The sequence below is a fragment of the Oncorhynchus keta genome, chromosome 2, assembly GCF_023373465.1.
Source record: "Oncorhynchus keta strain PuntledgeMale-10-30-2019 chromosome 2, Oket_V2, whole genome shotgun sequence".
Classification (NCBI taxonomy): domain Eukaryota; kingdom Metazoa; phylum Chordata; class Actinopteri; order Salmoniformes; family Salmonidae; genus Oncorhynchus; species Oncorhynchus keta.
In genome coordinates, this window is record NC_068422.1 from 8525874 (window position 1) to 8597962 (window position 72089).

Genomic DNA, 72089 nt, shown 5'->3' on the forward strand with positions numbered 1-72089 from the left:
TCTCCCTCAGTCCTCTCGCTCTCTCCCTCAGTCCTCTCGCTCTCTCCCTCAGTCCTCTCGCTCTCTCCCTCAGTCCTCTCTATGCGGTGGGCTTTACCTTAGCCTGTGGGGTCCCGGTATCATCGTGTTGACCCTGGCTGTGAACCCTGGCTGTGAACCAGGATGTTGAGGGCCCTTGGGGGCCCTCAACATCTTCCTCTACACCTGCTGTTACACCCCCCTGAAGAGGCTCAGCATTACCAACACCTGGGTGGGAGCCGTGGTGGGGGCCATTCCCCCTGTCATGAACTAGACGGCCGCTACGGGTGCTCTGGACACACACAATGTACACACACACACACACACACACACACACACACACACAACACAGTACTGATACCTCATCTTATGTTTCACGATGAAGCTGTGGGTTTATGACAAGCTGTTCAAACTGAATATGTTGGTAAACGGGGGATTGAGGAGAGAAAAGAAGGATACACCCACACTTGTTGATCCAACTTTGGGCCAAAGAGCAGCTATGGTGTGTTAGAAAGTTAATGTCTGTGTACTACATCCTACTGTTAAACATGTTACTCTGGTTCAAATCTGACTCTTCCGAGCGACTCAGACGTGGATTACTGTTTTCCAAACTAGATATCCAGCTACTGAGAAAGATGGTGTTTATCGCCACCTTAAATAACATTTTTTTATTGTATTTTATGTAACCTTTACTTAACTAAGCAAGTCAGTTAAGAACAAATTCTTATTGACAATGGCGGCCTACCAAAAGGCCAGTCTTTGTCCTTGGTTTTGAAAGAATTATTATTTTTTTCCATTAAAATAATATCAAATTGATTAGAAATACAGTGTAGGCATTGTTAATGTTGTAAATGACTATTGTAGCTGGAAACGGCAGATTTTTAATGGAATATCTACATAGGCGTACAGAGGCCCATTATCAGAAACCATCACTCCTGTGTTCCAATGGCACGTTGTGTTAGCTAATCCAAATGTATCATTTTAAAAGGTTAATTGATCATTAGAAAACGCTTATTATGTTAAGACAGCTGAAAATGGCCAGAAACAAAGATCTTTCTTCTGAAACTCATCAGTCTATCCTTGTTCTGAGAAATGAAGACTATTCCATGCAAGAAATTGCCAAGAAACTGAAGATCTCATACAACGCTGTGTGCTACTCCCTTCACAGAACAGCGCAAACTGGCTCTAACCAGAATAGAAAGCGGAGTGGGAGGCCCGGTGCACAACTGAGCAGGAGGACAAGTACATTAGAGTGTCTAGTTTGAGAAACATTCCTCAACTGGCAGCTACATTTAATTGTACCAGCAAAACACCAGTCTCAATGTCAACAGTGAAGAGGCGACTCTGGGATGCTGGCCTTCAAGCACATTCGGATGGTCGAATGGTAAAGAACATCTAGCCGCTCGAGAGCACCCTTACCTGCCGATCTATAAATTATGTCTCCGTAATATAGCATGGGGAGGATGGTCATCTGAATCAGGGTTAGTTTGGCAGCTGGGGTGAAAGAGCAGCGATTATGAAATGGGGAAACCAAGTCTAAATGTAACTTTAGCCTGCAGCTTTGATATGTGCTGAGAGAAGGACAGTGTATCGTTGAGGTGACAACCCCAAGCTCTAAACCCTCAGAGGTAGTAATCACACCTGTAGGGAGAGGGGCATTATTCTTACCAAACCACATGACCTTTGAAGCTCTAAACCCTCAGAGGTAGTAATCACACCTGTGGGGAGAGGGGTATTATTCTTACCAAACCACATGACCTTTGTTTTGGAGGTGTTCAAAACATGTATTCATTATCTTTAATTGGTTTAGTGTTTGTAGTTTGCACATTTCAGTAGTGATTAACATGCATAAATAGTGTTAAATCTCTGCTTGATTTAGCATTTGGTATATTTGGCATTTTTATACATATTCTGTATTTCCACTGAAGAAGCAATAACTAATCAACACTACTGTAAATAAATGGACACTACCTGTTATAAAATGGAAATTGCTATCCGTAAATAAATGGTGATAAATGCTCAGTCTGAGGCCATTAGGCTATGGGTTTCACAGTCCTGTAATAATTAACAATATTGAGTTAGAATGTTTATTTTTATTTTTATATATAAATAAATAAATGTGGGACACAAAAAAGGCAGTGTAGAACACCATTGCCCGAAATGCATTGCTCTAAACCCCCCCAGTCCCTGGTTTGAATCCAGGCTGTATCACATCTGGCCGTGATTGGGAGTCCCATAGGGTGACACACAATTGGTCTAGCGTCCTTTGGGTTTGGCCGCGGTAGACTGTCATTGTAAATAAGAAGTTGTTCTTAACTGACTTGCCTAGTTAAATAAAGGTTAAATACAAATAAAAATAAACATTTAGGGGTATTTAACACAAAGAGTCACACAGAAATGCACAAAATCTGCTGAAATATTTGTTGTACATATTTGCACGAATTGAGTGAGATTGTGTTGCCATAGGCTACCAATAATTAACAGAAGATTTTCTCAGTGTACAAAACATTAGGAACACCTGCTCTTTCAATGACAGGCTGACCAGGTCAAAGCTATGATCCCTTATTGATGTCAATTGTTAAATCCACTGCAAATAGTGTAGATGAAGGGGAGGAGATACGTTAAAGAAAGAGTTATAATCTTTCAGACAATTGTGACATGGATTGTGTGTGTGGCATTGAGGGTGAATGTGCAAGACAAAATACTTAAGTGCCTTTGAAGTGCCTTTGAACAGGTAGTAGGTGCCAGGTACACCGGTTTGTGCGTCAAGAACTGTATCAAGAATGGTCCACCAACCAAAGGACATCCAGACAATTTGACACAACTATGGGAAATATTGAAGCCAGCATGGGTCTGCATCCCCGTGGAACGCTGTCGACACCTTGTAGAGTGCATGCCCCAACTACTTGAGGCTGTCCTGAAGGTGTGCTTAATGTTTTGTACACTCGATGTGTATCCCGAGTCCCGAACGAGCCCGAGTCCCGAAGGAGGACTGAGTTGATTCTTGACGGTAACATCTGGCCGAGTCTCCCCGCGCGGCCTTATTGTGCCTGGCCAGTCATGTAAAGTAGCCTACTCTTGGAGTCGTGGATTTACCTCCGATCTCTCGGTTATGTAGCATCCTTTAAAAGTAAATATGTGGCGTTTTAACAGATCGTGGCCGATTTACTTGATCTTGTACGAAATGTATTTAGAACTTGTGAGATATTCAAGCTCAGATACAAAAACACTAAGTAGTGCAAATATATCAGTGACTCATAAGGATTTGAATAGTATCCCGAACTGTCTTTTTATGGTGGCCTGTAAATTATATAGCTTTAACATTACTGATATCTTTGAAATGTGAAGTGTCTTTGTTAAATGTTCAGGCTCAAGTAGGCTAATCTTTTTTTGGCAGTCGTTGTTTTATCATCTGGTTTATCAGTTATTCATTTGAATAACAATAAGTCAAATAACTCCTACAATAACAGTATTTTTTTCCAGTCACATCGGTGCTAGGACCCCTAATTCAGGTGAAGTTAGATGTCCTTTGAAGTTATATTAAACAATGTTAGGGTTTTCATTGAGTTACGTCAGCCGTGCAAAGTTGTGTTAAAAAATTGCTGTAATTTAGGCCTGCTAAGATCTTGTTGATGTTTTGTCCTTTTTGATGGTTTGAAAATATTGTTCACGACGTTCATGCTAAAATAGAATCGTTTTTTTTGTCCTCGGAAAATGTGTTTAGTTTTCATGTAACATGCATCAGTTTGTAGGCTGTTGGGCAGGCCCTGGCAGAGGTCTGTAGGCTACTAGGCTACAACAGTTGCCTTGACAATTTACGAAAAAATACTTGGTTTATTTACCAAACGTTTGTCTAATTTATTTAAGAAGAACATGTTCACCAGTTCATGAGGTATCATTATGAGTTCATATGCAGTAAGAAATAATAAACAAATGTGTACCATATGTTGCTCCAAAAACGTAAAACATGTTTAATCCACATTATTATCCATGTGAGAGTGAAAACGTTCTCAACAGGTATGCAAATGCGTTTATTTAATCATGAATAGCCACCTTATCAGAGCGAGCAAAAAGTTTGGAGGCTTGTTGGTAAACTGGATCGAAAGTTCCAGCACACACAGCTTTCATTTAAAGTCGACATTTCTCTGAGTATTTACATTGAATTTAGGCCAACATGGGGTATTTGCCGTTGGCATAAAAAAGTAGTTTAACATTAACAAATTGGCCAAAGTCCTCAACGAGTGAAGAAAATGTTTTTCTTACAACACTAACATAACTCAAAATGAATTACTGTGTCGTTTTCGATCATAATAATAATAACATAATAAATCATTTTATTAAATCTTGTCATTGTTGTCATGCAACTGCTGATTATTAATGTATTTTTATCAATAATAAAGGTATGAACCATTGTTATTAATATGTATTTAATGGCTACTTTTGTTCATTGTAAAAAATAAATACTAATAATCAGATGGCTAAGGCTACTTACTCTCCTTTGATAACCACCGCTACTTTCTGCATCTACAATTATTTGCAAGCACAATAATCGAACTGTTTTTCTCCTTGAAAATATGAAAGGAAATATTTAACTTATAATGCAGCATATTTAACTTATATACAGCCTAATACTGTGCTTCGCACAATCGATGGCCTATATGTTTGGCAAAACAGAAGATCTGTGCCAGCAACAATTACATCAGTTGATATTGAGTTTGAGAAGACAAGATGGGTCATCGTTATGCATAATAAATAATGTATTACCGTCGGCCTGTAGGATATATGACACAGAACCAGGGCAGACTACCCTATCCAATACAATGTGTTCATATACACACTAAATAATGCTCAAAGATTAAAAAAAAAAAAAAAAAAAAGGGAATAGCACAGCTGGTGGACTTCACAGCTGCCTCGGCAAAAATAATTTGAACTCTTTAGAATTTATTTAATGATTAGAATCCATAATGTCTCTTCGTCCAATAAGAACATTTATAAACTGGATGGTTCGAGACCTGAATGTTGATCGTCTGACAGCCGTGGTATACAGACATTATAAACTGGGTGATTCGAGCCGTGAATGCTGATTTGGCTGAAAGCCATGGTATATCAGACCACATACCGCAGGTATGACAAAACATTTACTTTTACAGTTCTAATTACGTTGGTAACCTGTTTATAATAGCAATAAGGCACTTCAGGGGGTTGTGGTATAGGGCTAAGGGCTGTATCCAGGCAATCTGCGTTGTCGTGGTTAAAAACAGTCCTTAGCCTTGATATATTGGTCATATATCATACCCCCTCGGGCCTTATTGCTTAAATGTGTCATGGCATTGTTGAATACTTGTTTCTGAATGTCTTGAAGGGAATTTTAGAGCGTGCATTATTTCCCTTTACAAACTGGGTGGTTCTAGCTCTGAATACTGATTGTCTGACTGACAGCCGTGGTATATCAGATCGTATACCAGGGGTATGACAAAACACTTATTTGGTAAACAGTTTATAATAGCAATATGGCACCTCGGGGGTTTGTGACATATGGCCAATATACCAGCCCTTTGCCGTGGTATATTGGCCATATACCACATCCCCTCGGGCCTAATTGATTAAATAAGGCACATTATATTTGCATAGTATAATTTAATGGATATAGTTATTTTTTACATGTTTTGTTTAAGCTGTTTTTAAAAGCAAAAGTCGAATTGAAAACATTATTGACATAGTTGATTTTGATGTTCATAATAGCAAGCTGGGACTGATGGTTTGGTTACCACGGCAACTACTGTAGATATCTAGTAAACTTGCCAGCTACTTCAGTTAATGTTGAACACATTTCTACCGGAAAATTAACTAATTTCTATCAGCAAATGTATTCAATTATAGCCCTGGTATAAAAGGGATGATCAACTCGGGGCTCCATGCGTTCTCTCCTTGGAAGGTCCGTTCCACGTCGTTCATTGTTTTCCATAGAACGCTTAGCAGCTCGTTGCCTATCCTTAATGATCTCAACGAGGATCCCACGCGAGCGCCCTCCCACAATCTCCTGTGATAGGTCCGTTTAGCTTGCTAATTAGCTTGCCTGCGTCAATTGGCCATGGGGATTGTCAATCAGAAGTACCCGTACGCCGCCTCGCGCTGTAAATGTCTTGTCCTCGGAAGAAGCCTTGAAACTAACAGTTTGAAGAAAGGTTTGGCGACGGTGGTGCTTGTGGAGAGAGACGGCTGGGGCTTGGAGTAGCACCACTGAAGTGCACCAGTCGTTCCTTTCAATTTCCGAATTATTTCCCGTGGCTCTGGTGAATAACAATTATAGCATGCAATGACTTTGCACTCGTGGATACATCATCCGCTTTAGATTATTTGATTGGTTTATAATTTTTTTCGTTTTAGGTGAATGGCGAGGATACTTGAGGTACAATCGAGAGTGAGTGGTTTTGACAATATATGTTGCTGCAATATGGTATGCAACCTAAAGGCTTATGGAATATAGCCAGATTTCTCACAATCTGTATGCGTTCTCATTCAGCCCGGTTAAAAATAAATTATTTCTGCTCGGCATCATGTTTTTACTCTGGGTATATATGCTCTACTCCTGCGTGGGCTACTGCGCCCCCATGCCAAGTTTAGTCGTGGACAATAACCGGGGAAAGGAGACTGGGACGGGGTCCGTGGTCGGTAAAAGGACCGAGAATAACGCCAGAGCGGACCTCATGTCCAGACTACTCCCTATCCCACCCTGGGTGGATATAGAATCCGATTACGACGAACCATCCGTACGGACCTCCTCCAGAGACCTGCTCAATAAAGAGATAGACGCGTACAGAGGAGTTGAGGACTGGGGGGAGATGAGGGGTGAGGGGCAGAGAGCTCCTGAACCCGGTGCGATGTCAAGTTTCTCCAACGACTTGGGGAGCAAGAAACTGCCGCAGGCGATCATCATCGGGGTAAAGAAAGGAGGGACGCGCGCGCTGCTCGAGTTCCTCCGCGTGCATCCAGACATCAGAGCTGTGGGAGCCGAGCCGCACTTCTTCGACCGCAACTACGAGAACGGACTGGAGTGGTACAGGTAAATGCATCAACATTGTATGCTCTCACGTTCGATGTGCATTAAAGATAGGCTATCAGACGTACATCAATGATTCCCATAGATCAACCAGCGCTATACAAGAAACCAGTTATTAGAGCTCAACTTCCAATAGTTGTCCATAGCAGCCTATTGCTTTTCGTTTCGTTGCCTATATCTGCCTATATCTTCCACACAAAAAAAAACATATTGGATCGCAAACTGTGAAGGGTTTCTTCGCGTTAAAACATTTGAATATCGACTTAGAATGGTATAGTTAACAAAGTATTTAAATCACAGGAACATTTTGATTATCTTATTTATTACGAAGTTATAATCATTATATAATTAAACAGTGCATGTAAAGGATTCGATAGCATAATTCAGGCGAATTGTGTCTGTGCGTTTTTTACAATACAATTTGTATTAATAATGTATCAAATAGAACTAAATATGTCCCAAAAAATCAATTTAGTTAGCTCCATAATGCATACTAATAGATTTTGATCATATCTTAATCTCTATTTGCCACATAAATGTATTATAAATAAATGTTTATGGATAATGTCAGTGACCATATTTGGGCCGATAGAATATCTTTATAAGATACAGTTATTTACTATTATTTCAATCGATGTGTTGTTCTGTATATTTGTTAGTAGGGTGCTTTTCCAAAATCCAATCAGTCTTGGCATCAACGTGGACATATGATCATCCAGTATTCAAACCTGAGTAAAACTGTAGGGTAATTGAATAGCATTAGTGAGAACAAATTCATATTTTTGTATTAATCTTTCACCATGTTCCGGGAGTAGGCTAGACTATGCCTGAATAATGAATCAATACACGGTCACATAGGCTAATCTACGGGCTGTGCGGTTTCCACGTTGTGCAGTGGTCTCTATTGGACACAGTGCAACATTGCAAGTTAACGGGTTACTTTTCAGCGCTGTTGGGGTGAGTTTAACCTTTGAATATAAATAAATAATTGGAATGAATACAAGCTAGTTATACATGCGTTCCTTATACTTTAACGCTGAGAAGGTTAGGCAATGTGCAAGTTGTGATCTGATGTGGAAATGTAATGAATTCAAGATCGAGAAAGTGTAGGCCTAATGTATTTGAAGTAAGATGTGCTTGATTACTTTAATTATTAATTACATTTTTTTTATATAATTACACATTTCAATGTAAATAAATACGCAATGTCAGGCTATACTTATTATTTTAGTTAGTCCTATGCGAGTTTGAAGAAATGATGTTAATCTGAAATAAATTCTAAACTAAGCAGGGTTTCCCTACCTCTCTCCGTCAATAGAAATGCATAATACATGCAGTCGGATGGAACAGTAATTACTCTACAACACAATAGCACTGAGCTTCTATGAGAACATCAATCAAACAAAAATGATTCAAACGTGTTTTCAGATGGTAGCTATACCTTGACACCAGCCATTTACATTTTAACAGACAATGAGTGGCAGGAGGCCTAATATACTAAGCTAAGTAGGCTACTGTAGTAGAAAGAATAAAACATTTATGCCAGAATTACTTCAATAATTAATTAATACAAAATCCCACCCACAGTATGAGCGCTATTCCTTGATCAATATTTGGAAATACATGACCCACCATGTCCCTCGCTCTCCTATATTCTTCATGCATAATTAAACATTATAAACAACGTGCAGAGCAAGTGTGACTAATTACATAAATATTGAGGACTCTAGCGTTGCATTCTCTTGACTCGACCTGTAAAAGAACTAAGGCCTAATCAATTGATGGCGCTTGGTTTACTAATATAATTTAGACGTGTTTTTAAATAGGCCACTATAATCAACGACGACTCGGCAATTGCAACTCATATCCAATATGAGTGGAACATTATGTAGCCTAATCATTTTACCTAATTAAATTAGTCAAACCAACACTTTAAAAGAATGAAGTCCATGGATGTGAATTTTTATTTAAGTGAAACGTAGCCGAAAGAAACTTGAAGGTCTTTGCAGCAAAATCCGAGAGCATAGTGGATGGTTTCCTTCTCGCCTTAACCGCTGGGACATTGTTTTAGCTTCGGGAGAGTTTCCTCCTCTCTTTCCCTGGACGCGGAGCAGAACTAATAGCTTATCTGACAAGTTGATAAAAACACTTCTGGATTGCATGCCCCTCTGAATAACCGGATTTGGTGCAGTATGGTGTGAAGAGCTGTTAAGTATGAGAGGTGGTTGAGGGCCCCAACTAAAGTAAGGCAATGAAATGAAAGAAAAAACGGCATGAGAAATCTGGGTGTTTAGAGGGGGTGACGGGCTATATGGATTTGATTTAAAATAAAAACACTTTCTGCCGCCCAATTATTCAGGGAGGGATCCAACTTGAGCTTTTGAATTTGCATTGATAGACATAGTTTACAAGTAGGCTTTATTAAACTGTGCACACTTTGGCTGAAATACGTTATCCAAATGGTGATAGTTATATACTTTTATTTACATTGTCCATTAACCCAATCTCCTCGTCACAAATGCATCATTTTAGAAAGAACATCCACGGATAATAGGGAACATTGAACAGTTTGTGATAACGGTAATGTGGACCATGGCTACGGTGGATTATTTTGGGTCGGTGTTGCGGGTGTGTTCGTAAATTCAATCTGGAGTGCCAGAGTGCGCTCAGACTGCGCTCTGGATATTCAGAAATTCAGAGCGTTGGCGACTGTAACTGTGCTGCTGGCAACAATTTAATTACGCTTTTTTTGCCGACGGTTTACTGGTCATATTCAACGGGTGTTGAGCGTTCGTAAATTCATCAGTTATTCTGGTCTCGGAACACTCATACGAGAGTGCTCTGAAGTCAGGGTAGATAGCCAGAGGGAATTTACGAACGCGCCCTAAATTAGAGGGGCAATGTCATAAACCCTCAAAGTTCCAGAATGGAATGAAATTGGCATTCCATTTCTCCCTGACATTGGTCAGGAAGAAATCAAAACCAATTTAATTGGAATGAATGGCAGTAGAGACATAATACAGATTTTTCTTAAGCAGGAAAATAAAATAAATGCATGGGATATATTAGAAATTGTATAATATAATTATTGTCAACATAAAATATTGTCACAAAGTTATAAATACAGTTTATACAGGTTTTATACACATTTTCTGCATAAATAGCCTCTGAAATATATGTAAACAGACCATACATGTCAACATTTTGTTTTCTTGGAAAGTGTGAGTGCTTTTATGATACAGTATCAGTAGTTGTTGCATTTACAACCTGTCGCAGTCCTATCATCAACTGATTTCAGCCAGTGTACGGCTGTGGATTGACTGCATTGTTTGAGTGGAATTTTGGAATATTGGCAGCTAATTTGAAAAATTAATGTAATCATTCCTCTAAAACTGTCTGGCTAGCTAGCTAACATACAGTGCAGATCAATTCTACACAATCTTATCACAGGACTGGCAAACCATGGTTGACCAATTCCCTGACCAAAATGGCTGACCTTTATCCCATCATAAGAAGGTTCATGGCCATTCTAGTATTCTAATTCTATGGGTGTAACCCTCTGTCTTGCAACCCTGTTTACAGAGAAAATATGATGCTGGCTGGGAACCAACAGATAAAATAAACACAAATGCATCTACGTTTTATCTACTCCTGGATGTGTTTTATCTGGGCTCCTGGCTGTGGTTTGACTGGGCTCCTGGCTGTGGTTTGGCTGGGCTCCTGGCTGTGTTTTATCTGGGCTCCTGGCTGTGGTTTGGCTGGGCTCCTGGCTGTGTTTTATCTACTCCTGGCTGTGTTTTATCTACTCCTGGCTGTGTTTTATCTACTCCTGGCTGTGTTTTATCTACTCCTGGCTGTGTTTTATCTGGGCTCCTGGATGTGGTTTGGCTGGGCTCCTGGCTGTGTTTTATCTGGGCTCCTGGCTGTGGTTTGACTGGGCTCCTGGCTGTGGTTTGGCTGGGCTCCTGGCTGTGTTTTATCTACTCCTGGCTGTGTTTTATCTGGGCTCCTGGCTGTGGTTTGGCTGGGCTCCTGGCTGTGTTTTATCTACTCCTGGCTGTGTTTTATCTGGGCTCCTGGCTGTGGTTTGGCTGGGCTCCTGGCTGTGGTTTGGCTGGGCTCCTGGCTGTGGTTTGGCTGGGCTCCTGGCTGTGTTTTATCTGGGCTCCTGACTGTGTTTTATCTGGGCTCCTGGCTGTGGTTTGGCTGGGCTCCTGGCTGTGTTTTATCTGGGCTCCTGGCTGTGTTTTATCTGGGCTCCTGGCTGTGGTTTGGCTGGGCTCCTGGCTGTGTTTTATCTACTCCTGGCTGTGTTTTATCTGGGCTCCTGGCTGTGGTTTGGCTGGGCTCCTGGCTGTGTTTTATCTACTCCTGGCTGTGTTTTATCTGGGCTCCTGGCTGTGGTTTGGCTGGGCTCCTGGCTGTGTTTTATCTACTCCTGGCTGTGTTTTATCTGGGCTCCTGGCTGTGGTTTGGCTGGGCTCCTGGCTGTGTTTTATCTACTCCTGGCTGTGTTTTATCTGGGCTCCTGGCTGTGGTTTGGCTGGGCTCCTGGCTGTGTTTTATCTACTCCTGGCTGTGTTTTATCTAGGCTCCTGGCTGTGTTTTGGCTGGGCTCCTGGCTGTGTTTTATCTACTCCTGGCTGTGTTTTATCTGGCTCCTTTATCTGGCTCCTGGCTGTTTTATCTGGGCTCCTGACTGTGTTTTGGGCTCCTGGATGTGGTTTGGCTGGGCTCCTGGCTGTGTTTTATCTGGGCTCCTGGCTGTGTTTTATCTGGCTGTGGTTTGGCTGGGCTCCTGGCTGTGGTTTAGCTGGGCTCCTGGATGTGGTTTGGCTGGGCATCTGGCTGTGTTTTATCTGGGCTCCTGGCTGTGTTTTGGCTGGGCTCCTGGATGTGGTTTGGCTGGGCTCCTGGCTGTGCTTTGGCTGGGCTCCTGGCTGTGGTTTATCTGGGCCCATAAACCCCTATCTCCTTAAGCTTATAATTTAATGAGACAATGGTAATAACATTGGAACACAGTTGGAACTGGGGTCAAATCGCTGTTCAGTACATACACACACTTGTTCAGCTAACCTTGTGGGGACACACAATTCAGTCCTATTCTAAATCTTATTTTCCCTTACCTCTAACCCTAACCCATACTCTTACCCTAACCTTAACCCAAAACCTAACCTTAACCCTAAACCTAACCCTAACCTGTACTCTTACCCTAAAGCAAGCCCTAGCTCTTAACCCTAAAACTAACCTTAACCTGTACTCTTACCCTAAACTTAGCCCTAGCTCCTGACCCTTAACATAATTCTACCCCCCCCAAAAAAAAAAAATTCTAACCTTAAACCCCCCCAAAAAAAAATCCCCTGTTGGTCAAATTTTTGTTAGTTTACTATTCTTGTGGAGACTTCTGATCCCCACAAGAATAGTTAAACACACACACACACACACACACACACACACACACACACACACACACACACACACACACACACACACACACACACACACACACACACACACACACACACACACACACACACACACACACACACACACACACACACACACACACACACACTCTGTTCAACAGACTGAAAAGTTCAGCTGGGTTTTTCGATCTAACCCAGTTTGTCAGAAAGCGTCTCATGTTTTTAGTATGCTGTAGTGACTCCTCTCATACAATCACAGATCTCTATATCTGGGCACCAGTTTCTTTTTTTCTTCAAGGAGAAGATCAACGAAAGGGATGTATGGGTCATTTATAAAGGGTTGTTTAATGCCATTATGTTCATTTTCCTTACACTGTTCTTCTCTGGCTAGTTTGCACCATCTTTGTCTCTGTGAGCCCATGGACACCTACATTTAGCCTTGGAATTCCTCCAACTAGAGAGAGAGATTTTCTCAGTCTTATACTTTTTAGAACACAACATGGATCACTCTTGTGTTCTACCCATAGAGATCCTATTCAATTAGTATTCAAATTCTATGGTTCTACCTCCTGGAACTGAACCTGAATGTAGATTTATTAGTTCTAGAGGTACTGTTAGGTCCATTCAGTTGGACTGTTTTCATTAGCTGCTCACAATTCATTCTTCACACTTTTCACTCTCTATTTCCTACCAAGTTTTTGTTTCCTCATCCAAATGACATGTAGATTTTATCTACAACTTAGTCTACATTTGTCAAGTTGATTATTACAGTTTGGTGGTATGTGGTGCTTCTCTTTCTGTGCTCCCATTCCATAGAGATGTATTGATCATGAAGGGGCTTTGATTTATAATGACTGGTTCTGTGGTTTGCTAATGTGTCGTGGGCTTTCATCTTAGCTGCCTGTCAGCTCTCTGCAGTGCTGCACTGAGCCCTTTCACGGCTCCTCCCAACAAGTGTTTTTATGGTTTAACAAGTACTTCTGAACACTTATATCCACAAGGCTCCTTCTAACTTTCAAGCTCTAGATATGGAATCTGTCACTATTGTGTGAATAACTGAGGAAAGATCAATCAGTACTTCTGCATAATGTCCCCAGCCTTTGCGTATAAGAAAGAGAATAGCTGAGCTTAGTCTGAACAAAAGTTTATATTGAGTTTCTGGCATTCAAACCTTTTTGTCTTGAAAATAAAGTGGATTCTTCCCTTGATTTGGAGCTCTTGGCGAATTTGCAACGTTCCTTTGTTGACCATTACTGTCTGTGGTTAATGAGTGTACTTATGATACTTGTGAACTGTCATGTTGATTATTATACATTAGGGAATGACGGCTGTTTGAACCTCTCTGCAACCTGTATACTCAGAACAATGACACCACCATGAAGAGCTGAGGTGGTGTGAACATCTATATAATGGCCCTGCATTACAAAATGGCCCTTAGTTCACCATTATATGTAAAAAAAATAATAATAATAATTTAACCAGGTAGGCTAGTTGAGAACAAGTTCTCATTTACAACTGTGACCTGGCCAAGATAAAGCAAAGCAGTGTGACAAAAACAACAACACAGAGTTACACATAAACAAACATACAGTCAATAACACAAAAGAAAAATGTATGTACAGTGTGTGCAAATGTAGAAGAGTAGGGAGGTAAAGGCAATAAATAGACCATGGAGGTGAATTACAATTTAGCATTAACACTGGAGTGATAGATGTGCAGATGATGTAGACATACTGGGGTGCAAAAGAGCAAGAGGATAAAAAACAATATGGGGATGAGGTAGTTGGGTGTGCTATTTACAGATTGGCTGTGTGCAGGTACAGTGATCGGTAAGTTGCTCTGACAGCTGATGCTTAAAGTTAGAGATGGAGACTCCAGCTTCAGTGATTTTTGCAATTCGTTCCAGTCAATGGCAGCAGAGAACTGGTAGCCAAAGGAAGTGATGGCTTTGGGGATGACGAGTGAAATATACCTGCTGGAGCGCGTGCTATGGATGGGTGCTGCTTTGGTGACCAGTGAGCTGAGATAAGGCGGGGCTTTACCTAGCATAGATTTATAGATGACCTGGAGCCAGTGGGTTTGGCAATGAATATAAAGTGAGGGCCAGCCAACGAGAGCATACAGGTCGCAGTGGTGGGTGGTATATGGGGCTTTGATGACAAAACAGATGGCTCTGTGATAGACTACATCCAGTTTGCTGAGTAGAGTGTTGGAGGCTATTTTGTAAATGACAATGCCGAAGTCAAAGATCGGTAGGATAGTCAGTTTTACGAGGGCATGTTTGGCAGCATGAGTGAAGGAGGCTTTGTTGCGAAGTAGGAAGCCGATTCTAGATTTAACTTTGGATTGGAGATGCTTAATGTGAATCTGGAAGGAGAGTTTACAGTCGAACTAGACACCTAGGTATTTGTAGTTGTCCACATATTCTAAGTCAGAACCGTCCAGAGTAGTGATGCTTGTCGGACGGGAGGGTGCAGGCAGCAATATATAGACTGCCCATTTTTTCTACTGTGTTATTGACTTGCTAATTGTTTACTCCATGTGTAACTCTGTGTTTGTCTGTTCACACTGCTATGCTTTATCTTGGCCAGGTCGCAGTTGCAAATGAGAACTTGTTCTCAACTAGCCTACCTGGTTAAATAAAGGTGAAATAAAAAAATAAATACAAAATCGGTTGAAGAGCATGCACTAAGTTTTACGTGCATTTAAAAGCAGTTGGAGGCTTCGGAAGGAGTGTTGTAGTAATGACATTCCCATATAGAGAGTACAATCCATTCATGTGATGTATTCAATTAATATACATAACTCAGAAATAACTCATAATTGATCATTGAAACGTGGATGGACTTTCTCAACAATACCAAGTTAATCTGGCTGCTGTTTTGTTTGCAGTCTTCTGTTGAAGGACTAGTTGGACTTAAATGGCGCTATCCCTGAGCGTGGTGTCTTTTTGGGCCTTTGAACCATGTTTCCCTCCACCCCGTGATAAAGAACCAAAGAAGTAAACACTTAATGGCAGCTAGCTTTGGTTATCTAGTGTCATGACGTTGCCCTCTTCTAGTACAGCGAGCACCATCTCCCGCTCTCTGCTTCTACAACCAGACTGCTGTGGTCAGAGGTGGTAAATTTAATATATGATAATTTCTGAGAAGACCTCATGGACATACAGTTATAGAGAGTAGTTTTTCATGGAGATAAAGGAAATCCTTCCACCTCACAGTACTTGAGGTACGAACAAATTTCATGTTCCAGAGAAAGTGTAAAAGATTGGTGAAGAATCCAGTTACGAACTGGTCCGTTTGGCACAACTTGGGATGCTCAAGAGAGACGGTGTGGCCACATTACCATAACACTGTTTATATAATAGCCTCAGATATGAGGTTTACATCTAATTGTTGTATAAGATGAATGAGTGAGTATGATACTGTTTGTATAATTGTGTAATATGATTGTGGACTGTTTAATGAAGAAAAATACAATTCCCGTTTGATTTGAACTAAATCAGTGGACCGCCCCTGAGCCCAGTTAGGGTCAGGCCTCCTGGGACAGCCCCTTTTCTGCCATTCCGAATAAAACCCAACTTTGAGAAATTATCAGCAGACCATGTTTCTCTCAATCACGGGAATACAAAGGTTGCAGACCATTGCTGAATCTTTTAACCATACCACATGTTTAAACTCTTAGACTATCGATACTGACAGAATAAGAACAAGTCTTTGATATTGACTACTAGTCTGCAGCTAGGAATTCAGTATCATTGAACGCGAAGAACGACAACTGCCGAAACACCCATCCTATAACGAATGTCACTTTGAGCTATCCCCTCTAACCAAGACAGAGAGAAAGAGGGAGAGAGACGGACAATTCTACAAAATAAATACTTTTCACCACCATTGATTGCAATTGTTCCCGAATGAGTGAGCGTTCATGTCTAAAGGATTAACATTTTAATTGTTATAATTAACTCTGTAGTGACTTCTTGGTAAAACCCCCACTCCCCCTTTATCTAACAAGCCGCCATGCCGTGTCAGCCCACTAGGGCACATTCTATCATTTCATGTAACCATATTTACTGTTTGTTTATGCATTTCTGTGAATTACTTAGTTAGTAATAAATCAATTATTTAAGACAATTGATGTATGGATGACTCATAGTGAAGACTGGGTTCGTCCAGATAACCAACAATTTACGACGTTTGGAATGAGACTAACGTGAGGTAAAATAAATGAATCATTAATCAGAAGAATATTGATCAGATTTGAAAATATCTGAAAGGTTAAATTGGTTATTCAGTTTAATCGAGTAACTAATTACAGAGAATCTTTGATAAAACGAAGTCTTCAGTTTAATGATAGTAAAGACACAACACTAGTTAAGGCCTGCTTAGAAACTTCACCACAACAAAGGGACAAGTGGAGCATTGTTCAAAAGGGGGCTTCATAGTGGAAAAATGATGTTACGCTATCAAACTGGAGATGGTTGCGGAAGTCGGTGAGTTGATAGTTATCTATGGGCCAGCCTGTCCTGCCCCTTGCTTCCAGAGACCAGACAGGGGCTCATGTCCGTGTCAAGGACAGTTCTGGTTGGATGTCTCTTCTTTATCTCTTCACCACAGGAGCACTCCTGTTTACATGTAGGTCGCCCAACACACACTGTCTTCTCCACTGACCTCTCCCTACTCTCTCTGGCAGGCAGAATGGCAGAAAGACTTCTCCCTACTCTCTCTGGCAGGCAGAATGGCAGATAGACCTCTCCCTCATCACTGGCAGGCAGAATGGCAGATAGACCTCTCCCTCATCACTGGCAGGCAGAATGGCAGATAGACCTCTCCCTCATCACTGGCAGGCAGAATGGCAGATATACCTCTTCCTCTTCACTGGCAGGCAGAATGGCAGAAAGATGTCTCCCTCCTCACTGGCAGGCAGAATGGAAGAAAGACCTCTCCCTCTTCACTGGCAGGCAGAATGGCAGAAAGACCTCTCCCTTTTCTCTCTGGCAGCCAGAATGGCAGAAAGGCCTCACCCTTTTCTCTCTGGCAGGCAGAATGGCAGAAAGACCTCTCCCTTTTCTCTCTGGCAGGCAGAATGGCAGAAATACCTCTCCCCTTTCTCTCTGGCAGGCAGAATGGCAGAAAGGCATCACCCTTTTCTCTCTGGCAGGCAGAATGACAGAAAGACCTCTCCCTTTTCTCTCTGGCAGGCAGAATGGCAGAAAGGCATCACCCTCTTCTCTCTGGCACGCAGAATGCCAGAAAGGCCACATGGTTTTAATGCCATGCTGGCAAAGTTTAAACTAATTTGATCGAACATGAAAGTCTGGAAGGAATGTTGTCCAAAAAAATAGAAACTACCTCAAATGGAGAATGATGGAGTCAGTCAACCAGTTTTTAAGTCTTCTCCTGCGACGAGGAAATGCTTTGAGACGCAGCTGTGAAACACTATAATTTTCTTCTCCAGTCAAAAGAATGGTCAACACACACACACAGACAGACACCAAACACACACAGATGACACAAAGCCTTGTCCCTGGGTCCTTAGAGAGTAGTGCGTATTGATTAGTCTGGCCTGATTGTAGGTGAAGCGTGTAGAAGGGTTAAGGGCCTTTGACTGGAAGCCAGTATGGCTCCTGTTGACTGACAGGTTCTATGTGCTTGACCATCTGCAGAGCAGGAAAATGCTGCTGAACCCTACAGGGCTGCTGAACCCTACAGGGCTGCTGGACCCTACAGGGCTGCTGGACCCTACAGGGCTGCTGAACACTACAGGGCTGCTGAACCCTACAGGGCTGCTGGACCCTACAGGGCTGCTGAACCCTACAGGGCTGCTGGACCCTACAGGGCTGCTGGACCCTACAGGGCTGCTGAACCCTACAGGGCTGCTGGACCCTATAAAGGGCTGCTGGACCCTACCGGTCCCATTGGGTATTCCAAATCTTTTCACTCCCTCAGTCCACACTGGGAAATATGGTTAGTTACGTCATTTACAGACTTACCTGCTGAGTATCCGCTATCAACAAAGGAAAACATGATTTGTTATGTCGACACACAAACTAACCTGCTGAATTATGGAACCTGACTTTCCATCTGTGAGACAGCAAATGTATTCACTGTAAGGGATTTGTCTGAGGCAGCTGAAATATTCTGTGAAACTGCAAACTGAAAACGGCTGCTATTACGTTGTCGTTATAGCTAGAGAGGAATGTTGACTCTGCGACGGTCTGATACTTTGCGCTCTGATGGCTTCCTGTATCCTACATCCTGGCCTTCCCTCCCTCCACAGCTCCCCTCCTCAGGGGCCAACATGGCCGACCAGCCAACCGTACCGCTGACAGCAGGTTGACATCCCCTCCTCAAAGAGCGAGAGCCGCAAACATAAAAACAAGTAGCTCGAAACCATTCCTCAGTGTTGGGTAAACTTCCCCAGTGGTCCCAAATGAGAGCAGATTATTTTCTTTGTGGTCAGGCTTCAACCCTCAACCCTAACTGCCCCCCCCACCCCATTCTCCCCTCCACCCCAAAATAACCCATCCTCTCTTTTCAGAATCTCCTTTCTCCATTCTCCAGCTGTGCACTCCGTCTATTGGCAAATAAGAATAGTGTCACATGTTGTGCTCTGTCCGCCCGATCCTGGGCGGGTCTCCCTGCAAGCCTCAATGACCCAGAGAGCCCTTTGGTCAGCACAGAAGGGGAGAAGAGGCCCTCGCTCCCGCTGCCTAAGTCGGTATGGCCCTTCTGAATGGAGGCTAGAATAGGGGTGGAGGAGGGGGCTGGATGCTGGAGAAAGGCAGCTTTGAGCTTGCATCCCCAAATTACCACCAGCTAATTGTGAAAGGGGTGACCTGGGGAGAGGGGAGTGGCAGCTAGCTAGTGCAGCACTGCGGTGGCCTGGTGGCCCATATGAGAGCCTATTGAGGACTGACCACAACATTGGGAAGAAGATGGCCGCCACAGGCAGGAACCTCCTACTGGAACTATGGATAAAGGACACTGAACCGGACAGGAACTCAGTGTCGCATGCACACACTCAAACACACAGACAGTAAATAACTTTTTAAAAACTCTGACTATTGCTTGCGCTCATTCATTCACTCTGGATGAGGAGAGCAGACACTTGTTTGTCTGTCTGTTTCTTGAGAAATCATTTATGTATTCCCCCCGGGACTGGGGTCAAAGATAGATGAGGAAGGCAAGGATGAAGAATAAATCATTGAAAAATAAGAAGATAAGCAATGGTCTTCTAAGGTAGTGATGCTCTTCCCCTCTCTCTCTCCTTGAACAGACCCTCCCTCTGTGGCGTTGGTGAATTGGGCAGTATTTAACGAGGTGATTATTTGGATGTGGGAACACATGGCAGAGCAATATCAGACCTCCCTCCTGAGTTAATGGTCATTCATTGCTGCTAAATAAACACTGTTTGGCACATTAAAAAGAGCCCAGGGGCTTGGAGTTTGAGAGAAAAACACATAAGCTTTCCTATATGCTTTGTTATTCATTAGCCTCTTTCTTACACAGCTTTCCTTCCAACACCATGGTCAGTCAGTGTTCTGTTGGCTTTGCTCCCCCAGATATTAAGAGACGAGAGTGGTAGGTGAGAAAGGGGTGGGCGTGGAGGAGGAGGAGAAGGAGATGACAGTAAACCTGTAAACCTCGACTTGTCCCAGGTATTAAGTCCCAGAGGTAACCATTAGGGTGTGGTTGAGTATTGGCAGGGAATTAGGATAGGGTAGGGGCTGGGGCTGTGAGAGGGAAAGTGAGAGTTAGGTAGCAGGGACTAGGATGTGTTCTATTTATCCTCAGCCATAAAAGAGCACACCTCATTAGGAGCTCTGAGTGATTTCTCTCTCTCAATTAATTCCAAGGGGCTTTAATGGAATGGGAAACATATATATATACTGTATATATTGCCAAAGCAAGTGAAATAGATAATAAACAAAAGTGAAATAAACAATACAAAATGAACAGTAAACACTACACTCACAAAAATTGCTAAAATATTAGAGACATTTCACATGTCATTATGTCTATATGCGGTGTTGTAATCATGTGCAAATATTTAAAGTACAAAAGGGAAAATGAATAAACATAAATATAGGTTTTTATTTAAAATGGTGTTTGTTCTTCACTGGTTGCCCTTTTCTTGTGGCAACAGGTCACACATCTTGCTAGTGTGATAGCACACTGTTGAATTTCACCCAATCGATATGGGAGTTTATCAAAATAATATTTGTTTTAAAATTCTTTGTGGGTCTGTGTAATCTGAGGGAAATATGTGTCTCTAACATTGTCAAATATTTGGCAGGAGGTTAGGATGTGCAGCTTAGTTTCCACATTTTACGGCGGCCTTTCTCAATAACAAGGCTATGCTCACTGAGTCTGTACATAGTAAAGGCTTTCCTTAAATTTGGGTCAGTCACAGTGGTCAGATATTCTGCCACTGGGTACTCTCTGTTTAGGGCCAAAGAGCATTCTAGTTTGCTCTGTTTTTTTTTCTAAATTCTTTCCAACGTGTCAAGCAATTATTTTTTTGTTTTCTCATGATTTGGTTGGTTCTAATTGTGTTGCTGTCTCTCTCTGTCTGTCTCTCGATAGTGAATGGGCCTCAGAGGAGAACAGCTCAGCTCCAAGGCAACCCAGCCAATCAAACCCAGGGGCCAAACTCTCTCTCTCTCTCTCTCTCTCTCTCTCTCTCTCTCTCTCTCTCTCTCTCTCTCTCTCTCTCTCTCTCTCTCTCTCTCTCTCTCTCTCTCTCTCTCTCTCTCTCTCTCTCTCTCTCTCTCTCTCTCTCTCTCTCTCTCTCTCTCTCTCTCTCTCTCTCTCTCTCTCTCTCTCTCTCTCTCTCTTCCACTCTCTCTATTGGTTCTATCTTCTGCTTTGCTTTATTTCCTGATCAAAGCACTGGGTGGAGTTAGCATTCTTTCTTTCCCTGCACAGTTGTAAAGCTACGCTATAGCAGTGTTCTAAACTGAACATCTAACATAAAAAGTTTGTAGAAATCATTTTAACTTGGACCATATTGAAAACCGATTCTGTTGAAAAACGTTTCTTAAATGGAAGCAAACGGAATGACACAGGGATAAACATACCTGAATTTGTCCTATAGAAACTCACATTTGCAACTGTTGGATTAATGATTACCCCCTTGATCAGCTAGATGCAGACAAGATTGTGAAAAGAGTTATTGAAAGTCCTCTCAACCTGTACACCTACGTTGTACATTTTCATTCATAGGCTAGGTTGTAGCACCCTCCCGATGGGTACAGGGTAGACTAAACCAATAGATGTTACATTGAGCTGGGTGAATGGAATATGAATGACAGTCATCCAACATGCTGTAATAGAAATAAGGCCATTCCCATCTTAAATGGCACCGACCGCCACTGGTGTGTACGTGTCAAGGAAATGTCTGCGCTCGGAGTAGATTTACTTGTTGGCATGGCTCACTATTGCAGTGTCAGGTATACCTTATTTTGTATCACATGTCAATCAAAGTGATGTGGTGAACGTTGTCTTACCCAAGGAACCAATGGGACCTCCATCTTTCTGAAAATAATTGTGAAATAGAAGGAACCTTTTAGCACAGCTAGTTCTCATTCCTCCTGCTTCAGTAGAAAACCATTTCTGTAAATGGCAACAGCTCAAGGTAGAGACTCGGGCTGCATCCCAAATGGTACCCTATTCTCTTGTACCTATGGGTCCTGGTCAAAAACAGTGAGCTACATGAGAGGAGGAAGTGAAGGGGGCACATTATATCCCCACCCCTCCACTCCCCTACTCCTCTACCACCGTTCTCCCCCACCCCCTACTCCTCCACCAACGTTCTCCCCCACCCCCTACTCCTCCACCACCGTTCTGCCCCACCCCCTACTCCTCCACCACCATTCTCCCCCACCCCCTACTCCTCCACCAACGTTCTCCCCCACCCCTACTCCTCCACCACCGTTCTGCCCCACCCCCCTACTCCTCCACCCCCATTCTCCCCCACCACCCTACTACCACCTCCACCACCATTCTCCCCCACCCCCTACTCCTCCACCACCATTCTCCCCCACCCCCTACTCCTCCACCACCATTCTCCCCCACCCCCTACTCCTCCACCACCATTCTCCCCCACCCCCTACCCTCCACCACCATTCTCCCCCACCACCCTACTCCTCCACCACCATTCTCCCCCACACCCCTACTCCTCCACCACCATTCTCCCCCCACCCCCTACTCCTCCACCACCATTCTCCCCCACACCCCTACTCCTCCACCACCATTCTCCCCACCCCCTACTCCTCCACCACCATTCTCCCCCACACCCCTACTCCTCCACCACCGTTCTCCTCCACCCCCCTACTCCTCCACCACCGTTCTCCCCCACCCCCTACTCCCCACCATCCTCACTGTTTTATTTATACCACATGGAGAGCTGCCTCTCCTTACCACAGTCTTTTTATTAACACTCAGTGATGTCACTCACCCTGCATGGCCACATGCCTGTAAGAAATTGTTTTAACCTGGACCATATTCCCTCTCTGTGTGTTCAGTAGGACTGTTTGAAGTTAGTATGCAGGTTGTACCTGTAAGAGAGAGCAGAGTTGAGTGGAGCTTTGTTGAATTGTTGGACAAATCCCGTAAAACAATGCTGATTTACCTAGCAGCAAGGTATGCACCTTTACCTTTGCAAACCTCCACCAGAACAATTTGAATAAAATAAATACACAAACTAGATACAGAAGGGGTATTCAACCAGGGGTCCGCGAAAAATGAAATAATGATATATACACTACCGGTCAAAAGTTTTAGAACACGTACTCATTCAAGGATTTGTCTTTATTTGTACAATTTTATACAATAATAATAATAGTAGAATAATAGTGAAAACATCAAAACTATGAAATAACACATATGGAATCATGTAGTAATCAAAAAAGTGTTAAATAAATCAAAATATATTTTATTTTTGAGATTATTCATATAGTCCCCCTTTGCCTTGATGACAGCTTTGCACACTCTTGGCATTCTCTCAACCAGCTTCACCTGGAATGCTTTTCCAACAGTATTGAACGAGTTCCTACATATGCTGAGCACTTGTTGACTGCTTTTCTTTCACGCTGTGGTCCGACTCATCCCAAACCATCTCAATTTGGTTGAGGTCGGGCTAGTGGAGGCTAGGTCATCTGATGCAGCACTCCATGACTCTCATTCTTGGTAAAATAGCCCTTACACAGGCTGGAGGTGTATTGGGTAATTGTCCTATTGAAAAAAAATGATAGCCCCACTAAGCCCAAACCAGATGGGATGGCGTAACGCTGCAGAATGCTGTGGTAGCCATGCTGGTTAAGTGTGCCTTGAATTCTAAATAAATCACAGACAGTGTCACTGGCAAAGCACCATAACACTATAACACCTCATCCTCCATGCTTTTATGATGGGAAATACACCTGCAGAGATAATTCTTTCACCCACATCGCGTCTCACAAAGACACAGCGGATGGAACCAAACATTGGCAATTTGGATTCCAGACCAAAAGACAATTTTCCACAAGTCTAATGTCCATCTCTCATATTTCTTGGCCGAAGCAAGTCTCTTCTTATTATTGGTGTCCTTTGGTACTGGTTTCTTAGCAGCAATTCGACCATGACCATGATTCACGCCGTCTCCTCTGTACAGTTGATGTTGAGATGTGTCTGTTACTTGAACCCTGTGAAGCATTTATTTGGGCTGCAATTTCTGAGGCTGGTAACTCTAATGAACTTATCCTCTGCAGCAGAGGTAACTCTGGGTCTTTCTTTCCTCTGGCGGTCCTCATGAGAGACAGTTTCATCATAGCGCTTGATGGTTTTTGCGACTGCGCTTGAAGAAACTAAAAAAGTTATTGAAATGTTCCGTATTGACTGACCTTCATGTTTTAAAGTAAGGATGGACTGTCGTTTCCCTTTGCTTATTTGAGCTGTTCTTGCCATAATATGGACTTGGTGTTTTATCAAATAGGGCTATCGTCTGCATACCCCCCACCCCCCCACACACACACACACACCTTGTCAAAACACAATGCATTAAGAAAGAAAGAAATTCCACAAATTAACTATTAACCTGTTTATTGAAATTTTTTATTTATTTTTCATTTTTACCTTTATTTAACCAGGCAAGTCAGTTAAAAAAAAATCTTATTTTCAATGACGGCCTAGGAACAGCAGGTTAACTGCATTCCAGGTGACTACCTCATGAAGCTGGTTGAGATAATTCCAAGAGTGTGCAAAGCTCTCATCAAAGCAGAGGGTGGCTATTTGAATAATCTCAAATATTTGATCTGTTTAACACTTTTTTGGTTACTACATGATTCCATGTGTTATTTCATAGTTTTGATGTCTGTCTTCACTATTAGTCTACAATGTAGAAAATAGTAAAAATAAAGAGAAACTCTTGAATGAGTAGGTGTTCTAAAACTTTTGACTGGCAGTGTACACTAAAAAAAAATATAAACGCAACATATAAAGTGTTGGTCCCATGTTTCATGAGCTGAAATAAGATGCCAGAAATGTTCCATACACACAAACCTTATTTTTCTTTTACATCCACTTTAGTGACCATTTCTCCTTTGCCAAGATAATTTTACATTTAATTAATTTAGCAGACACTTATCCAGAGCGACTGACTTGTCCCCCATGGGAATTGAACCCACACCTGACAGGTGTGGCATATCAAGAAGCTGATTAAACAGGTGCACCTTGTGCTTGGGACAATAAAAGGCCACTCTAAAATAATCAGGTTTTGGTCACACAACACAATGCCATAGATGTCTCAAGTTTTGAGGAAGTGTGCAATTGGCATGCTGCCTGTAAGAATGTCCACCAGAACTGTTGCCAGATAATTTCACATGAATTTCTCTCCCATAAGCCGCCTCCAGCGTTAGAGAATTTGGCAGTACATCCAACCAGCTTCACAAGCGCAGACCACATGTAACCATGGCAGCCCAGGACCTCCACATCCGGCTTTGTCACTTGCAGGATTGTCTGAGACCAGCCACCCAGACAGCTGATGAATGTGAGGAGTAATTCTGTCTGTAATAAAGCACATTTTGGGGCAAATACTAATTGTTATTGGCTGGTTCTGGCTCCCCAGTGTGTGGGACTTTTCCTTTTTTGCTAATGTCCTTGGGTTGCCGGTTTGCCAGCGAGGGGGTCACTGGGCAAGGAAAGGTTGAAGACCCCTGAGACACAGGTGTCACGGTTTTCATAAGGTGAAGGAGAGTCGGACCAAACTGAAGCGCGTATATTGTGATCCATGTTTAATAAAACAAACGTAACACGAATCAATACAAAAACTCAACAAAACGTAATGAAACCCGAAACAGCCTAAACTGGTGCCAACTAACACAGACTAAGGACGTCAAGACACTAAGGACAATCACCCACAAAACAACCAAAGAATATGGCTGCCTAAATATGGTTCCCAATCAGAGACAACGATAAACACCTGCCTCTGATTGAGAACCATTTCAGACAGCCATAGACTAACCTAGAACACCCCACTAAGCTACAATCCCACTATCTACACACCACATACAAAAACCCATGTCACACCCTGGCCTGACCAAATACATGAAGAAAAACACAAAATACTACGACCAGGGCGTGACAACAGGACTGGACTAACTTTGGCAGGAACAGTTTGAGTTTCCAAAATCATATAGTGAGACAACAGGATATGATTATCCTGTGGAACTGAGCACAGAAAATCACAGCAAGACGTACGTGAGGTAAAAATACATGAAGAATTACTGTTTAACAGTTGAAAAGTCTTGTGAAAACAAACTCTAAAGTGTTCTGGCCAAGGCTCACATATTTTGTTGGCAGGACCCATTTCTCAAATGTCTTTTTCAAATCTCAGATTTTTTGGGGTCTTTCTGGCATGGAGTGTGAGCGGATCATGTTTCGCTGCGAACCATGAGGACCTCGCTAGAGACAGCGGAGGGCGAAAAGAAACATTTGTCATCGTGCTGTCGATGGTTATCCGACATACAAATGAAATAATGAAACCCTGAAATCTCGCTCCATCTTGGACATCAACGCTGGCCGATAACTGGAACTAGCAGCAGTTGGTTAACAACGTGTGCCCCGACCAGCTCACTATACTTAACTGCAATTTATCTTGTCTTCGGGATGCACTGAGATATCATAGCAGACATTATCTAGGCTATCATCCAAGACCGAGCTTTAGAACTGCCTGAGGATCCAAGAGCACAACAACACTGCTGTCATTATTCTCCTCACAAATGAACAGTTTAATTGTCACTTGTGTTACGATTGCCACACAACACTAATTATATGTTAGCCAGAGGAATCTTTACACCATTAACCCACACCACAGCTGTACTGTCTGGGAGTAATGGAGGAGAGACATGTCATGGTGAACACACACACACACACACACACACACACACACACACACACACACACACACACACACACACACACACACACAAATATGGATCCCTGTAAAATGACTGACAAGGAGGGAATCCCCTCGTATTGTAGCTCACCTGCCTTTAAAAAGTGCTCAGGCAGTTAAGGACGTCAGCCAATTCAAACAGGATGCAAAATAGCGTGTGTGTATATATACATGTGTGTGTGTGTGTAAGTCGCTCTGGATAAGAGCGTCTGCTAAATGACTTAAATGTAAATGTAAATGTACACTACTGGTCAAATTTTTACAACACCTACTCATTCAAGGGTTTTTCGTTATTTTTACTATTTTATACATTGTAGAATAATAGTTAAGACATCAAAACTATGAACTAACACATATTTGGGGTGGCAGCGTAGCCTAGTGGTTAGAGCGTTGGACTAGTAACCGGAAGGTTGCGAGTTCAAACCCCCGAGCTGACAAGCCCACTAATCTGTCGTTCTGCCCCTGAACAGGCAGTTCCCAGGCTGTCATTGAAAATAAGAATGTGTTTTTGACTTGCCTGGTTAAATAAAGGTAAAACAAAAAAAAAAATCGATTAATTTTGTAAAAGTGTTAAACAAATCAAAATATATTTTTCTTCAAATAGCCAGCTTGATGACAGCTTTGCACACTTGTGGCATTCTCTCAACCAGCTTCACACTGTCTTGAAGGTGTTCCCACATATGCTGAGCACTTGTTGGCTGCTTTTCCTTCACTCTGCGGTCCAACTCATCCCAAACCATCCTAATTTGGGGTTGGGTGATTGTGGAGGCCAGGTCATCTGATGCAGCATTCCATCACTCTCATTCTTGTTAAAATAGCAATTACACAGCCTGGAGGTGTGTTGGGTCATTGTCTTGTTGAAAAACAAATGTTAGTCCCACTAAGCCCAAACCAGATGGGATGGCGTATCACTGCAGAATGCTGAGGTAGCCATGCTGGTTAAGTGTGCCTTGAAATCGAAATAAATCACACACAGTGTCACCAGTAAAGCACCCCCACATCATCAGACCTCCTCCTCCATGCTTTACGGTGAAAAATACACAAGCAGAGATTATCCGTTCACCCATACCGCGTCTCACAAAGACATGGCGGTTGGAACTGAAATATCTCAAATTTGGACTCCAGACCAAAGGACAAATTTCCACAAGTCTTGGCCCAAGCAAGTCTCTTCTTATTATTGATGTCCTTTAGTGGTTGTTTTCTTGCAGCAATTCAACCATGAAGGCCTGATTCACATGGTCTCCTCAGAGCAGTTGATGTTGAGATGTATCTGTTACTTGAAACTCTGTGAAGCATTTATTTTGGCTGCAATTTTTGAGACTGGTAACTCTAATGAACTTGTCCTCTGCAGCAGGGGTAACTCTGCATCTTCCATTCCTTTGGCGGACCTCATGAGAACCAGTTTAATTATAGCGCTTAATGGTTTTTGGAACTGAACTTTCAAAATCCTTGAAATTGTCCGCATTGACTGACATTCATTAATTAAGGCTAGGCGGGTGAAACAGGAGGGCGCGCATTTCAAATAAATAATGATAAAAATAATGGATATTAAACATTTAGGTACAAACAAGTGTCTAATATAGGTTAAAAGCTCAAATTCTTGTTAATCTAACTGCGCTGTCCAATTTCCAGTAGGCTTTACAGTGAAAACATGCCATGAGATTGTTTTGAGGACGGCGCCCCACGTTAACATATTTTCCCACCGGCACAGGTCTCATAAATTCACAAATAGCGATTAAGTATTCACTTACTTTTTGAAAATCTTCCTCTGATTTGTCATCTAAACGGTCCCAGCTATAACATATAGTGTCGTTTTGTTAGATAAAATCCTTCTTTATATCCCAAAAAGTCTGTTTAGTTGGCGCCATCGATTTGAGTAACACACTCGTTCAACATGCCAAGAAAGGAATCAGAAAATGTACCCCTAAATATGTTTATATGTAATCCTCAGATACCCTAAAATGTAATTAAACTATAATATTTAATACGGAAAGAAGTATGTTCAATAGGAAAGGGATATTAGCAGGTGCGCGCACATATACGAATTTCCAAGTCTGTGTCCCTGTAGTAAAACTCATATTTCTTTCTCATTTTGGAAGAAACAAGCCTGAAACCTTGAAGAAAGACTACTGACAGTGGAAGCCATAGGAATTGCATACTGGGAGCTAGATTTGATTATTTCCCTAGATGTTCCATTGGAAGAGCACGTGCTCTCAAAATAAATATTATTCTGGTTGGTTTTTCTTTGGATTTTCATCTACCATATCTATTGTGTTATAGACTCCTACATTATGTTAACATTTCTACAAACTTCAGATTGTTTTCTTTCCAATGGTACCAATTATATGCATATCCTGGCTTCAGGGCCGGAGCAACAGGCAGTTTACTTTTGGTACGTCAGTCAGACGGAAATTGAGAAAAATAGACCCTAGCCTGAAGAAGAAGTAATGATGGACAGTTGTTTCTCTTTGCATATTTGAGCTGTTCTTACCATAACATGGACTTTGTATTTTACCAAATAGGGCTGTATTCTGTATACTACCCCTATCTTCTGACAAGACAAACGCATTAAGAAGGAAAGAAATTCCACGAAATAACTTTTTGAGATTGCACACCTGTTAATTTAAATGCATTCCAGGTGACTACCTCATGAAGCTGGTTGAGAGAATGCCAAGAGTGTGCAAAGCCGTCATCAAGGCAACGGGTGGCTATTTGAATAATCTCAAATATAAAATATATCTTGATTTGTTTAACACTTTTCTGATTACTACAGGATTCCATATGCGTTATTTCATAGTTTTGATGTGTTCACTATTATTCTACAATGTAAAAATATAGAAAAACCCTAGATTGAGTAGGTGTTCTACAATTTTTGACCGGTAGTGAGTGAGTGAGTGAGTGAGTGAGTCTGTCTGTGAGTCTGTCTGTCTGTCTGTCTGTCTGTCTGTCTGTCTGTCTGTCTGTCTGTCTGTCTGTCTGTCTGTCTGTCTGTCTGTCTGTCTGTCTGTCTGTCTGTCTGTCTGTCTGTCTGTCTGTCTGTCTGTCTGTCTGTCTGTCTGTCTGTCTGTCTGTCTGTCTGTCTGTCTGTCTGTCTGTCTGTCTGTCTGTCTGTCTGTCTGTCTGTCTGTCTGTCTGTCTGTCTGTCCGTCCGTCCGTCCGTCCGTCCGTCCGTCCGTCCGTCCGTCCGTCCGTCCGTCCGTCCGTCCGTCCGTCCGTCCGTCCGTCTGTCCGTAATGGGGATGGTGACATGTATGTTCCTCTATAGTCTGTTTCATATTTTGTTCATCAACGCTGAGTGTCATGGCTGTATATAGACCAGCGAGTCAGGGTTGTAAATCCAGACCAGAGAGCCAGTGCTGTTACCAGACCAGAGAGCCAGGGCTGTGTCTAGACCAGAGAGTCAGGGTTGTATCCAGACCAGAGAGCCAGTGCTGTTTCCAGACCAGAGAGCCAGGGTTGTATCCAGACCAGAGAGCCAGTGCTGTTACCAGACCAGAGAGCCAGGGTTGTATCCAGGGCTGTGTCTAGACCAGAGAGTCAGGGTTGTATCCAGACCAGAGAGCCAGTGCTGTTTCCATACCTGAGAGCCAGGGCTGTGTTTAGACCAGAGAGCCAGTGCTGTTTCCAGACCAGAGAGCCAGTGCTGTTTCCAGACCAGAGAGCCAGGGATGTGTCTAGACCAGAGAGTCAGGGTTGTATCCAGACCATAGAGCCAGCGCTGTTTCCAGACCAGAGAGCCAGGGCTGTGTCTAGACCAGAGAGCCAGGGCTGTGTCTAGACCAGAGAGCCAGGGTTGTATCCAGACCAGAGAATCAGTGCTGTTTCCAGACCAGAGAGCCAGTGCTGTTTCCAGACCAGGGAGCCAGTGCTGTTTCCAGACCAGAGAGCCAGGGCTGTGTCTAGACCAGAGAGCCAGGGTTGTATCCAGACCAGAGAATCAGTGCTGTTTCCAGACCAGAGAGCCAGTGCTGTTTCCAGACCAGGGAGCCAGTGCTGTTTCCAGACCAGAGAGCCAGGGCTGTGTCTAGACCAGAGAGTCAGGGTTGTGTCTAGACCAGAGATCCAGGGCTGTTTCCAGACCAGAGATCCAGTGCTGTTTCCAGACCAGAGAGCCAGTGCTGTTTCCAGACCAGGGAGCCAGTGCTGTATCCAGACCAGAGAGCCAGGGCTGTGTCTAGACCAGAGAGTTAGGGTTGTATCCAGACCAGAGAGCCAGTGCTGTTTCCATACCTGAGAGCCAGGGCTGTGTTTAGACCAGAGAGCCAGTGCTGTTTCCAGACCAGAGAGCCAGGGCTGTGTCTAGACCAGAGAGTCAGGGTTGTTTCCAGACCAGAGAGCCATTGCTGTTTCCAGACCAGAGAGCCAGTGCTGTTTCCAGACCAGAGAGCCAGTGCTGTTTCCAGACCAGAGAGCCAGGGCTGTTTCCAGACCAGAGAGCCAGTGTTGTTTCCAGACCAGAGAGCCAGGGCTGTGTCTAGACCAGAGAGTCCGGGTTGTATCCAGACCAGAGAATCAGTGATGTTTCCAGACCAGAGAGCCAGGGCTGTTTCCAGACCAGGGAGCCAGTGCTGTATCCAGACCAGAGAGCCAGTGCTGTTTCCAGACCAGAGAGCCAGTGCTGTTTCCAGACCAGAGAGCCAGTGCTGTTTCCAGACCAGAGAGCCAGTGCTGTTTCCAGACCAGAGAGCCAGTGCTGTTTCCAGACCAGAGAGCCAGGGCTGTTTCCAGACCAGAGAGCCAGGGCTGTTTCCAGACCAGAGAGCCAGTGCTGTTTCCAGACCAGAGAGCCAGTGCTGTTTCCAGACCAGAGAGCCAGTGCTGTTTCCAGACCAGAGAGCCAGTGCTGTTTCCAGACCAGAGAGCCAGTGCTGTTTCCAGACCAGAGAGAGTGATTTGGTTGTATTATTTTTAGTTTTTGCTTTCACATAGCTAGCAAATGCAGCCTACTCACAGAGAGGGATGTTATCAAACTGGCTATGGTTATCCAACACTGGAACTCTTCCAAGTCAAGGTAAGCTTTTGGTTTTATTAATTCAATGCCATCGGGGCCTGCTGAACTGCTTTCTGACAGTAAATTGGGCTGCATGATCATAGGGGGTTTACTAACACATTCGTTCAAGTAGTTATGTTGAGTATGACTTGACAACGATGTAGGCTGTGTGTAGCGCTTAGTGGTCATAATATGACGATTTGGCTTTGATTCATTTTTTTTGCCTGGTCACAGACAGCTGATGAGGGAGTGTGAGAGGGAAAAGGTGAGAGGAGGAGAGCGCGTAGATAGTTGCGAGAAGGAATTTCTCTGCCTTCAGACCACTTGACTTTTTCCACATTGATACATTACAGCCTTATTCTAAAATGGATTAAATAAATAAAAATCCTCAACAATCTACACACAATACCCCATAATGACAAAGCAAAAACAGTGAAAAAAACAAACAGAAATACCTTATTTACACAGGTATTCAGACCCTTTGCTACGTAACTCGAAAATGAGCCCAGGTGCATCCTCTTTCCATTGATCATCCTTGAGATGTTTCTACAACTTGATTGGCGTCCACCTGTGATACATTACATGTATTGTACATTATTTGGAAAGGCACACACCTGTCTATCCAAAGTCCCACAGTTGACAGTGCATGTCAGAACAGAAACCAAGCCACAAGGTCGAAGGAGTAGCCTGCAGAGCTCCGAGAAAGATTACCAGGAAGTGTACTCAAAGCATGCGCGGACCAACTGGCAAGTGTCTTCACTGACATTTTCAACCTCTTCCTGACCGATTTTTTTAATACCTACATGTTTCAAGCAGACCACCATAGTCCCTGTGCCCAAGGAAGCGATGGTAACCTGCCTAAATGATTACCGCCCCGTAGCAATCACATCGGTAGTCATGAAGTGCTTTGAAAGGCTGGCCATGGCTCACATCAACACCATCATCCCGGAAACTCAAGACCCACTCCAATTCGAATACCTCCCCAACAGATCCACAGATGACACAATCTCAATCGCACTCCACACTGCCCTTTCCCACCTGGACAAAATGAACACCTATGTGAGAATGCTGTTTAATTACTACAGCTCAGCGTTCAACATCATAGTGCCCACAAAGCTCAAAACTAAGCTAAGGACCATGGGACTAAACACCTCCCTCTGCAACTGGATCCTGGACTTCCTGATGGGCCGCCCCCAGATGGTAAGGGTAGGCCAGAGAGGGTAGGTAACAACACATCTGCCACGCTGATCCTCAGCACTGGTGTCCCTCAGGGGTGCGTGCTTAGTCCCCACCTCTATTCCCTGTTCTTCCACGACTATTTACATTGACACGCCTCCCCTCTTTAGTTTTTACACTGCTGCTACTCACTCTTTATTATCTATGCAGGTACCCTGTATATAGCATTGATCAAGGGGTCTGAATTCTTTCCGAACGCACTGTATATATAAAACAACCAAAGTGATCATGCTGTTTTTATGTGGCTGCTATGCAAGTGAACTGTGTTTGTGTGTAATCAGGGGTGTATTAATTCCACCGATACTGTTGAAAAACTTTTCTTAACTGAATCAAACGGAATGAAACAGGGATAAACATACCTGCATTTGTCCGATTGTCACACCCTGGCCATCGAGAGGCTTTTATTTTCTATTTTGGTTAGGCCAGGGTGTGACTAGGGTGGGTTCTCTAGTTTTCGATTTCTTCGTTTTTAGCCGAGTGTGGTTCCCAATCAAAGGCAGCTGTTTATCATTGTCTCTGATTGGGAATCATACTTAGGCAGCCCTTTCCCACCTGTGATTTGTGGGTAGTTATTTTCTGTTTTGTCTCTGTTACCTGACAGAACTGTTCGCTTTTGTTTTGTTACTTTGTTCGAGTGTTTTTTGCTAATAAAAATAATCATGAACACTTTTCACGCTGCGCTTTGGTCCACTCCTTCCGACGACAGGCGTAACATCAATAGAAAATCACATTTGCAACTGTTGGACTAATACTTACACCCTAGATCAGGTAGATGCAGACAAGATTGTGCAAGGAGTTATTGAATGTGTCAATGACTGTCACCTTGATTTACCAAAATTCTCTCGATCTGTGCACCTACGTTGTAAATTTTCATTCATAGGCTAGATTGTAGCACCATCATGATCAGTACAGGGAACATGTGAGTATCATGTAGTAGACTAAACCTATCAATGTTACATTGAACTGGGTTAATGGAATATGAAATACAGTCATCCAACATGCTGTAATAGAAATAAGGCCATTCCCATCTTAAATGGCACCGACTGCCACTGGTGTGTATGTGTCGAGGAAATGTCTGCGCTCGGAATAGATTTACTTGTTGGCATGGCTCACTATTGCATCATTATTTGATTTGATTTGATTTGCAGTGTAAGGTAAGGAAGTGAAGGGGCACTTTATATCCCCACTCCCCAACTCCCCCACCACCACACTCCCCCACCACGCTACTCCACAACCACTCCCCTATCCACCACTCCCCTATTCCTCCACTTCGCTACTCCCCCACTACCCTATTCTCCAACCACTCCCCTACTCCCCCACTCCCTTATTCCCCACCACTCCCCTATTCCCCCACTTCCCTACTCCCCCACTACCCTATTCCCCACCACTCCCCTATTCCCCCACTTCCCTACTCCCCCACAACCCTATTCCCCACCGCTCCCCTATTCCCCCACTTCCCTACTCCCCCACTACCCTATTCCCCACCACTCCCATATTCCCCCACTTCCATACTACCCTATTCCCCACCACTCCCCTATTCCCTCACTACCCTATTCCCCACAACTCCCCTATTCCCCCACTTCCCTACTCCCCCACTACCCTATTCCCCACCACTCCCCTATTCCCCCACTTCCATACTCCCCCACTACCCTATTCCCCACCACTCCCCTATTCCCCCACTCCCCTATTCCTCACCACTCCCCTATTCCCCCACTTCCCTACTCCCCCACTACCCTATTCCCCACCACTCCCCTATTCCTCCACTTCCATACTCCCCCACTACCCTATTCCCCGCCACTCCCCTATTCCTCCACTTCACTACCCCCCCACGACCCTATTCCCCACCACTCCCCTATTCCCCCACTTCCCTACTCCCCCACTACCCTATTCCCCACCACTCCCCTATTCCCCCACTACCCTATTCCCCACCACTCCCCTATTCCCCCACTTCCCTACTCCCCAACTACACTATTCCCCACCACTCCCCTATTCCCCACCACTCCCCTATTCCCCCACTACCCTATTCCCCACCACTCCCTATTCCCCACCACTCCCCTATTCCCCCACTACCCTATTCCCCACCACTCCCCTCTTCCCCCACTTCCCTACTCCCCCCACTACCCTATTCCCCACCACTCCCCTATTCCTCCACTTCCATACTCCCCCATTACCATATTCCCCACCACTCCCCTATTCCCCACTTCCCTACTCCCCCACTCCCTATCCCCCACTTCCATACTACCCTATTCCCCACCACTCCCCTATTCCTCCACTTCACTACCCCCCACTACCATATTCCCCACCACTCCCCTATTCCCCCACTTCCTAATCCCCCACTACCCTATTCCCCACCAATCCCCCCCCACTTCCCTACTCCCCCACTACGCTATTCCCAACCACTCCCTATTCCCCACCACTCCCCTATTCCCCCACTACCCTATTCCCCACCACTCCCCTCTTCCCCCACTTCCCTACTCCCCCACTACCCTATTCCCCACCACTCCCCTATTCCTCCACTTCCATACTCCCCCATTACCATATTCCCCACCACTCCCCTATTCCCCCACTTCCCTACTCCCCCCTCCCCTATCCCCCCACTTCCATACTACCCTATTCCCCACCACTCCCCTATTCCTCCACTTCACTACCCCCCACTACCCTATTCCCCACCACTCCCCTATCCCCCCACTTCCCTACTCCCCCACTACCCTATTCCCAACCACTCCCCTATCCCCCACTTCCATACTACCCTATTCCCCACCACTCCCCTATTCCTCCACTTCACTACCCCCCACTACCCTATTCCCCACCACTCCCCTATTCCCCCACTTTCCTACTCCCCCACTACCCTATTCCCCACCAATCCCTATCCCCCACTTCCCTACTCCCCCACTTCCCTACTCCCCCACTACCCTATTCCCCACCAATCCCCTATTCCCCCTCTACCCTATTCCCCACCACTCCCCTATTCCTCCACTTCCATACTCCCCAACTACCCTATTCCCCACCAATACCCTATTCCCCCTATACCCTATTCCCCACCACTCCCCTATTCCTCCACTTCCCTACTCCCCCACTACCCTATTCCCCACCAATCCCCTATCCCCCACTTCCCTACTCCCCCACTTCCCTACTCCCCCACTACCCTATTCCCCACCAATCCCCTATTCCCCCTCTACCCTATTCCCCACCACTCCCCTATTCCTCCACTTCCATACTCCCCAACTACCCTATTCCCCACCAATCCCCTATTCCCCCTCTACCCTATTCCCCACCACTCCCCTATTCCTCCACTTCCCTACTCCTCCACTAGCCTATTCCCCACCAATCCCCTATTCCTCCACTTCCATACTCCCCCACTACCCTATTCCCCACCACTCCTCTATTCCCCCACTTCCATACTCCCCCACTACCCTATTCCCCACCAATCCCCTATCCCCCCACTTCCCTACTCCCCCACTACCCTATTCCCCACCACTCCCCTATTCCCCCACTTCCCTACTCCCCCACTACCCTATTCCCCACCACTCTCCTATTCCTCCACTTCCATACTCCCCCACTACCCTATTCCCCCACTTCCCTACTCCCCCACTACCCTATTCCCCACCAATCCCCTATCCCCCCACTTCCCTACTCCCCCACTACCCTATTCCCCACCACTCCCCTATCCCCCCACTTCCATACTACCCTATTCCCCACCACCCCCCTATTCCTCCACTTCACTATCCCCCCACTACCCTATTCCCCACCGATCCCCTACTCCCCCACTACCCCATTCCCCACCACTCCCCTATTCATCCACTTCCATACTCCCCCACTACCCTATTCCCCACCACTCCCCTATTCCTCCACTTCACTACCCCCCCACTACCCTATTCCCCACCACTCCCCTATTCCCCCACTTCCCTACTCCCCAACTACCCTATTCCCCACCACTCCCCTATTCCTCCACTTCCATACTCCCCCACTACCCTATTCCCCACCACTCCCCTATTCCTCCACTTCACTACCCCCCCACTATCCTATTCCCCACCACTCCCCTATTCCCCCACTTCCCTACTCCCCAACTACCCTATTCCCCACCACTCCCCTATACCCCCACTTCCCTACTCCCCCACTACCCTATTCCCCACCACTCCCCTATTCCTCCACTTCCATACTCCCCCACTACCCTATTCCCCACCACTCCCCTACTCCCCCACTACCATATTCCCCACCACTCCCCGATTCCTCCACTTCCATACTCCCCCACTACCCTATTCCCCACCACTCCCCTATTCCCCCACTTCCCTACTCCCCCACTACCCTACTCCCCAACCACTCTCCTGCTCCACAACTCCCCTATTCCCCCACTTCCCTACTCTCCCACTACCCTATTCCCCACTTCCCTACCACACCCACCACCCTAACCCCCCACCACTCCCCTACTTCCACACTCCCCTACTCCCACAGTCAGCTACTCCACCACTCCCTTACTCTCCCAATCCTCTACTCCTCCACTACCCTATTCCCCCACCACTCCCATACTCCCCCACCACCCTACTTCACCACTTCCCATTTCCCTAATCCCCCACTCCCGTTCTCCCCCACCACTCCCCTACTTCCACACTCCCCTACTCCACCACTCCCCTACTTCCACACTCCCCTACTCCACCACTCTCTTACTCTCCCACTCCCCTACTCCGCCACTTCCCTAATTCCACACTCCCCTACTCCCCCACTACCCTATTCCCCCACCACTCCCCTACTTCCACACTACCCTATTCCCCCACCACTCCCCCACTCCCCCGCTCCCCCACCATCCTATTCCCCACCACCCTATTCCCCACTACCCTATTCCCCCACCACTCCCCTACTCCACCACTCCCCCACCACCCTATTCCCCCACCACTCCCCCACCACCCCTACTCCACCACTTCCCATTTCCCTAATCCCCCACTCCCATTCTCCCCCACCACTCCCCTACTTCCACACTACCCTACTCCACCACTCCCCCACTCCCTTTCTCCCCCATCTCCTACTCCTCCACTCCACCACTCCCATACTCCCACACCACCCTATTCCCCCACTCCCCTACTCCCCTACACGCCCACCATCCTATTCCCCCACTTTCCTACTCCGCCAACACCCTATTCCCCCACCACTCCCCTACTTCCCCACCACCCTATTCCCCTACTCCCCCATTCCCCCACTCATCCACCGCGCTACTCCCCCATTGCTCTACTCCCCATTCCCCTGCTTCTCCACCCGATGTTCCCCCACTCCCCTACTCACCACGGTACTCCCCCATCACCCACCAATTTCCCCCACTCCCACACCTTGCTACTCCCCCACCAACGTTCTCCCCCACCCCCCTACTCCCCCACCATCCTCACTGTTTTATTTATACCACATGGAGACCTGCCTCTCCTTACCACAGTCATTTTATTAACACTCAGTGATGTCACTCACCCTGCCTCTCCTTACCACAGTCCTTTTATTAACACTCAGTGATGTCACTCACCCTGCCTCTCCCTACATCAGTCCTTTTATTAACACTCAGTGATTTCACTCACCCTGCCTCTCCTTACCACAGTCCTTTTATTAACACTCAGTGATTTCACTCACCCTGCCTCTCCTTACCACAGTCCTTTTATTAACACTCAGTGATTTCACTCACCCTTCCTCTCCTTACCACAGTCCTTTTATTAACACTCAGTGATGTCACTCACCCTGCCTCTCCTTACCACAGTCATTTTATTAACACTCAGTGATTTCACTCACCCTGCCTCTCCTTACCACAGTCTTTTTATTAACACTCAGTGATGTCACTCACCCTGCCTCTTCTTGCCACAGTCCTTTTATTAACACTCAGTGATTTCACTCACCCTGCCTCTCCTTACCACAGTCCTTTTATTAACACTCAGTGATTTCACTCACCCTGCCTCTCCTTACCACAGTCCTTTTATTAACACTCAGTGATGTCACTCACCCTGCCTCTCCTTACCACAGTCCTTTTATTAACACTCAGTGATGTCACTCACCCTGCCTCTCCTTACCACAGTCCTTTTATTAACACTCAGTGATTTCACTCACCCTGCCTCTCCTTACCACAGTCCTTTTATTAACACTCAGTGATGTCACTCACCCTGCATGGCCTCAGGCCTGTAACTCCTTCAGATTAGAACAATGACACTTTCTTACTGTTATTTTTCCTTCCAGAGGTGCTGATTAGCAAAAAATATACCCGAAACAGACCGTGTAGCAAATGGTGAGTTATTGAATTGAGTGATTTGTGGGTGTCATGCTGTGGGGATGGTAACCCACCACAAAGGAACCACTGTGGTTGTGAGAAAGGCTTCTGGAGCACTCTATCCTCAGTTAAGTGTTTTCATGGAAAAACAGAGACTATTGTGATGTGAATGCATTCCAAATAGCACCATATTCCCTATAAAGTGCACTACTCTTAACAAGGGCCCATAGGGTTCCAGTCCAAACTAGTGCACTATATAAGGAATAGTGTACCATTTGTAGTGCAAGCAAGTATATAAAGCTGGTGGGTACAGTAATACAGTGTTGGTGTGTCTTTTTGACTCTGCCTGAGATACAGTCCCTCACTCTGTATGTGTCGGTTACTTTCTCTTGATTTACTCTTCTCTGGGTGGTCCATAGCCTGAACTAAAACCACATAGACATTAAGAGTAAACATGCTTAGATAAGAATGCCCTTTGTTGGCATATTTCTCCCTGTGATTTCAGTGATGTATGGGGCTGTTTAAGTTCATTGTTTGTTAACGTTGGAGCCGAAGGTCAATTCTTTCCTACGATGTTCTGAGAGTCTGACTCCTTGTATGCGGTAGAGGTTTGAAAGAGGCTGGACTCTACCAGCCAGCCAGCCAGCCAGCCAGGTCAGTGTGTCAGTGTATCTGTGAGGCTACGCCTGTCTACATTATTCATCTCTCCTCTTCAGTAGACTGCTCAGACAGCCTCTTCCAGGGGCTTGTGTCTGTATGTGGTGTGATTGTTTGTTCCTGTTCCACCATCCAACCCGACATCTTACAGGGATCCAGTGACACCATTTATTCAGCGAGGTCTATTAATGTGTAGCTCCAGGCCTGGATGGAAAGCATCCTGACAGTCTGAAGAGGGGCTCCTTCTCAAGGCTTAATGGTGCTTTAGTATCAAATAGGGTTCATCACACAGTCAGCCAGTCAGGCAGCCAGCCAGTCATTTACTCACTAACAAAGAGACTACACACACAATCAAGAGAACGCACAGACGTAAGTGCGAACACAGGCAATCCACGCATGCAATCTCCTGCCCCTTAGGTTAAGAGGAGATCCCTGGATCTCTTCAAACTGAAAATGATGCCAGGAAACACTAAATGGCCATGTACAGGAACCTAACATCCTCTCCTCTTATCTCCTCTTTTCTCCTCAACTCTTATCTCCTCCCCTCCTCTCCTGCCCTCTTATCTTCTTACCTTTCCTGTCCTCTCTTATCTCTTCCTCTTCTCTTCTCTTCTCTTCTCTTCTCTTCTCTTCTCTTCTCTTCTCTTCTCTTCTCTTCTCTTCTCTTCTCTTCTCTTCTCTTCTCTCCTCTCCTCTCCTCTCCTCTCCTCTCCTTTCCTCTCCTTTCCTCTCCTTTCCTCTCCTTTCCTCCACTCGTCTTCTTTTTTCTCGTCTCCTGTCCTCTTATCTCCTCCTCTTCTCTCCCCTCCTCTCCTCATATCTCCTCCTCTCCTCTGATCTCCTCATTCTCTCCTCTCCACTTAGCTACTCCCCTCCTATCCTCTCCTCTTATCTCCTTCTCTCCTCTCCTGTCCTCTTATATCATATCCTCTTATCTCCTCCTCTCCTGTCCTCTCCTTACCTCTTATCTCCTCTTATTATTTTGAACTTATAGCCGCAACCAACCTTGCTCTGCGTTTACATATAATGTCAGACTCCAGGTTCATCGGGGTATATTTCAAAACATCTGTCTCAACACTGCTTTGAAAATATGTATGTACCAGATGATGTTGTATCTACATCTCTCTTCTCATGGTCATCTGAGAGAGCGAGAGAGAGAGAGATTGGAAAAATAATAGTACAATTTGATTGGTGAAATATGTCATACTAAAGCATGGATAGATGTTAGTTGTTTAGTGTAAAGACATTTCTCCCATGTGAGACAGAGCAGAGAGAGACAGTGGAATCTTCCTAGAGCTCATGGAACCTAGGGGGCAGCCGAGTGTTCCAGGGGGAACCTCTCGGCACACGTTCCACTCCAGAGCTCTCCAAAAGCTCCTCTCACTCAAAGCTGAGAGTGATCTAGAAGTGCTTCCACTCAGTCCTCAATAGGAACCCAGCCCCCTCCACCCCCGCCCCCGCCCCCATGGCCTGGCCACTGCCCTGTTCACCCCGCCGCCAAAGGACAATGCCCTCGTTTCGAAAGGAAAGCAGGGAAAAAGTGGGGCTCGTTGTCACACAATTGCCGGTTTGCTGACAGAACTACCTCATAAATCAAATTGAGCATAATAGGCATTGTTCCCCGCAAGAGCTACTCTTCCCACTGAACTGATATCCCTCCTCCTCTTCTCTTCTATTCTACTCCCTCCCTTTCTGCTTCTTTGCCACTCTTCTCAGAGTTGAGTGGGTCAAGTCAGAGGGGATGTTTTTATTGAGGGGCCTTCTCTTCTTGTGGTGGATTTGTCAGGTCTTGTCTCTCTGTCCAACTCTACCCTCCTTTTACCTTCTCCATCCATCCAGCCATCTCAACCTCCGACAATTGATTCACAAGCGATTCCCTAGATCAGCATAATCTATCAGCATGCACATTCTACCTCAATCTGCCTTCCCATTCTACCTCTCCCTATCTCTCCCTATCTTCCTTATCCATTCCTATCCCTCCCATATCCCTCCTATACCCCTCCCTATCATTCACTATCTCTTCATATCCCTCCCTATCTCTTCATATCAAATCAAATCTAATTTTATTAGTCATATGTGCCGAAAACAACAGGTGTAGGTAGACCTTACAGTGAAATGCTTACTTACAAGCCCTTAACCAACAATGCAGTTTAAAAAATACAGACAAGAATAAGAGATAAAAGTAAGAAGTAATTTAAGAGCAGCAGGAAAACAACAATAGCGAGACTATTGACTATTGACTATTGTTTTGGCACTCCGGTACCGCTTGCAGTGGGTTAGCAGAGATAACCATCTATGTCTAGGGTGGCTGGAGTCTTTGACAATTTTTAGGGCCATCCTCTTACACTGCCTGGTATAGAGGTCCTGGATGGCAGGAAGCAAGGCACAATGACGTACTGGACCGTTCGCACTACCCTCTGCAGTTCCTTGCGGTCGGAGGCCGAGAAGGTGCCATACCATGCAGTGATGCAACCAATCAGGAGGCTCTTGATGGAGCAGCTGTAGAACCTTTTGAGGATCTGAGGACCCATGCAAAATCTTTTCAGTATCCTGAGAGGGAATAGGTTTTGTCGTGCAATTTTCATGACTGTCTTGGTGTGCTTGGACCATGTTAGTTTGTTGGTGATGTGGACACTAAGGAACTTGAAGCTCTCAACCTGCTTAACTGCAGCCCTGTCGATGAGAATGGGGGCGTGCTCGGTTCTTTTTTTCTTGTAGTCCACAATCTTCTCCTTTGTCTTGGTCACGTTGAGGGAGAGGTTGTTATCATGGCACCACATGGTCAGGTCTCTGTCCTCCTCCCAATAGGCTGTCTCGTCGTTGTCGGTGATCAGGCCTACCACTGTTTTTTCATCTGAAAATGTAAATAGATGCTGTTGGAGTTGTGCCTGGCCGTGCAGTCATGGGTGAACAGGGAGTACAGGAGGGGATTGAGCAAGCACCCCCGAGCGGCCCCTGTGTTGAGCGTCAGCGTGGCGCATGTGTTGTTTCCTACCCTTACCACCTTGGGGCAGCCCGTCAGGAAGTCCAGGATCCAGTTGCAGAGGGAGGTGTTTAGTCTCAGGGTCCTTAGCTTATTGATGAGCTTTGAGGGTGTTGGTGTTTATGGTGTTGAACGCTGAGCTGTAGTCAATTTGAATAACATTCTCACATAGTGTTCCTTTTGTCCAGGTGAGAAAGGGCAGTGTGGAGTGAAATAGAGATTGTATCATCTCTGGATCTGTTGGGGCAGTATGCAAATTGGAGTGGGTCTATGACCAGCCTTTCAAAGCACCTCATGGCTTCAGACGTGAGTGCTACGGGTTGGTAGTCATTTAGGCAGGTTACCTTACTGTTCTTGGGCACAGGCACTATGGTGGTCTTCTTAAAACATGTTGGTATTACAGACTCGGACAGGGAGAGATTGAAAATGTCAGTGAAAACACTTGCCAGTTGGTCAGCGCATGGTTGCAGTACACGTCCTGGTAATCCGTCTGGCCCTGCGGCCTTGTGAATGTTGACCTGTTTAAAGGTCTTACTCACATCGGCTGCGGAGAGCGTGATCACACAGTCTTCCGGAACAGCTGGTGCTCTCATGCATGTGTCAGTGTTGTTTGCCTCGAAGCGAGCATAGAAGTAGTTTAGCTCATCTGCTAGGCTCATGTCACTGCGCAGTTCTCGGCTGTGTGTGACTTTTGTAGTCTGTAATGGTTTGCAAGCCCTGCCACATCCGATGAGCATCAGAACCTGTGTAGTACAATTCAATCTTAGTCCTGTATTAACGCTTTGCCTGTTTCATGGTTTGTCAGAGGGCATAGCGGGATTTCTAATAAGCTTCTGGGTTAGAGTCCCTCTCCTTGAAAGCCACAGCTCTAGCCTTTAGCTCAGTGCTGATGCTGCCTGTAACCCATGGCTTCTGGTTGCGGTATGTACGTACGGTCACTGTGGAGACGACGTCATCGATGCACTTATTGATGAAGCCAATGACTGAAGTGGTGTACTCCTCAATGCCATCAGAGGATTCCTGTAACATATTCCAGTCTGTGCTAGCAAAACAGTCCTGTAGCTTAGCATCTGCTTCATCTGACCACTTTTTTATTGATCTAGTCACTGGTGCTTCCTGATACATGTTTTGCTTGTAAGCAGGAATCAGGAGAATCTCTCCCTATCCCTCCCATTGCCCTCCCTATCCTTCCCATGTCCCTCCCATATCCCTCCCTATCCATATCCCTTCCTATCCTTCCCTATCTCTTCCTTATCCCTCCCTATCCCTATCTATCTCTTCCTATCCCTATCCCTTCCTATCCCATTTTCATGAGAATGAGAGCTGTTGTTCTGAGTTGTTTTGGTTCTAGGCACTTCATGCAGCATATTAGCACTACATAAGACAAAAAGGTTGCCGGCTGTATCACCATCATTTCTACAGAGAATTAGTGACTAATGCTTTGTATTTGAAGGCTGACTTTGGTTTATATTCCTTGAAGACATTCTAGAAGGCTGTATAAACACTTTAAGTGGGATCAACGCTCTTGAAGAAACAGTGGAATGGAGTGTGTGTGCGTGCGTGCGCGTGTGCGTATGTGTAAGGGCTCACCTGTGTGTGTGTGTGTGTATATATACAGTGCCTTGCGAAAGTATTCGGCCACCTTGAACTTTGCGACCTTTTGCCACATTTCAGGCTTCAAACATAAAGATATAAAACTGTATTTTTTTGTGAAGAATCAACAACAAGTGGGACACAATCATGAAGTGGAACAACATTTATTGGATATTTAAAACTTTTTTAACAAATCAAAAATGGAAAAATTGGGCGTGCAAAATTATTCAGCCCCCTTCAGTTAATACTTTGATAAAAGATACAAGGGTTATTCACAGAATTAAAGATAGACTTCTCCTTAACCTTTTTAGGATAGGGGGCAGCATTTTCACTTTTGGATAAATAGCGTGCCCAGAGTGAACTGCCTCCTACTCTGACCCAGATGCTCATATATGCATATTATTATTAGTATTGGATAGAAAACACCCTGACATTTCTAAAACTGTTTGAATGATGTCTGTGAGTATAAAATAACTCATATGGCAGGCATGATAAAAATCCAACCAGGATGTGGGACATCTGAGGTCTGTAGCTTTTCAAAGCTTGCCCTTCCCGAATACACATTGAGATATGGATAAAGTTGCACTTCCTACGGCTTCCACTAGATGTCAACCGTCTTTAGAAACTTGAATGAGGATTCTACTATAAAGGAGAGGCTCACGAGACCTCTTTGAGTCAGTGGTCTGGCAGATTGTCTTGGTCTCATGACGCGCACTCTCGACAGAGTTAGCTCTCGTTCCAGTGCTTTTCCGAAGACAAAGGAATTCTTCGGTTGGAACATTATGGATGTTTTATGTTAAAAACATCCTAAAGATTGATTCCATACATTGTTTGACATGTTTATAAAGGTCTGTAACATAACTTTTCGAGTTTTTGTCTGGATGAAGTGCCTGTGCCTGGGCTGAACACGCTAACAACAAGTGGCTATTTGGACATAAATGATGGAAATGTATGGAACAAATCAGTCATTTATTATCGAACTGGGATTCCTGGGAGTGCCTTCTGATGAAGATCATCAAAGGTAAGTGAATATTTATGGTGTTGTTTCTAACTTTGTAGACTCCAAAATGGCGGATATTCCTCTGGCTGTTTTGGGTTCTGAGCTCCGTTCTCAGATTATGGTTTTTCCGTAAAGTTTTTTGAAATCTGACACAGCGATTGCAATCAATAAAAGTGAAATAAAAAAAAACTAAAATGAATACTCAGGCGACAATAGGCTAACAGGAACCCTTATCTCTGTGAGTGTAGTCCCCCTACAGCCTGCCTGCATGGGTTATATGAATTCAATTCGAAGGGCTCCAATGGCATGGGAAACGTGTTTACATTGCCAATGCAAATGAAAAAGACAAAAACAAAACAATGACAAAAACCAACAACAACCAGACATGAACAGTCAATAGGGGGGAGGGGGGAATAAATAAACAGGTAATTCTGGGTTGTATTTCCATTGGTGTTTCTTCTTGTAGCACTGCACACTGCTGCACTTGATCGATGTTCAAACAAGATAATATCATGCTTCTAGTGTGCATTTATGCTTATGTGTCCTGCAGGGTTGTATCAAAGCTGTGTGTCCTGCAGGGTTGTATCAAGGCTGTGTGTCCTGCAGGGTTGGATCAAGGCTGTGTGTCCTGCAGGGTTGGATCAAAGCTGTGTGTCCTGCAGGGTTGTATCAAGGCTGTGTGTCCTGCAGGGTTGTATCAAAGCTGTGTGTGTGTGTGTGTGTGTGTGTGTGTGTGTGTGTGTGTGTGTGTGTGTGTGTGTGTGTGTGTGTGTGTGTGTGTGTGTGTGTGTGTGTGTGTGTGTGTGTGTGTGTGTGTGTGTGTGTGTGTGTGTGTGTGTGTGTGTGTGTGTGTGTGTGTGTGTGTGTGTGTGTGTGTTAATGAGCATGTATAAGCATAAGTACTAGTTCCTGTAATCTCCGGTTTATAGCAGGACCACCTCACCTCCAGCTAGCGGTATCAGAAACACATGTGATCACGTGTAGAAATCAGAGAAATACAGGGTTTTCTGCCAGAGGCTCCAGGGGTTCTCCAACAGTGATGGAAATGGGATCCATGTCCCGGTGTCCATCAAAGCCCCTCTTATTGCCTCACCATAATCCACTCTCTATGATTGGCTACCATTTCTGAAACATGAAACCATAGTGTAGAGCACATTCACTTTTCATTCAAAATGTGTTGTTCATATAGGTTTTCCTTTATAGATTTTACATGTCTGTCTCACTCCCCCTATCATAGCCACCCTGGCTGGCCCGGGCCCTGTTAGAAACATTGGCTGGTCTGAAACAAGTCAAATCTCCTTTCAGACAGCTCCAGGGCTTGTTGTTGAAGCAGCACTCCACCATGGGCATGCCATAGAGGGCTCTAGCTGAGTCAGTGAAAGGCAGATTAAGCTTTGCTGCCTAAATGGTTAATGGTTTGAAGAGGCAGTGTGGATTTAGACTTAGCCCAGCCTGAGACTGGGCACTTCTCTGTTTGCTATTGCCCAGGTAAGAAGTGACCTTCTCTGACTGACTGGCTCATTGATTGTAGAACACTGCTCTCCATCTGGTTGATGACTATATGCTTAACTGACTTGCCTAGTAAAATAAAAAAATATTTTCTTTTAACCCTGTCCTCCTTCTCCTCAGAGAGCTGATGCCCAAGACCCTGGAGGGCCAGATCACCATGGAGAAGACCCCCAGTTACTTTGTGACCAGAGAAGCCCCGGCCCGGATCTCCGCCATGTCCCGGGACACCAAGCTGATCGTGGTGGTGAGGGATCCCATTACCAGGGCTATCTCTGACTACACACAGACACTGTCCAAGAACCCAGACATTCCCACCTTCGAGAGCTTGACCTTCAAAAACAGGACTACGGGGCTCATCGACACGTCCTGGAGCGCCATCCAGATCGGCATCTATGCCAAGCACCTGGACAACTGGCTACAGTACTTCCCCATGGGCCAGATTCTGTTCGTGAGCGGGGAACGTCTGATCAGCGACCCGGCCGGGGAGCTGGGCAGGGTGCAGGACTTCCTGGGACTCAAGAGGATCATCACAGACAAACACTTCTACTTCAACCAGACCAAGGGCTTCCCCTGCCTCAAGAAGGCTGAGGGCAGCAGCAAGCCACACTGCCTGGGCAAAACCAAAGGGCGGACCCACCCCAACATCCACCCAGAGGTGGTGCAGAGGCTACGGGACTTCTACAGGCCTTTCAACATGAAGTTCTACCAGATGACAGGACATAACTTTGGTTGGGATTGATGGATGTGAATTTGGGAGAACACATTGTTTATTTTATTTTCTGTCATTCAGCTCAAGAACAGAATCTGTGTGTGTGTGTGTGTAAGATGTACAGAAATCTATTTTATAATAATTTATTTTTTATTTCTAAGCAATTAATTCACTAAGCTGCCTAACCATATATGTACATGCATAATATCTGGCCCACACTTTGTTTTATATTTTTTACATTCCACCCTTAATGTTTTTTTTTCTTTACTCTTCACTTAATGGTCCCTCATGTCAACTCAGTAGAGTTAAAATGGTCCCTAATGTCAACAGTATAGTTTAAGTAAGAATAGAGGGATATTGATAAAGGCCCCGTTTTATGGGTATAGAGTGTTGACAGAACAGTAATACAAATCAAATCAAATCAAATGTATTTATATAGCCCTTCGTACATCAGCTGATATCTCAAAGTGCTGTACAGAAACCCAGCCTAAAACCCCAAACAGCAAGCAATGCAGGTGTAGAAGCACGGTGGCTAGGAAAAACTCCCTAGAAAGGCCAAAACCTTGGAAGAAACCTAGAGAGGAACCAGGCTATGTGGGGTGGCCAGTCCTCTTCTGGCTGTGCCGGGTGGAGATTATAACAGAACATGGCCAAGATGTTCAAATGTTCATAAATGACCAGCATGGTCGAATAATAACAAGGCAGAACAGTTGAAACTGGAGCAGCAGTACAGTCAGGTGGACCGGGGACAGCAAGGAGTCATCATGTCAGGTAGTCCTGGGGCACGGTCCTAGGGCTCAGGTCCTCCGAGAGAGAGAAAGAAAGAGAGAATTAGAGAGAGCATATGTGGGGTGGCCCGTCCTCTTCTGGCTGTGCCGGGTGGAGATTATAACATAAAATGGCCAAGATGTTCAAATGTTCATAAATGACCAGCATGGTCGAATAATAACAAGGCAGAACAGTTGAAACTGGAGCAGCAGTACAGTCAGGTGGACCGGGGACAGCAAGGAGTCATCATGTCAGGTAGTCCTGGGGCACGGTCCTAGGGCTCAGGTCCTCCGAGAGAGAGAAAGAAAGAGAGAATTAGAGAGAGCATATGTGGGGTGGCCCGTCCTCTTCTGGCTGTGCCGGGTGGAGATTATAACATAAAATGGCCAAGATGTTCAAATGTTCATAAATGACCAGCATGGTAGAATAATAGTAAGGCAGAACAGTTGAAACTGGAGCAGCAGCATGGCCAGATGGACTGGGGACAGCAAGGAGTCATCATGTCAGGTAGTCCTGGGGCGTGGTCCTAGGGCTCATACTCCATTCATGTGCATTCTGATTTAAACATTCATTTTCAATAGACATCATCAAACCCTTCCCCAATAGCCATCATCAAACCCTTCCTCAATAACCATCATCAGACTCTTCCTCAATAGCCATCATCAGATCCATCCTCAACAGCCATCATCAGACTCTTCCTCAATAGCCATCATCAGACCCTTCCTCAATAGTCATCATCAAACCCTTCCTCAATAGCCATCATCAGACTCTTCCTCAATAGTCATCATCAAACCCTTCCTCAATAGCCATCATCAAACCCTTCCTCAATAGCCATCATCAAACCTGTCCTCAACAGCCATCATCAGACTCTTCCTCAATAGCCATCATCAGACCCTTCCTCAATAGTCATCATCAAACCCTTCCTCAATAGCCATCATCAGACCCATCCTCAATAGCATCATCAAACCCTTCCTCAATAGCCATCATCAAACCTGTCCTCAACAGCCATCATCAGACTCTTCCTCAATAGCCATCATCAGACCCTTCCTCAATAGTCATCATCAAACCCTTCCTCAATAACCATCATCAGACCCATCCTCAATAGCCTTCCTCAATAGCCATCATCAGACCCATCCTCAATAGCCTTCCTCAATAGCCATCATCAGACTCTTCCTCAATAGCCATCATCAGACCCTTCCTCAATAGCCATCATCAAACCCTTCTTCAATAGCCATCATCAGACCCTCACCCCCACATTACTCCTATCGGTTTCTGTTCCATCCATTCAAACACTGTGTTTCATTGAAATTAGGTCCTTTCAGTTATTACCGGTTACCCCCATCCACAACCCATTATCCTACCGTCCCATTGGCCTAACCAGCTGATCTCCTGCCCTGTCATTGGCCCAACCAGCTAATCTCATGTCCCTTTCACTTAATAACAGGTGGATCAATAGGCCTAACTGCTGCTCATTGTGTCAGCCATGCTTAATGCGTGACCTTCCTCTTCTAGTGCTCCTATAGCCTGTTCTAATGAATGGCCCATCCACCAAAGGTCTAAATCCTATTTCTGACTGCATCACATTGATATGGCTCCATGTTGACATGATACTAATGGAATAACTTTACTGAGGCCCATTGATTCAGGTCTCCTCTCCACTATACTCTTGCTCCCATTACAAGACACTGTTGGCTCAGAGCCAGGGTTCAAAGGTCATACACAATCAAATTTGCTCTGAGGGACATTCGATTTGTTGAAGAGACCGAGAGGGGAGGACACACTGGATCAGGGGAGGACTGTAGTATAGTCCTTGAATGCATCCCATATGGCACACTACCCTATATAGTGCACTACTTTAGACCAGAGCCTTGTGAACCCTGGTCAAATGTAGTGAAATATAAAGGGAATAGGGTGGCATTTGGGACACCCATTGTCTTCATGGTGCAGTGAGAATGCTTGGCATGAGTTGAGGTAGGATGTCTGATACAGATGATATGAAAACTTTCTTCATATGAGAAACAAGTCTAGTTATGCTGGCCCATACTCTCACAGGTAGGGGCTACTTCAAAGCCATCCTATCCTCTTTGGATTGTAAAACTGCTGAATATGCAACCTATTCCCTACAGTGTACTACTTGTGACCAGGGCCCATAGTGAATAGGAGACCATTTGGGTTGTAAGCCTAAAACGGCTGCGTGTGGAGGGACCCAGAGTGAATATGCACATCCTTTCCCCTACATACTACACATTAAATTCCCTCCAATCAAATGCAAAGTTGAAAGTGTCTGTCACTGACTATTGGCAATTTAAAAGTATATCAAAAAAAGAAGTGACAGTATGGTACTTTTTTCAAGTTTTAAGAAAATGTTGCGCCTCTAAACTACCCAGTCTAATTCAAATACCCAACCTCCATCTCATTTCAACAGTGTGGAACCAGTTATGAAGGTAGATTTAAAAAAAATCTCAAACCAGTGGATGGTATTAGTGGAAATGAGGGGTTGTCCCAGCATTTTACTGGTCCCTTATTCACATAGTGGCTTTTACCACCAAGGAATTTACACCTGTTTTCAATGATCATGCCTATATGGACAATGCCTCAACCTCCCCTTCTCTCCTTATAGTGCAATGTTGGTTGAAAACATTTAAAATGGCCTTTGTATAGAGCAGGAAATTCTGAATCTGAGTAATGTCAATCTTTCTCCCTGTAACGGTTGGAGTAAAGAAGACTGGGGCAGTTGCCCTCTGTTACATTTACAGTCCCACTAATGCATTGGAATTATGGTGTTATTCATGTTACTAAGAGAGTAGGTGTGCATCCTAAATGGCACTCTATTCCTTATTTAGTGCACTACTTTTGACCAAGGCCTACAGGGCTCTGGTCAAAAGTAGTGCACTTTATAGGAAATAGGATCGGCCCGAAAGGAAACGCGATCTCAAAAGCTTGCACTCATGGTCACGATCCACGCTGCTGTATCCGTTCTGGTTGAGTTTTATTCAACCCTTTTAGAGATCTACAAAATATAATGCTATGGTTGTTTGTCTTTCCCACCCCGTCTGCATATAATGTGGTTCATATTTAGAGGTATAGCAAATTCGGTATGTTTAAAAATGAAAAGGAACACGGACATCAAGTATTTTGTGGTATCTTGTACATCAAAGGAATTTTACACAGTGAAAGAGCAAAATGGAAGAAATGTTTTTAAATAATGAAATGCTGAACATTCAAACTATTTCTTTGTATGAAGAAATAAAGTATATATTTTACCAAAAATGTGTCGAACTTTATAAGATCATCTTTTGTATGTAAAAATGAAAAGAATATGAAATTGTCAATGTCAGAATATGAAATGTAGAATATGGAATCTTTGCACATCAAAAGAATATAATAAAGTAATGATCTGCCGTTCTCTCCACATGACATGCACAAAGTGCTAGTTTAGCTGTCTAGCAATTCCAATAAGTAAGCTAGTAAATCGCTGTTTACACATTTAGTTACTCTCAGACAGTAAATAGTTGTTCCTAGTGCACTCAGACAGTAAATAGTTGTTCCTAGTGCACTCAGACAGTAAATAGTTCATCCTAGTGCACTCAGACAGTAAATAGTTGTTCCTAGTGCACTCAGACAGTAAATAGTTGTTCCTAGTGCACTCAGACAGTAAATAGTTCATCCTAGTGCACTCAGACAGTAAATAGTTGTTTCTAGTGCACTCAGACAGTAAATAGTTCATCCTAGTGCACTCAGACAGTAAATTGTTGTTCCTAGTGCACTCAGACCGTTAATCAAATCAAAATCCAATGAAATCAAATTGTATTTGTCACCTACACAAATTAGCCCCAACAAATTAGCTGGGCTAGACAATCTGGACCCTCTCTTTCTAAAATTAAAATCAAAATCAAATCAAATGTTATTTGTCACATACACATGGTTAGCAGATGTTAATGTGAGTGTAGCGAAATGCTTGTTCTTCTAGTTCCGGAAATGCAGTAATATCCAACGAGTAATCTAAGCTAACGATTTCACAACAATTACCTTATACACACAAGTGTAAAGGAATGAATATGTACATAAAACATATAGGAATGAGTGATGGTATAGAACAGCATAGGCAAGATGTAGTAGATGGTATAGAGTACAGTATATGCATATGAGATGAATAATGTAGGGTATGTAAACAAAATGCAGTAGATGGTATAGAGTACAGTATATACATATGAGATGAATAATGTAGGGTATGTAAACAAAATGCAGTAGATGGTATAGAGTACAGTACATACATATGAGATGAGTAAAGTAGGGTATGTAAACAAGATGCAGTGGATGGTATAGAGTACAGTACATACATAAGAGATGAATAATGTAGGGTATGTAAACAAGATGCAGTAGATGGTATAGAGTACAGTACATACATATGAGATGAGTAATGTAGGGTATGTAAACAAGATGCAGTGGATGGTATAGAGTACAGTACATACATATGAGATGAATAATGTAGGGTATGTAAACAAGATGCAGTAGATGGTATAGCGTACAGTATATACATATGAGATGAGTAATGTAGGGTATGTAAACATTATATGAAGTGGCATTGTTTAAAGTGGCTAGAGATACATTACATCAAGATGGCAAGATGCAGTAGATGGTATAGAGTACAGCATATACATATGAGATGAGTAATGTAGGGTATGTAAACAAGATGCAGTAGATGGTATAGCGTACAGTATATACATATGAGATGAGTAATGTAGGGTATGTAAACATTATATGAAGTGGCATTTTTTTAAAGTGGCTAGTGATACATTACATCAAGATGGCAAGATACAGTAGATGGTATAGTGTACAGTATATACATATGAGATGAGTAATGAAGGGTATGGAAACATTATATGAAGTGGCATTAACGTGGCTAGTGATACATTTATTACATACATTTTCCAGTGGCTGGAGTTTAGTCAGTATGTTGGCAGCAGCCACTCAATGTTAGTGATGGCTGTTTAACAGTCTGATGGCCTTGAGATAGAAGCTGTTTTTCAGTCTCTCGGTCCCTGCTTTGATGCACCTGTACTGACCTCGCCTTCTGGACGATAGCAGGGTGAACAGGCAGTGGCTCGGGTGGTTGTTGTCCTTGATGATCTTTTTGGCTCTCCTGTGACATCGGGTGGTGTAGGTGTCCTGGAGGGCAGGTAGTTTGCCCCCGGTGATGTGTTGTGCAGACCTCACTACCCTCTGGAGAGCCTTACGGTTATGGGCGGAGCAGTTGCCGTACTAGGCGGTGATACAGCCCGACAGGATGCTCCTGATTCTGCATCTGTAAAAGTTTGTGAGTGTTTTTGGTGACAAGCTGAATTTCTTCAGCCTCCTGAGATTGAAGAGGAGCTGCTGCGCCTTCTTCACCACGCTGTCTGTGTTGGTGGACCATTTCAGTTTGTCCGTGATGTGCACACCAAGGAACTTAAAACTTTCTACCCTCTCCACTACTGTCCCGTCGATGTGGATAGGGGGGTGATCCCTCTGCTGTTTCCTGAAGTCCAGGATCATCTCCTTTGTTTTGTTGACGTTGAGTGTGAGGTTATTTTCCTGACACCACACTCCGAGGGCCCTCAACTCCTCCCTGTAGACCCACTTGTCGTTGTTGGTAATCAAGCCTACCACTGCACTTGTTCTTTGTGCACACAGACAGTAAATAGTTGTTCTTAGTCCACACAGACAGTACATACTTGTTCTTATTGCACTAAGACAGTAAATAGTTGTTCCTAGTGCACTCAGACAGTAAATAGTTGTTCCTAGTGCACTAAGACAGTAAATAGTTGTTCCTAGTGCACTCAGACAGTAAATAGTTGTTCCTAGTGCAGTAAGACAGTAAATAGTTGTTCCTAGTGCACTCAGACAGTAAATAGTTGTTCCTAGTGCACTCAGACAGTAAATAGTTGTTCCTAGTGCACTCAGACAGTAAATAGTTGTTCCTAGTGCACTCAGACAGTAAATAGTTGTTCCTAGTGCACTCAGACAGTAAATAGTTGTTCCTAGTGCACTCAGACAGTAAATAGTTGTTCCTAGTGCACTCAGACAGTAAATAGTTGTTCCTAGTGCACTAAGACAGTAAATAGTTGTTCCTAGTGCACTCAGACAGTAAATAGTTGTTCCTAGTGCAGTAAGACAGTAAATAGTTGTTCCTAGTGCACTCAGACAGTAAATAGTTGTTCCTAGTGCACTCAGACAGTAAATAGTTGTTCCTAGTGCACTCAGACAGTAAATAGTTGTTCCTAGTGCACTGAGACAGTAAATAGTTGTTCCTAGTGCACTCAGACAGTAAATAGTTGTTCCTAGTGCACTCAGACAGTAAATAGTTGTTCCTAGTGCACTAAGACAGTAAATAGTTGTTCCTAGTGCACTCAGACAGTAAATAGTTGTTCCTAGTGCAGTAAGACAGTAAATAGTTGTTCCTAGTGCACTCAGACAGTAAATAGTTGTTCCTAGTGCACTCAGACAGTAAATAGTTGTTCCTAGTGCACTCAGCCAGTAAATAGTTGTTCCTAGTGCACTCAGACAATAAATAGTTGTTCCTAGTGCACTCAGACAGTAAATAGTTGTTCCTAGTGCACTCAGACAGTAAATAGTTGTTCCTAGTGCACTCAGACAGTAAATAGTTGTTCCTAGTGCACTCGGACAGTAAATAGTTGTTCCTAGTGCACTCAGACAGTAAATAGTTGTTCCTAGTGCACTCAGACAGTAAATAGTTGTTCCTAGTGCACTCAGACAGTAAATAGTTGTTCCTAGTGCACTCAGACAGTAAATAGTTGTTCCTAGTGCACTCAGACAGTAAATAGTTGTTCCTAGTGCACTCAGACAGTAAATAGTTGTTCCTAGTGCACTCAGACAGTAAATAGTTGTTCCTAGTGCACTCAGACAGTAAATTGTTGTTCCTAGTGCACTCAGACAGTAAATAGTTGTTCCTAGTGCACTCAGACAGTAAATAGTTGTTCCTAGTGCACTCAGACAGTAAATAGTTGTTCCTAGTGCACTCAGACAGTAAATAGTTGTTCCTAGTGCACTCAGACAGTAAATAGTTGTTCCTAGTGCACTCAGACAGTAAATTAGTTGTTCCTTTTAAAAAATATTTTATTTCACCTTTATTTAACCAGGTAGGCTAGTTGAGAACACCTTTATTTAACCAGGTAGGCTAGTTGAGAACACCTTTATTTAACTAGGTAGGCTAGTTGAGAACAGGTAGGCTAGTTGAGAACACCTTTATTTAACCAGGTAGGCTAGTTGAGAACAAGTTCTCATTTGCAACTGCGACCTGGCCAAGATAAAGCATAGCAGTGTGAACAGACAACACAGAGTTACACATGGATTAAACAATTAACAAGTCAATAACACAGTAGAAAAAAAGGGGAGTCTATATACATTGTGTGCAAAAGGCATGAGGAGGTAGGCAAATAATTACAATTTTTCAGATTAACACTGGAGTGATAAATGATCAGATGGTCATGTACAGGTAGAGATATTGGTGTGCAAAAGAGCAGAAAAGTAAATAAATAAAATAGTATGGGGATGAGGTAGGTGAAAATGGGTGGGCTATTTACCAATAGACTACGTACAGCTGCAGCGGTCGGTTAGCTGCTCAGATAGCTGATGTTTGAAGTTGGTGAGGGAGATAAAAGTCTCCAACTTCAGCGATTTTTGCAAATCGTTCCAGTCACAGGCAGCAGAGTACTGGAACGAAAGGCGGCCAAATGAGGTGTTGGCTTTAGGGATGATCAGTGAGATACACCTGCTGGAGCGCGTGCTACGGATGGGTGTTGCCATCGTGACCAGTGAACTGAGATAAGGCGGAGCTTTACCTAGCATGGACTTGTAGATGACCTGGAGCCAGTGGGTCTGGCGACGTATATGTAGTGAGGGCTAGCCGACTAGAGCATACAAGTCGCAGTGGTGGGTGGTTTAAGGTGCTTTAGTGATAAAGCGGATGGCACTGTGATAAACTGCATCCAGTTTGCTGAGTAGAGTGTTGGAAGCAATTTTGTAGATGACATCGCCGAAGTCGAGGATCGGTAGGATAGTCAGTTTTACTAGGGTAAGTTTGGCGGTGTGGGAGGTTTGGGCTTAGTGTAGGTCTGATGCCCCCCTCGCACATACCCTGGTACCCTCTGTTGAAAGAGATACACCGTTTCCTAGTACCTAGTGTGGGCTAATAAGATGCACCTCTGGCTGTTTATTTTTGGGGCTGTTTACTTATGGGGCTGTTTTCGTGTGTGTGTGTGTGTGTGTGTGTGTGTGTGTGTGTGTGTGTGTGTGTGTGTGTGTGTGTGTGTGTGTGTGTGTGTGTGTGTGTGTGTGTGTGTGTGTGTGTGTGTGTGTGTGTGTGTGTGTGTGTGTGTGTGTGTGTGTGTGTGTGTGTGTGTGTGTGTCCGTGTGTGTCCGCTACAAGACCATGGTGCTCGCCTACGGAGCTGTGAGGGGAACGGCACCTCAGTACCTCCAGGCTCTGATCAGGCCCTACACCCAAACAAGGGCACTGCGTTCATCCACCTCTGGCCTGCTCGCCTCCCTACCACTGAGGAAGTACAGTTCCCGCTCAGCCCAGTCAAAACTGTTCGCTGCTGGCCCCCAATGGTGGAACAAACTCCCTCACGACGCCAGGACAGCGGAGTCAATCACCACCTTCCGGAGACACCTGAAACCCCACCTCTTCAAGGAATACCTAGGATAGGGTAAGTAAGGGTAAGTAATCCTTCTCACCCCCCTTCTCACCCCCAACAAGATTTAGATGCAAGTGGCTGTTCCACTGGTTGTCATAAGGTGTATGCACCAATTTGTAAGTCGCTCTGGATAAGAGCGTCTGCTAAATGACTTAAATGTAAATGTAATGTAAATGTGTGTGTGTGTGTGTGTGTGCGTGTGTGTGTGTGTGTGTGCCAGAGAGAGAGAGAGAGAGAGAATGGAACACCTCCATGTCTCAACAGGGCCCCATTCACCATGTCAGAGGTGCCGTGTTTACCTCGCTGTGTTCTGACGGGGATGCTGACATGCTGGAACTAGGTTCCAAACCAGGGGTGTTCTATACGCTCCGTAACATTTCCACATGAAATATGTCAAACAAACATGAAAAATAGCATGCAGTAGTACTGTACACACGACATACACACTTCTTTTTGTTTCATAGTATAGTTTATTTTTTATTTTATTATTTTAGTCCCCTGATTTCTCAATTTTCAGTATGTTTGCCAATCGGTTGTGCTGCCAGACTTATTTGCCATACCTTTTGCATCAGCCCATACCATTTTTCAATTCCTCATCAATCTAATGGGATTTAACAGTTTTTACAGCCATTTTCTTAATGAGTTCATGCTTTTTAGTAACTGCAAAAAGCAATTTCATAAATGTGTCAAGTGCAGCGTTTGGTTTCCCCTCATTACACACCACAGACCAGCAAATATTATTTACATAATAATCACTACAAAATGTATTGTTTGACCTCTTCTAAACGATAGGCCCAGGCTTTGGAACTTTGGTTTTTCATAGATATGGCTACTAAATTGTGATCAATGGATTTGGATACTGCTTTAAAGCACATTTCTAAAGCATTAGTAAAGTTGTGATTAATGCATGTTGATGATTTCTTTCCTGTGCTGTTTGTAACTACCCTGGTAGGTTGACTGATAACCTGAACCAGGTTGCAGGACCTAGTTAAAGTTTGAAGCTTTCTGTTGAGTGGGAAGGGTGATGAAAGAAATTCAATATTTCAGTCATCCAGAAAATACACCTCTCTGTTGATATCACATACAATATCAAGCATTTCACACGTTATCCAGATACTGACTGTTAGCACTTGGTGGTCTATAGCAGCTTCCCACAAGAATGGGCTTTAGGTGAGGCAGATGAACCTGTAGCCATATTACTTCAACAATATTTAACATGAGATCTTCTCTAAGCATTACAGGAATGTAGTTCTGAATATAAACAGCAACACCGCCCCCATTGGCAGTTCTGTATTTTCTGTGGATGTTATAAGTGGTGGCTGGAGTGGAGCCGATATGGCTTTGTCTGTCTGTTGGCATGCACCCAGTTTCCTCCAGCTGAATCACAGACCTATGTATTATTAAACTACTGGTTAATAACCTGAGAAACGTGTTGCTCACAGGTGACAGAAAGACAGACAGAGAGAGGAAGAATATGGGACATGCACTGGGCCTTGGAAATGGGTTTGGGCGCATCCAGCAAGGCACCTTGTTCCCTATATTCCCTATAGAGTCCCTTTATAGAGTCACATGTGGACGCTGGACAAATTAGTGGACTATATAAGGAATATGGTGCAATTTCAGCGTTGGCCGGGGACTGTCAGATTTCATCAGAGTACGTTGCCGGGTCATCATCGTCATCATAGAGGAAACAGTTTGACTGGTCTAATCAATGTTGGAGCTGGAGCAGAGGAAAGGCAGTGTGGGTAGTTGCAGTGTTCCCAGGGCGGCTGATGGCTACGGTGGGTTAGGCTGATAGGCTGCTGCTGTTGTGAGGTTTGGAGGTTTAGATCATGAGAGCCCAGCTAGACACTTGTCAGCCAGATAGACACACAAAGCCAAACCCCCATCCTCTCTCTCCCTCTCTTTCTTTGCTGTCTTCTTTGCCCTTTTTTCTCATTCCCCTCTCAATCCCCCTCCTCCCCTTTCCCAATCCCCTCAATCCCTCCCTCCCTGTCCCCCTCCCTCAATCCCCCTCCCCCAGCCTTGTCTCTAGAGCGGGTTGCTATATGAGGTGTGTTTGATCTTATTAACTTCAAGCTGCAAAGCAATTGCACAATATCCAAACAGTCTTGTCACAATGGTTGGAACACAGCCATGGGGCTGCAGGGGGGGGCATCAATCATTTAGGCCACTGGCCCCGCTATCCTTTTAAAACCCAACATGGAGCCACTATCCATACGAATGGCTGTAAGGAGCAAGCAAGGCAATCCCACCTCAACTGTCTTGGTCATTGGAATGAATGGACCAAGGCGCAGCGTACTTAGAGTTCCACATGTTTAATAAATATGCAACTCACCAAAAACAATACAGAAGAACACTAAAAGTGACATTCTGGGCTGCTCACAGGCAGCTTCACAAAAACAAGATCCCACACAAAACAGGTGGACAAAGGCTGCCTTAATATGATCCCCAATCAGAGACAACGATAGACAGCTGCCTCTGATTGGGAACCATACCAGGCCAACATAGAAATGCAAAAACTAGAGTCCCCACCCTAGTCACACCCTGACCTAACCAAAATAGAGAATAAAAAGGATCTCTAAGGTCAGGGCGTGACAGTACCCCAAGGTGCGGACTCTAGCCTCGGTGGCGGCTCCGGTTTGGGACGTAGACCCCGCTCTGCTCGCGGATCCCTCCTCTTCCGTGGAACCGGACCGTGGATCGTCGCCAGAGGAACCGGACTGTGGATCGTCACGGGAGGAACCGGACCGTGGATCGTCTCTGGGTACTCATTTTCTTCTGAACAAGTGATCGCGCATTATGCATTTGGATTACTGGGCTAAACACGTGAACACAAAGGAGGTATTTGGACATAAATGATGGACTATATCGAACAAAACAAACATTTATTGTGGAACTGTGATTCCTGGGAGTGCATTCCGATCAAGATCATCAAAGGTAAGTGAATATTTATAACGCTATTTCTGACTTTTCTGACACCGCTCCTTCTTTCGAAAATGGCTGTATGGTTTTCTGTGACTAGGTTCTGACCTAACATAATTGTTTGGTGTGCTTTCACTGTAAAGATTATTTAAATTCTGACACTGTGGATGGATTTACAAGAAGTTTATCTTTAAAATGGTGTCAAATACTTGTATGTTTGAGGAATTTTAATTATGTGATTTGTGTTGTTTTGAATTTGGCGCCATGCAATTTCACTGGCTGTTGGTGAGGTGGGACGCTACCGTCCCACATATCCCAGAGAAGTTTGGTGGCCTTGATGGTATGAAGGCCAGATTTTGAATTTAGCCATGACACTGGGGTCAACAACCCTACTCTTACGATAAGTGCCATGGGATCCTTTAGTGACCACAGAGAGTCACTGTGTCAATAGTCACTTTGTTAACAATGCATAAAGAAAAACTATGTGGACATATAGCCTAAGTAAGTGTTTTAGTAAGGAGTATCCCTGTGGCCCAGGTGTTGGGTCTGGTAAGCGTTGTTGTATTGGGGATTCCTGTAGCCCAGGTGTTCGGCCTGGTAAGTGTTGTTGTATTGAGGATCCCTGTGACCCAGGTGTTGCCTGTGGCTGAGTGACATGCCAGACCCATTACAGGATGCTGTTTGTCTGTTGGTCATTCTGACAGGTGTACTGTAAGGTGTAGTGTACTATACTGTTCTTGTACCCGCTGGGGCAGCCTGCCAATATGAGGCTCAGTGGGCTGACACTGAAAGGATGTTTAGCTGTTACACTTAGACCTACGATGTGGCAAGACCCTTCTTGCAGCTGCCTTTCACATGGTGGCGAAGTGACGCCGTCCCATCAGCCTTTAGAGAGGGACGTTAGAGGAAATATAAATATAGGTTGGTGACAGGCGGCCAGAACAAAGAGAAGACTTTGGTAGAAAAAGGGTTTGAAGAACAGAGAGGTGAACTTGGGCACTTACAGTACCAAGACAGGATGTTGATACACCTGCCAGTCCAGTGTTAACAGAATGACTGTTCATTTCCATGTGTGTCTGTGTTAGTGTCTGTTTGTGTGTATTTAGGATTACTATATTACATGCTTGCACACATTGTGTGAGCACGTGTGCGTATAAGTAAATGTGTACTGCATGTGTGTGTCTATATAACACTGCTTCTCCAGTGAATAGTGTATGCCTCTGTGGTGATGGTGGGTTGAATGCTGTATGTCTCTGTGGTGATGGATAAATAGATGAAGGTACATGGTACCAGGACCTGTATAATGTAGCTCCTCAAGGTTTTGAGACATCACAGGTTACTGATATAAGACAGAACAAGGTTTTGAGACATCACAGGTTACTGATAGAGGACAGAACAAGGTTTTGAGACATCACAGGTTACTGATATAAGACAGAACAAGGTTTTGAGACATCACAGGTTACTGATAGAGGACAGAACAAGGTTTTGAGACATCACAGGTTACTGATAGAGGACAGAACAAGGTTTTGAGACATCACAGGTTACTGATAGAGGACAGAATAAGGTTTTGAGACATCACAGGTTACTGATAGAGGACAGAACAAGGTTTTGAGACATCACAGGTTACTGATAGAGGACAGAACAAGGTTTTGAGACATCACAGGTTACTGATAGAGGACAGAACAAGGTTTTGAGACATCACAGGTTACTGATAGAGGACATAACAAGGTTTTGAGACATCACAGGTTACTGATAGAAGACAGAACAAACCCAGACAATAAACATGTAGAAGGACACTAGACAGCAGATTAACATTAGGAGTCAGTGAGCCTGTGGGTGTGTGTTTTATAAGGGCCGGTGTAGTGTAGACAAGCTTGTGTGTGTTGTGATTACTGCATGAGCCCCTGCAGAGACACGCTGACTGACGTCCATTAATAATGTAGAATGCATAGTGATCAAGCCACACACACACACACACACACACACACACACACACACACACACACACACACACACACACACACACACACACACACTCTACTGTTAGAGGCCTCATCCTCCACAGATGGATGGGTGGCTTCAATCTCTAATCTGATGAGAAACCGTCCCGGACAATAGTTTACTGTAGCCTAGTCTAGTATAAGAGCGAATAACATATATATATATATGCCATTTAGCAGACGCTTTTATCCAAAGCGACTTACAGTCATGTGTGCATACATTCTACGTATGGGTGGTCCCGGGAATCGAACCCACTACCCTGGCGTTACAAGCGCCATGCTCTACCAACTGTGCTACAGAAGGACCACATCTAATTTAATGTGTGATTATTAGCATTAGACCACTGCATGAGTCTGGATGTGTGTGTGACGGAGACACAGAGGGTATCTAGCCTAATAGTAAAACAGAGTTGGCCTCTGCCGCCCATGAGGTCTCTGTGCTCTCCATCTTTGTGTCTGACCTGAGTAAGACATTCAGGTGTATTAACTCTTACAAGGCTGCCGGCACAGATGGCAACCCAAGCCCTGTCTTCAGAGCAGGTGCAGACCAGTTGGACAGGGAGGTGAGAGCCAACCTACAAATGGTGCCGGGAAAATAACCTCAATGTCAACAAAACTAAGGAGCTGATCGTGGACTACAGGAGACAGCAGAGAGAACACACCAAGGTTATTATAGTTTGGTGATTTTTTATTAGCTGTTATATACGTTTTTCTATTTGATTTACTGTTTTTCTATTTAGTTTCAGTTTGATAAAACCATTTCTATTTTGTTTGTATATAGTTTCAGTTTCAGTGTTACTGTTAGGGACAGAAAGTAGTCTATGACTGGGAGGCTAGGAGACATTTATGTGTTGTAGGCCTATAGACTTTTGAGATGTCACTTCATCCAACTGGGGGGGCACTAATTAAAAAAAATATATATATATATATATGTATATATATATATTTCACCTTTATTTAACCAGGTAGGCTAGTTGAGAACAAGTTCTCATTTGCAACTGCGACCTGGCCAAGATAAAGCAAAGCAGTTTGACACATACAACAACACAGAGTTACACATGGAGTAAAACAAACATACAGCCAATAATACAGTACAAAAATCTATATGCAGCATGTGCAAATGAGGTAGGATAAGAGAGGTAAAGCAATAAATAGGCCATGGTGGCAAAGTAATTACAATAAAGCAATTTAACACTGGAATGGTAGGATGTGCAGAAGATGAATGTGCAAGTTGAGATATTTATAAAAAATAAATACATACAGTATGGGGATGAGGTATATTGGATGGACTATTTACAGATGAGCTGTGTACAGGTGCAGTGATCTGTGAGCTGCTCTGACAGCTGGTGGTTAAAGCTAGTAAGGGTATGGTCATAGGTTTGGTATGGTTTAAATTATAAATCAATCATAGGCCACTTTCCAGAGCTTAGACGTTGCTGACAACTGACAGAGTTTACAATGCCTGGATAGGTATTTGAAGTATTAGCTAACCAAGCTCTGATGAAGGCCGTTAGGCCGATACGTAAAGCTTAATAAAGAGCAGTCACACAAGCAAGAGCAGTGTGCAGGTTTCTTCTTTCTTTCTCATCTTACTCTACTGTTAACGTGCACCTGCAACAAAGATAGCTCAGATGTGCTAGTGCCTTTTGAATTAAGTATCAGCTAACCACATCATATGTTATATCAATCTGTCAGTCGATGACACAGTCAAGGACGTGGCACTCAACCATTAGTTAATGCATGCAACAACTGAGCAGGGGAATTGCAACCATTGTCTGCTTATTGCCCATTCACCCCTGAGGGGGTGCCTCAAAGGGAAACATCTCACAGGCAAACAGAAACAATTGTTGGGGTGTGATAAAATAATGTATATGTTTAAAGATAATGATTAAATAATTCCACTTTGAAACCATAGATTTCTATGAAATGTATTAGAATCATAAAACTATAATCTGATGATGTGTGTAGTTTTAGTCAGAATTAGAACAATGACCTTTGTTCCTTTTTTAGTATGTAAGCAGGGTGCAAGTGGGAAACAAATGATACGAGGAGCTATCAACAGACAAGCTGAACTACTGTGTTCCTTACAGGACATTCTGTCTCCACCCGTGGAGGGGAGAAACTGTTAGGCTTGCAGAAAATTATGAAACATGTTGCAGATTAAACAATGTATCTGTGTAGTGGAAAAACACTGACTGTCTGAGCAAGGCGTAGCTTAAGATTTGAACTTGTTCGTGTGTGTTATAAAGACTGGGTTTGCATTTTTGATGTTAGAACGTCCTCGTGAATAAACATTTCGATTTTTGTAAGCTGGGACTCTTGTCTGTTTCATTCAACCAGAATTTTACAAACTCTGGGTTGCAGACTGCGTAGATTAATTGAAGGTTATGAACATTGATAAAAAAATTCTCATAACAGGGTATCTCGCTTTCTCTACTGCCTCTGTGTCGGATATTTTCCTTGTTAGCTAGTGATATCAAAGATGATCTATTATATTGACAAGATGTTTAACTAACCACTCTAACAATGAAGAGAGAGGAGAAAAGATTACTTTCTGATCAAATAATCCTCATGTAATTTCACACTCTCTCATAGGCCTCCATGCAAAAAGCTCTGCTTACCTTGCGGGACAGATCCTCTTGCTTCGCCTTGTCCACTCTGGTGATAGCTAGTGATAGTGATGTACAAGTTAGGCCTATTTGAAACATTGCTGGCAGTATTTACCCGCCAGAAGCAGAAGCTTGAAAACCCCATTACAAAAAAAGCTTGAAAACCCCATTTAATATTCCCCCCCCCCACCGTAAATACCATATTTTTGTATTGCGGTTGCAGCATGTCATGAGTATGCTTGTCACTGGCAGGGACTGGGGAGTTTGTCAGAATCAACATCAATAGGAAATGAGCAAAGCACAGGTAAAACGTTAGAGGAAAACACACCTAAGTTTTCAAAACACCTAACCCTGGTATATGGTTTGATTTTTATGGGACAATTGCACAAATGTTTATGCAAAAGACACACCAGAAGTCTTCCTTTTTCAAAATGTATTTCACCTTTATTTTACCAGGTAGGCCAGTTGAGAACAAGTTATATTTACAACTGCAACCTGGCCAAGACAAAGCAAAGCAGTGAGACAAAACAACAACACAGAGTTACACATGGGATAAACAAATGTACAGTCAATAACACAATAGAAAATGGAATAGAAAAATCGTTCCTGAGTGGTATAGTCTCAGTCCTGACTTAAATTTGCTTAATACATCAGAGACAAGGTTTACTTTTCACTCTCCATCACTGATCCCCAAACAAATGTAATGAGCTTGAGCAATTATGACACAAAGTATATACTGTGAATCTAGGTGAAAGCTATGATCCCTTATTGATGTCACTGTTGAACAGGTTAAAGAAGGATTTTAATGAGATTCAGAGGGTGAATGGGCAAGACAAAATATTTTAGTGCCTTTGAATGGGGAATGGTAGTAGGTTTCAGACGCACCAATCTGTGTGAAGAACTGCAACACTGCTGGGGTTTTCATGCTCAACAGTTTCCTGTGTGTATCAAGAATTGTCCACCACCCAAAGGACATCCAGCCAACTTGAAACAACTGTGGTAAGCATCTAATTTGAGCCCTTTTTAGATTTAGTTTCAAGGCAGCAAAATGTGACAAAAAGTTTGTGTGTACACTCTTTCCATAGGCATCGAGTCATTGAAAACTGGTCACTTTAATAACGTTGCCATCCTGTTCTGAAATCATTTCTGTAGCAAGGAACAGATAAGATTAGAATTCCTTCAACATTATTCTGTTGACATTTTATTTTATCTCTGAAATTGCTCATCCTGTATAACCACTGCTGTACATACTGTATTCTGGACATAGCTCATCCTATATAACCACTGCTGTACATACTGTATTCTGGACATAGCTCATCCTATATAACCACTGCTGTACATACTGTATTCTGGACATAGCTCATCCTGTATAACCACTGCTGTACATACTGTATTCTGAGAAACAAAGCCTAGGCAAATGACAAGACTGTTGACATCGTGTGGAAGCTAAAGGTATTGCAACCTCGGCCCCATTTAATGTGGATCACCTTTATCAATCGGTTGAAGTGGCGCATGGATATATTTTTATTTGAAATTGGACACTGTGGTGTGATTAACAACAAGATTACCTGTAAAACGATATAAGATACATGTATGTTTGAGGAATTTTAATTATGATTTCTGTTGTTTTGAATTTGGCGCCCTGCACTTTCACTGGCTGTTGTCATATCATCCCGTTAACGGGATTGCAAGCCCTAAGACATCTGCCAATCTGTGTATGCGACAAATACACTTTGATTTGATTTTAAAACATTAACTTACAGATGAGGCAATATCTTATGCTTAGTCAAAGTGGGGCCAGACCAGCTGTTATTAAGGGTATGTGTGTGAGAGACAGTCAGATGCAAAAACCTTCTCTCTCCCTCTATTTCTACCTCATCAGTTCATTTCAGCTTCATGTAATGGTTGTTATTCTGTCCCAAGGCATCTCTCCAGATGAAATCTCGCGTCTTGTGACGGCCGGCCGCCCAACAACCTGCCCGCTTGACCCTATCCCCTCCTCTCTTCTCCAGACCATTTCCGGAGACCTTCTCCCTTACCTCACCTCGCTCATCAACTCATCCCTGACCGCTGGCTACGTCCCTTCCGTCTTCAAGAGAGCGAGAGTTGCACCCCTTCTGAAAAAACCTACACTCGATCCCTCCGATGTCAACAACTACAGACCAGTATCCCTTCTTTCTTTTCTCTCCAAAACTCTTGAACGTGCCGTCCTTGGCCAGCTCTCCCGCTATCTCTCTCAGAATGACCTTCTTGATCCAAATCAGTCAGGTTTCAAGACTAGTCATTCAACTGAGACTGCTCTTCTCTGTATTACGGAGGCGCTCCGCACTGCTAAAGCTAACTCTCTCTCCTCTGCTCTCATCCTTCTAGACCTATCGGCTGCCTTCGCTACTGTGAACCATCAGATCCTCCTCTCCACCCTCTCCGAGTTGGGCATCTCCGGCGCGGCCCACGCTTGGATTGCGTCCTACCTGACAGGTCGCTCCTACCAGGTGGCGTGGCGAGAATCTGTCTCCTCACCACGCGCTCTCACCACTGGTGTCCCCCAGGGCTCTGTTCTAGGCCCTCTCCTATTCTCGCTATACACCAAGTCACTTGGCTCTGTCATAACCTCACATGGTCTCTCCTATCATTGCTATGCAGACGACACACAATTAATCTTCTCCTTTCCCCTTCTGATGACCAGGTGGCGAATCACATCTCTGCATGTCTGGCAGACATATCAGTGTGGATGACGGATCACCACCTCAAGCTGAACCTCGGCAAGACGGAGCTGCTCTTCCTCCCGGGGAAGGACTGCCCGTTCCATGATCTCGCCATCACGGTTGACAACTCCATTGTGTCCTCCTCCCAGAGCGCTAAGAACCTTGGCGTGATCCTGGACAACACCCTGTCGTTCTCAACTAACATCAAGGCGGTGGCCCGTTCCTGTAGGTTCATGCTCTACAACATCCGCAGAGTATGACCCTGCCTCACACAGGAAGCGGCGCAGGTCCTAATCCAGGCACTTGTCATCTCCCGTCTGGATTACTGCAACTCGCTGTTGGCTGGGCTCCCTGCCTGTGCCATTAAACCCCTACAACTCATCCAGAACGCCGCAGCCCGTCTGGTGTTCAACCTTCCCAAGTTCTCTCACGTCACCCCGCTCCTCCGCTCTCTCCACTGGCTTCCAGTTGAAGCTCGCATCCGCTACAAGACCATGGTGCTTGTCTACGGAGCTGTGAGGGGAACGGCACCTCAGTACCTCCAGGCTCTGATCAGGCCCTACACCCAAACAAGGGCACTGCGTTCATCCACCTCTGGCCTGCTCGCCTCCCTACCACTGAGGAAGTACAGTTTCCGCTCAGCCCAGTCAAAACTGTTCGCTGCTCTGGCCCCCAATGGTGGAACAAACTCCCTCACGACGCCAGGACAGCGGAGTCAATCACCACCTTCCGGAGACACCTGAAACCCCACCTCTTTAAGGAATACCTAGGATAGGATAAGTAATCCTTCTCACCCCCAAAAAAAAGATTTAGATGCACTATTGTAAAGTGGCTGTTCCACTGGATGTCATAAGGTGAATGCACCAATTTGTAAGTCGCTCGGGATAAGAGCGTCTGCTAATTGACTTAAATGTAAATGTAATTAGAGTTTCACCAGATGTGGAACAAGATAGAAGTCAGGTTCCCCAAGTCTCTGGGAGTGTTAAAGTCCTAACTGCTGTCTCAAATCATTTATCTTCATAACGTTAGCTCTCCACTCCTTTCGTTTGTGCGTGTGTGTGTGTGTGTACGTATGTGTTTTCACATTTTGGATTATTCTCACAAAATCATATACAGTATTTATCATAAACACCATTGAGTCCCCAGGGGAAATAGACAATCCTTGCTTCCATGTTTGGGTAATGTCAGAGTGAGGGGAACTTAAAAAAACCCACCTCAAGTTCTATTTTCTGCTGCAGACCTCCAAACTGAGTAGTGAACATCCACTTTCCTCTCTTGCTTCAATCTGGAAATCATCACCCTGCGTCCCCACTTCCTCCGGCCCGTCCACTGAGTCCAATCTACCCCGATGAGAGGCCTGCCTCCCTTTGCCCCATCCCCTGTCCCTGGGGTTCAGCTTTGGTCTGGGTCTGTTTGAGGTGGTTTAGTGGTGGAACCTTCTCAGCTGTACCTCCCCCACCCTGGCATGGACATCAGGTCCGTTCTGGGGTTTTCTCTGAGACAGGATGAAGATGGACTTAGCAAAAAAAAAAACATTTTTTTAATGACGACTATATCAATTGTCTGCATCAGTGTTTGAACGGTTCAATGTCACTAACAGTTACAAGGTCAGTGCATTCGTGCAGTACATTTATTCATAGCCTTTCTCTAGGCCTGAGGGTGGCTGGCTGTCCCCAGTAATAAGCTGCTGACGTCTATCTAGCATAGATTGCCCATCGAGATTCATCTACCACAAATATGGGGCAGAGACCCTGTGTATGTGTGTGTGTGTGTGTGTGTGTGTGTGTGTGTGTGTGTGTGTGTGTGTGTGTGTGTGTGTGTGTGTGTGTGGGACACACACAAATGGTGTAGGCACGCCATTAACACACAGTAATCAAGACAGTGAAATGAATAATTTAGCTCAAGTCATTGAGCAGCTTCCTGCCCATTCCTAGTCCTACCCATCTCAAGTCATTCCTAGTCCAACCCGTCTCAAGTCATTCCTAGTCCTACCTGTCTCAAGTCATTCCTAGTCCTACCTGTCTCAAGTCATTCCTAGCCCTACCTGTCTCAAGTCATTCCTAGTCCTACCTGTATCAAGTCATCCCTCGTCCGAACCATATCAAGTAATTCCTAGTCCTACCTGTCTCAAGTCATTCCTAGTCCTACCTGTATCAAGTCATCCCTCGTCCGAACCATATCAAGTCATTCCTAGTCCTACCTGTCTCAAGTCATTCCTAGTCCTACCTGTCTCAAGTCATTCCTAGTCCTACCTGTCTCATGTCATTCCTAGTCCTACCTGTCTCAAGTCATTCCTAGTCCTACCTGTCTCAAGTCATTCCTAGTCCTACCTGTCTCAAGTCATTCCTAGTCCTACCTGTCTCAAGTCATTCCTAGTCCTACCTGTCTCAAGTCATTCCTAGTCCTACCTGTCTCAAGTAGTTCCTAGTCCTACCCGTCTCCAGTCATTCCTAGTCCGACCCATATCAAGTCATTCCTAGCCTACCTGTCTCAAGTCATTCCTAGTCCGACCTGTCTCAAGTCATTCCTAGTCCTACCTGTCTCAAGTCATTCCTAGTCCTACCCGTCTCAAGTCATTCCTAGTCCGACCTGTATCAAGTCATTCCTAGTCCTACCTGTCTCAAGTCATTCCTAGTCCTACCCGTCTCAAGTCATTCCTAGTCCGACCTGTATCAAGTCATTCCTAGCCTACCTGTCTCAAGTCATTCCTAGTCCTACCCGTCTCAAGTCATTCCTAGTCCGACCTGTATCAAGTCATTCCTAGTCCTACCTGTCTCAAGTCATTCCTAGTCCGACCCGTATCAAGTCATTCCTAGTCCTACCTGTCTCAAGTCATTCCTAGTCCTACCTGTTTCAAGTCATTCCTAGTCCTACCCATCTCAAGTCATTCCTAGTCCGACCCGTATCAAGTCATTCCTAGTCCTACCCGTCGCAAGTCATTCCTAGTCCTACCTGTCTTAAGTAATTCCTAGACTACCTGTCTCAAGTCATTCCTAGTCCTACCTGTCTTAAGTAATTCCTAGACTACCTGTCTCAAGTCATTCCTAGTCCTACCTGTCTTAAGTAATTCCTAGACTACCTGTCTCAAGTCATTCCTAGTCCTACCTGTTTCAAGTCATTCCTAGTCCTACCCATCTCAAGTCATTTCTAGTCCGACCCGTATCAAGTCATTCCTAGTCCTACCCGCCGCAAGTCATTCCTAGCCTACCTGTCTCAAGTCATTCCTAGTCCTACCTGTCTCAGGTCATTCCTAGTCCTACCTGTCTCAAGTAATTCCTAGTCTGACCCATATCAAGTCATTCCTAGCCTACCTGTCTCAAGTCATTCCTAGTCCTACCTGTCTCAAGTCATTCCTAGTCCTACCTGTCTCAAGTCATTCCTAGTCCTACCTGTCTCAAGTAATTCCTAGTCCTACCCGTCTCCAGTCATTCCTGGTCCTACCTGTTTCAAGTCATTCCTAGTCCTACCCATCTCAAGTCATTCCTAGTCCGACCCCTATCAAGTCATTCCTAGTACTACCTGTCTCAAGTCATTCCTAGTCCTACCTGTTTCAAGTCATTCCTAGTGCTACCCGTCTCAAGTCATTCCTAGTCCTACCTGTCTCAAGTCATTCCTAGTCCGACCCGTATCAAGTCATTCCTAGTCCTACCTGTCTCAAGTCATTCCTAGTCCTACCTGTCTCAAGTCATTCCTAGTCCTACCTGTCTCAAGTCATTCCTTTTCTTACCTGTCTCAAGTCATCCCTCGTCCAAACTGTCTCAAGTCATTCCTAGTTCTACCTGTCTCAAGTCATTCCTAGCCTACCTGTCTCCAGTCATTCCTAGTCCAACCTGTCTCAAGTTATTCCTAGTCCTACCTGTCTCAAGTCATTTATAGTCCTACCCATCTCAAGTCCCCTAGGCAGGAGAGGACAGGGAGGTGAGGACTCCACATAGTGCTGGAGAGATTCAGTGAGAGAGAAAACAAAATAGGAAAGTTGTAAGAGAGGGAGGGAGGGAGGGAGGGAGGGAGGGAGGGAGGGAGGGAGGGAGGGAGGGAGAAAATGTGAGACAAACAGATAGAAATGGTAGGTAGAAATGTAGAAAGAAATTAAAAGAGGAAGTACCCTTAAAAAGCCTTTCACCCTGAGTCTCCCATCCATCCAGTAGTAGAGGTGCTGTTTTACTTCCTGTGGTTCAGGCAGTCTTCATGTTGATTTCTCCCTGGTGAAGCACACTAGAATGGGGGAGGAGGAGCAGGAGGAGGAGGAAGAGGCGGAGGTGGAGAGGGATTAGGTGGAGGAGGAAGAGTAGGATGATGATTAGGTGGATGAGGAAGAGGAGGAGCAAGTGGAGGAATAAAGGAAGGTAATAATTGGTGGGTTGCTTTTCTAAACAGCCTATCTATGCCTCCCGTCCTTCCTGTCTCCCTCCCTGCCTGTATCCTCCCTACATGCCTCCCTTGTTTCTTTATACTAGTGGAGTTCCACAGAGAAATGACCCTGACAGCCAATTAAAGGACCTTTCTGTCCCTGATAAAGGAGGTTAATAGCTCT

The 72089-nt window shown here is 44.4% G+C and overlaps 1 protein-coding gene across 1 annotated transcript; it reads left to right on the top strand.

Moving 5' to 3' along the window:
* The first annotated feature begins 6184 nt into the window (after positions 1 to 6184).
* LOC118372853 (heparan sulfate glucosamine 3-O-sulfotransferase 3B1-like) lies at positions 6185 to 49395 on the top strand. Its single transcript, XM_035758867.2, has 2 exons — positions 6185 to 7081; positions 47261 to 49395. Exons 1-2 carry the CDS (start codon positions 6495 to 6497, stop codon positions 47877 to 47879), a joined length of 1206 nt encoding a protein of 401 aa, XP_035614760.1. The 5' UTR covers positions 6185 to 6494; the 3' UTR covers positions 47880 to 49395.
* The last annotated feature ends 22694 nt before the right edge of the window (positions 49396 to 72089 follow it).

What these genes read in the sequence shown, in the direction of transcription:
- LOC118372853 (XM_035758867.2), top strand. Translation starts at nt 6,495, where the DNA reads ATGGAATATAGCCAGATTTCTCACAATCTGTATGCGTTCTCATTCAGC. An exon ending in AACGGACTGGAGTGGTACAG is followed by an intron (nt 7,082 to 47,260) that starts GTAAATGCATCA and finishes CCTTCTCCTCAG; the next exon opens with AGAGCTGATGCCCAAGACCC.